Source organism: Vipera ursinii, assembly GCF_947247035.1.
Source record: "Vipera ursinii genome assembly, chromosome: W".
In the NCBI taxonomy this organism is placed as follows: Eukaryota; Metazoa; Chordata; class Lepidosauria; order Squamata; family Viperidae; genus Vipera; species Vipera ursinii.
The window spans coordinates 28,604,615-28,676,290 of NC_139522.1; the positions used below are offsets into that span (position 1 = coordinate 28,604,615).

A 71,676-nucleotide genomic window follows, 5' to 3' on the forward strand; every position below is an offset into this window, starting at 1 on the left:
CCATTTATAATCATTAAGTCACCTTAATCTCCCAGATCCCCATGTTTGTTCTGGTATAGTTGTCTTCAATTCGATCTGGTCTTTTTCTTTCTCAGGTTTCTTCTTGTTTTCGTCGAAAGTTACTTCCAGTTTAGAAATTATTGTGTCATTATCTGGATTTTCAGTAGACTGTGTTTGTTGTTCAGTAGAGCCCTCTGCGTTGGTGTTCAGTTGTTCTACTCCTGTTGTTTTTTGGGTTAGTAGTTTTCTAGCTGCAGTCAGGGTTTTGCTTTCTGGAGATAAGCTGGCACCTTTGTCTTTCAAATTAGCTTTAAGTTTGTCAATATTTAGAAAAATAGCTTCAAGTATAGGTTTAAACATATCCCGAATCTGGAAGTCGTCCTCCATTTCTGACGTAGTTAAAAATGATCTTTCCGGTGGAGGCTATTTATTAAGAAAGTAAATGTTCACCTCCACTATTCCTAAAAGCCAGTCTCACTGCCCAGCTGTTCTCTCAAAGCTAAGTTTGTGGTAGATAAAACCAAAGTCAGACCTGGGCTGTAAACAAGTCTCTTCATCAGGGTAATAAAGTAATAAAACTGCTGTGCCAAGCTCACCACAAAATATCCCCGATAGGATTTAGAGTCTTTTTTAAATCCCAAACTAAAATCGTATCCACTTTAAATTGTTTTTTGCAAATAAAACAAAGTGACAGATTCCAATAAGAATAGGAATTTTTTGGGTCGCCAAATTCCAAACAGAAAATAAAATCCAGTTGTATTAAGTTGATTTTTTCAAAGCTTTGTTTCCTCTAAGTAATCAGATGCTGTCATTTTAGATGGTGAGGAAAAATTTCTTTCCCTCTCTCCTCAACAGGGAATACATTTTCAAGAAGCTTTTAACAGCAAAAATACTTGAGATGCAGAGAAGATAAAATCTCACCCAATTTCTGCACGTTGTTTTCAAGTGCTTGTTAGTAAGTTTGGCCTTAGCTGTCTGCAGCTTAATGATGGGTCATAAATGGCCGATCTTTTCCCCGTCAGTTCAAAGAGCTGCCCGGGATCAAACGGGAGGGATGCCACCCTTCCGCGATCACTCAGGGGTCCTCTTCATGTTCGCCACCCACCCAGGGCGACTTTCGACCCTTTTCAGGGTCCCCCGGCGGGAGAAAACCAGACGGTGGGGGAGACAATCTCTCCACATGTCTGCCAGGACTGCAATTGAAAACCGGAAGCCGGTATAGCTTTCTTTTGTAGGTGTTGAAATTTGGCTAGAGTTGCCTCTAAGTCCCTTACTTTTTCCTCTGTAATACACATAGTTTACATTTAATGCATGTATACTTTGAGTGTTCTTTGGGCATAAGCACATACATGGAACATGTATTGCATATCACGATAGTATCAGTCACCTGTTCCATGAGATTGTTGTTTGAAAATCCCTTTTTCATTGGTGAATGTCCTTTGCTGTTAGCCTTGTTTCTACCTTCTCTGTTCTAGGTAATTATGCCTAGTTTTTCCCCCTGTCCTTTTTTCTGCCTGATTGTGCTCATTTTTCTACCTTATTTATTTAACCTTCTTACTATTGTGTTAGTTTTATTGTTTTCTTCCCTCTATTTTTTTAAAAAGTTTTTGAACTCCAGTTCCTCCCTACCTTATTAAAATTTGCCTTGTTAAAACTTGCCTCTTTATTAGTCCTATTCTTCCTTGATTTCTAATGTTCCACTCTTGTCCTTATTATTTGCCTATTTATTTAGCTTTTGTTTTATCTGTGGGAAGTCAGCTTCCCAGAGAAGGAAATATTAAAAGGGCAGAAAAATAATTTCCTCAAAGGATCTTAAAGAGGCAGGAAAACATGCCCAGTTTTTCTTGATAGCCCCAAGTCTCCCTCCCCCAAGCAGAAACCAGTTCTGTACAAATGCAGATGTAAATCCAGGAAGGTTTTTTTTTTAAATTCCATTTATATCCCGCCCTTCTCCAAAGACTCAGGGCAGCTTACAAGCTTAGCAGTAGCCTTCATTCTATGTATATGCCTGCTTATTAGGGCTTTCACACACACCCCAAGCGGCATTATTACAAAGTCAGCTTAATTGCCCCCAACAATCTGGGTCCTCATTTTACCTACCTCGGAAGGATGGAAGGCTGAGTCAACCTTGAGCCTGGTGGGATGTGAACCTGCACTAATTGCAGGCAGCTGGTGTTACTTAAGGAGGCATTAGCCCACTGCTCCACCAAGGCTCTTTGCAGGCCCCCAGCTGGGAGATTAAGAAGACAAAGACACCTAAAATCTGCATACCTCACCCAAACTCAGCCCAGCCCCAGGGAAGCAGGACATGACCTTTAGACATAATAGGATGAACCCACCACCATCAAGAATACCAGAAAGGCACACCCAGGCTCAGGTCAGAATACCTGACACAGGAAATACAAAGCCTGAAACAGGAAATACTGTAATTCCAAACAAAAGGCTCCAGAAGGTATAAAAACCCACTCCATACATGTGCTCAGTCCTTTTTCTGCGAGACCATCTTCCTGTCTTGCTCACCTCTCCAATAAACTACAACCTTCTTCCCAAAGCAGTTGCCATGTTTATTTCCAGCTCGGATGAACCATGATGAAGACTTTTCTTCCAATAATTTGTCCTGTATTTTTATTCTTTACTGGGGGTCTTCCCTCCCTTCCTATTGGGACCTCAAACTTAACTGTTGCCTTCACTTGGTTGTTTGCTGCTCTGGCCTCTTGTTGTTTTCTCTGCCAGCTCCCTTCTGTTTTTCGGTGCTCGTCTGTGCACTGGTGAGGCCTCCGTTCAGCTTTCCAGTCGGCTCAGCTCCGCTGTCTGGTCTGCTCCTCTCAGCCGGCCACTCATCTTTAGAGATCAGAGCTCTCTAGCTCGAAGCGTCTCTGCCGCCAGCAATTCCTCACAACTGACGGATTGCTCCAGGCCTTTTGTCCTCCACCAGACCAGGCTAGCAGGAGGCGGGAGGAAGGAGGCTGCTGATCTCGCTGGGGACGGAACGTTGATCAAGTCTTCCACCTGGGGCAAATCAAATGATAACTTCTAATGTTCTTTTTCTATTTAAAATCTAACACCATTGTTTATTCTGTTGCAGAATTAAGAGACTCAGACCTCGGAATCAAAAGAAGTTTGTTTTATTTTGCGCGCAAAAGGTTCAGATTAGAAAGCAAAGGCAATGTCTGAACAACTTTCCAGGAAACAAGCAGGTACATTTATAGTCTTCAAAAGTCACAGAACACGGAAATGTAAATTATTAATTCTGATTGGTTACATGAATTACAGGCCCCCTTCTAGCTCATTTCTAGCCCCCCCCTTTGCATTGCTAAATTGTTTTGCAAACTTGTCTCTTTGCTAGCATCTAGGTTTCCTGTACCATGTATGTGGTTAGCTACAAGTGAGACATATGTGGTTAGCTGCAACTGAACTGTGTGCTAGCTTATTAGATGTGACCCACAGGTGAACTTGTGGTTTGACATTTTCCATTTCCTTGTTCTTCTTCTTCTAACTTAACTAATACACGCATTATTCTCTATACCTCACTGTTGTGTCCTACCTCACATTTATGACATACAGCATCCATATGTATTATTTATATTTTTCCTTATGGCCTGCCTCATTCCCCCCCTGTTGAGACTCAATTTCCATTTGGACAAGGAGTCTCACCTTCCATGATATTCCTTTATTTCGGCAAGCAATTCCAGTTTCCCCAGCAAGCAAAGATCAAAACCATTGTATATTAGGATAGGTGAACAGTATAACAGACCAACACTTTGAACTGACACTTATCAAGATAGAGATAGATAGCGACAAGCAAAGAGAGAAAGAAGTATTCCATGAGTTAGACTTCATCCTCCTCAGGCACTCTCTCTAAGCCCCACGGTCCAAACCGCACATATATTCCACCATCCGGATCCCTTCTTTCCCTTGGAATCCCAGGTGTGTATCCATTTTCCAAAGATCCCTCGAGCATAATCAATTCCTTTTCGATCCTTATCTCTTTCATTGATCTCACAGCCAATTGCCTCATTAAGGGAATTACACACGGGATGAAGGCTAACCCCGCTACTCCACGGAGCAATAGGAACAGCACTTGCTTGACCCATGCAGTTCCTGGTAACCATGAGAACCATTGGTCAGTTCCCTGGAGTCTCTGGCTAATCCTGGACGCTCTGTCTTGCAGATCCTTTGCCACTTCTCTGACCATTCCTGATTTATTCATGTAAAAGCAGCATTCTTCTCCTAAAAAGAGACACAAGCCACCTTTTTCAGCTGTCAGGAGGTCTAGGGCCCGCCTGTTCTGCAAGACTACTGCTGCCAAGGAATCTATTTGGTCTTGTACTTCGACCAAGGTCCCAGCAATCTGAGTTAGCCTTGTTGAAATTCCTCAGAAAGCTGTTTAAACTGGGTTGTAGAATGGGCTAAGCCTCCCACACCTGTTCCAACTGCAGTGCCTATTCCTCAGATAGGTAACAAGGGTATCACTAGAGGTACTCTTTTTTTGCACATGTCCTATGAGAGGAACAGGGAGGGCTTGTTCCCCATTAACAACACCCATCTTTGGGAAGAGGTGTACCAGAGTACAAGTTCCAGTCTAAGTAGTAGGCAAACATACATACACATTTTCTCCACACAAGAAAAAGACTCCATCCTCTTCCAAACACACTGCCATACTCATGGAAAAGGCATGAAATCTATGATTATACTCATTGCTCCAAACCTGGTTTTAGTCTAGGAATAACACGCTTAGGTTTAGGAGCTGGGGTTGGCCTGGGGTGCACTTCCCACTGGGAAATAAGACCAGGAGTGGGTTTGCTCCGGTCCCTCTTTGCCGAGTATCTCCAGTGGCCCCAAAGCCTGGGCTTTACTTGTCCCTTCAGGTTCTTCAACAGCCCGAGCCTTCCTCTAGGGTGAAAGGAACTGTCTGACCATTCTCACAACATTTGGGACTACCATCCATGGCTTTCTTACCCAATAGGCCACTTGTAAATAGTATCCATAGCCATAGGAGATTCATGGTTGACAACCTGAAATAAGTCAATGTCATTTTCTATTATTTCTATTCCACACTCACAGTCACAACAAGGGGAATAATTACAATTACAAGGTTACCACGCCCGGAGGATGGAGGGGATTAGGTGGAATTTGGGAAAGGACAGTATCAGTATTGGATGAATCACAAAGCCTAGTCTTATTTGCTAAATTTAGTATCCACAAACCCAAGACTCCCAACAGACTCCAAAGAACCCACTCCCAGGGTGTTTCAAACATAAGTGTCCACAGAAGATACACACTTTCCTTAGTCACACTTAGTGATTTTAGGTGCAACACTTGTTACTTTGGGTGTGGGGTGATTCCAGAAGAAAAGGTTTCCAATGCAGCAGGTTACAATCAAAATAATTAAGATCACTAATGCCAGACACATTACACCTATGACTATATATTGTCGGACTACCATTTCTCGAGATAGGTCCAACCTACACCACACAAACCATCCCTAACACATTAACAATTGTTTTTCTCCTTCTTGTTTTCAGCCGTACGTAGAGGGTCAGCTTCCGGAGTGACACCAGTAGGGCCTCTTCTGCCCCGTATGTTGCCTGCCCATTGCCGGTAGGGCAGTTATAGGGGGCGCTTCTTCAAGTGTAGCACTAGAGGACGGGTCTCGTCCTGCTCTGCCTCCCAACAGTCATCAGCTGCGGGCTTAACTCCAGTGAATCCAAGACTTGGATTCTAACACTTTTACTTCTAGGGGAGAACACATGACCACAATATACGGGCCTTTCCATCTAGGTTTCAAGTTTTCCCCTTTCCAGTGTTTTACCCATACTTTGTCTCCCACTTGGATATTATGACTGGGAGTACTCAGAAATGGTGGGCTTAGGGACACACAATAGTGTTGGATTTCTTGTATTTGCTTATTTAACTCTCCCACCATTTGACTCACCCATGAAGTCCCTATTTGACTTAAGTTCCCTACATGATTTTTCAAATTAGTACTCATGAGGGGGAGGTCTTCCAAACATCATTTCATAAGGAGATAGCCTAATTCCCTTTTGAAGGGTGCATCTCACAGACCAAAGTGCTAGTGGCAATGCATCCACCCATTTAAGGCAAGTTTCAAGGCACACCTTAGTCACCTTTTCCTCTATTCTGCCTTGAGTAAGATTCTAGCCACTTCTCATGCATGCTTTGTCTTGGTAAGGAAACATTCAGGCCACCCAGTATAATTACACACATAACTAGCATTGCTTTATATAGTCCACATTTTGGCATTTCTGTAAAATCAACAACTAAAGAATCCATGGGGTGATATCCCTTAGGCTGGCTTCCTGGCGGAAGAGTAGGTCCTTGTTTTGGATTAACCTGGGCACAGGTATTACATCTCTTGGTTGCATGGGCACACAGCAAGTGAAGGCGATTAATGTACACAATACGACGGAGGGCTTCAGTTAGTGCACTCTTCCCCATGTAAGTAGTTAACTGAGCTTCTTTTACTACTGGCCAGGTTAAATTCTCAGGGACAAAAATCCTTCCATCTGGGAGCATGTACCACTCTCCCTGTTTGTGTCCTTGCAAGTCTACACTTGCCTGTAATTCCTCAGCTTTGGAATATTTAGGGCTCAGTCCTCTTGGCATTTCTAATGCTACACAAGCTGTCATGTCAGGGTAGGGTTGGCTATCTCGAGTTGCTGATAACCTTGCTTCTTTGTCAGCTGCTGTATTTCCTCGGGCTACATCATCTTGTCCCTTTTGATGTCCTTTACAGTGCATGACGCTACTCTTTTAGGTCCCAGGACAGCTTTGATGAGTCTTTCAATCAAAAGAGGATGTTTAATTTCTCTTCCTGCTCCTGTCAAGAGTCCTCTCTCTCTATAGAGTGCAGCATGTACATGTAATGTGAGGAATGCATATTCAGAATCTGTCCAAAGTCAACAATTTATTAGCTTCCTCTATCAGGAGAGCTGTGGCTGCCAGAATTTTTAGACATTGTGGCCACCCTTTTGAAACTGCATCAAGTTGTGTTGACAAATAAGCTATGGGCTGTTGCCAACTTCCCTTTTCTTGAGTCAGGACTCCAATAGCCACATTACTCTTTGAGTCCACATACAAATTAAAAGGTTTCTCCAGATTGGGAAGTCCTGTGACAGGAGCTTGAGATAAAGCTGATTTTTAAAGTCTCAAAACAAAAGGCTCCTTTTCTCCCCCCTTTGTGGACTCATAGAGTGGTTTGGCTAGCAGGGCAAAATTCAGTATGCAATGGGGCGAGGGTAGCTTCTCTGCCGGAGACGAATAGGCACTGCCAGAGGCTTCACTTGGATGACTAGTGGTGCATGCTGGGCTGCATAACCTGGAGGATTATCTTCTGCCCATACTTGGGGCACTCCAAATTCCTGCCACGTATCGGGGACTTGAACCTCTTGGGCCACCATTATTCGCCGCATCTCATCTGGAGGGTACTTCATTACAAGTGCCATTCTGTCTTCTTCAAATGACAATGTCTCTCCCATTTTTCATAGCAGGTCTCACCCCAGCAAAGGAATGGGACACTCAGGCATATATAAGAATTGATGTTCAATGTCCCTTCCATTTAGGGAACATCTCAGGGGCTTCAAAAAAGAATGACGATTAACGGAGCCATCAACTCCTTGCACATTCATGACATCAGTAGAAAAGGGAGCCAATAACTTAGTAAGTACAGATCTAGATGCCCCTGTATCTACTAGAAAGGTTACATTATTGTCCCCTATCTTCATTCGGACCAAGGGTTCAGGGGGGGGCTTGACTTAACTCTGGTCCCTTTCAGTTTTCAGTCCATTGTTCAGCTGCTGCCAACCCTATGGCCTCAACTTTTTCTTGAAATTGGCCTCAGCCTCTTTTTTCTCTTTTTTTCTTTTCTTTTCCCCACTTCTGGGTAAAGAACCCCTTCCTGTAGCCATTCCTTTGTCTGTATTCACAAACAAATTGCTTAGTAAAGAGCAACAAAGGAATCCTCACCAAACTCTGGTTGAGTTTGTTTGCACATAAATCTTCACTCAAAACAATATACAGTAACTCATTTATAATCCCAAACTTTTTCTCAACTTCTTCGTTTTAAACAAGGGTTGAATTACAATTCCTTCAATTCTCTTAGGTATTGTTTTCTATCAGTGTGTCCCACACACAGGCATAAAAAAATTATAAAAATAAAAATAAAATGACAACAAAACGCAACTCCAGCAAAATAAATAAACAAGATTAATAAGATATTCTAAGTTACTGAAATAGTTTTGTATCAAACTCTAATATCAACTCTTCGCTCTTAATATAAATTTAGTCAAATTCCAATTTAATCAGATTCCATTCAGATGGAAACAAATTTCCATTAAGTAGGTTAAAACATTAAATTTCACATCCATCCCAGCTTCCTCAAACCAGAATTCTAAACCGAAAAAAATAGTTAAAAAGATTAGACCCCCCCCTTTTCCTTTCTGTCTCTCTTGCTCTTAAAGCAACACAACCAGCAAAGATGAGAAGACAGAAAAAGAAGAATTACACAAAAATCTCACCACTAACAAAATAGTTTTCTCTTCTTCACATGCATTTCCATGAATTCTCTCACACATCTTCCATGAGACTTTTCATGCAAACGCTTATATTGCTTTTTCATTTCACTTTTTAATAAACAAACAAAAGAAATTCTGCAGTTTACTGCTTCTTTCACAGTCTGTGGTGGGGGACAAACTCTCTCTCACACACACAGAGGATTATCATATCCATACATTCATTTCCATTCAAACTGCTTGCATAAACAATTTCACATACAGATATTTCATTTCATACTTCCTTCTGACAAATCAATAACTAATATAATTACAAGGAGCTGTTCAGAAGCCAATGAGCTCCCTTGTTTGTTGGTTGTTTTTTAATAAGGCCTTTTTATTAATTATTATTATTAGACACAACACAGACACTTAATTATTATTATTAGACACAACACAGACACACAAACACTACCTCCACACTCCTCTAACAAAAATGGACTATATACTGCCTGGGATCCATCAGGCACATAAATTTCTTTTATTAACCTATATGTTTAGTGCTTGACATAGCCAATTTTTAAAACTTCCATATTTTGAGCAAAATGCACTAGTGCTTTTAATAGGATTTCTTGGTGAGTTCCTTGGGCTCCTATCCCTTGAACTTTATTAGTGTCATTATCAACATCTGCAGGTTGCACTGGACTCACCACTGGCTGCTGGAATGGAACCACTGGTGGTGGGACTTGAGGCACAGGGTGATACACAGGGACATGGGGGAGGGGCGCATCTTCTTCATAGGGATCAGTTTTTGAAACAGGTATGGTTTCAATCTGACCCTTTTTTTCCTTGACATCTAGGATTTCTATTCATTCGTGCCACACAGACCCGCAGAAATTCTACTCAGCATTTGTGGAGCCATTCAGGATTCTCCTTTACTACTATTTGCCACTATTGATATTGATCTGGGTGACCATAATCTCCACTAAAACCTTTCTTGAAATTCTTCAGCATACATTGAAGAGGTGTCTGAGGGACACTTCCTCTACCACCCATTTTCTAAGACACTGCCACTGACCTGTGGTGCCGGACGTTCCAACGGTCACCAACAGGAACTGCAATGGCTTAACCACCCACACAACACTATCTCTAGGGTCACATTAGGACGCGCTGATCCTGGACCCAGGGGGGGTGATCAGGCCCCCTCTTCCACTCTTAGTGGGTCTATAGCCTCTACGTTCCACAACAAGTGGGGCTATTCCATCCACTTTTTTTTAAACGAGTGGGACTACCCTTTTTTCAATATACTTGCCTGCAGGCGTCTTCTCCCTCAGACGTCAAGTTCTGGTTGTGGATGACTTATTTTGATTCCGTGCGGGTTCTTGGATTGGTCAGGTGTCCACCAGGCGCCCCCACAGAGTCCTCCGTCTCCTTTCGGAGAAATCGTCCGTGCCGACTAAAGGAAGACAGGACGACCCCGGCTGGGCCCCAGGCGGTCCGTGCCGTCCTCAGCAAAATATCGCTCCAAGTCCCATCTCTGGGTGCCAGAAAATGTTGCAGAATTAAGAGACTCAGACCTCGGAATCAAAAGAAGTTTGTTTTATTTTGCGCGCAAAAGGTTCAGATTAGAAAGCAAAGGCAATGTCTGAACAACTTTCCAGGAAACAAGCAGGTACATTTATAGTCTTCAAAAGTCACAGAACACGGAAATGTAAATTATTAATTCTGATTGGTTACATGAATTACAGGCCCCCTTCTAGCTCATTTCTAGCCCCCCCTTTGCATTGCTAAATTGTTTTGCAAACTTGTCTCTTTGCTAGCATCTAGGTTTCCTGTACCATGTATGTGGTTAGCTACAAGTGAGACATATGTGGTTAGCTGCAACTGAACTGTGTGCTAGCTTATTAGATGTGACCCACAGGTGAACTTGTGGTTTGACATTTTCCATTTCCTTGTTCTTCTTCTTCTAACTAATACACGCATTATTCTCTATGCCTCACTGTTGTGTCCTACCTCACATTTATGACATACAGCATCCATATGTATTATTTATATTTTTCCTTATGGCCTGCCTCAATTCAACACACAAACCCATATGTGATGTTCAAATGACATGCTAAGCTTAAATCAAACGAGCCATAACATAGTTTCAGAGCAATGTGAACCCGGTGACTATACTTCCTCCCCTACTTCAGGATGAGATAACACTGACTTAGCCTTGGTCGCTCCGCCACTAGAGTCTCATCAGCAGATATATTCAGGGGTAGAAAGAAACGAAAATTAGGGGAGGCTAGCAGAGGGCAAAAAACAAACACCCTGTTCTGCCATGCCTTTCGGAAGTTGTAGCTTGTGCAAAGTTGGCTTTGAGTTTCTTCACCAGGACTCGATTTCCCAGGATTCCGTGAAAAGCCTATTACAATCACGTGGCCTATCTTGGGAAAACGACAGCCGAAATACGAGGCGTCGGCCATTTTGTGAGCGACTGTCGCTGTTGTAGCCGCTGCTGTTGCCGCCGCCTCCCCCGGTCCCTCCCCCTCAGCTGCGTCTTCTCTGCCCTTCAGGTTTTGCTGGTTTGCATTTTTTCCTTTATTTTTCCCCACTACTGAACCTGGGAGTCCCGGGCGAAACTACCCGCGGCCTTTTCCCCACGAGCAGCGCCCAGCCACAGAAGCGCATGTCCACTATCCAGAACCTCCAATCCTTCGGTAAGAAACGGGCTCTCCTTTGTCCCTCGTCTCGGTGTCAGAGGCTGCATGGACACCGGGCTGCGGCTTTCCTTCAGAGGGGAATTGTTCGCGACTTGGGCTATTGTCCCCCTCGTTTCTGCCTTCCTCATTCCTATTTACGCTTTCCAGCCGTTTGTTGGGACGGCGCCGTCGTCGGCTGTTTTCCCTTCTCTGTTTCTCGCTTGCTCTAACCAGTGGACTGCTGTTAGATTGGTCTCTTCCTTTCCCAGATCTGTCACCGCTGACCTTGAGCCTTATCAGGACGAATGTCTTGGCTTGGGCGTGGGATTCACGATGGAGAGTGAACGCTTTTTTTGAAACTCTGCGGGTTTAATATTGGCGTAGACCTCTTGTCTCCAAAATGTCTTGGTTGAGAAATAGGGAACTATAAAGAGCACTGACCTGAAAGCTCGCCTGCCTTCTCCCCATAACAAATTGCCACTGATGAAGCAAATATTTCTTTTCACTGCCCAGCACCCTTTGGAGGAGGATGCTACACTTCCCTCCCCGGATCCTTTTATGACATGCTGGGTGACGGAAATGCTTTTGTTTATCGGTTACTTAAAGAGTTAATTGAGCTCAATCAGCCCTTTTATGTCTTCTTAGGAGCTTAAGTTTTAGTGCTGTAAGACATCAAAATAGACCAAAATGAATGCCACCTACCTTTTCTTTTTAAATCCATTTTCCTTGACAAATTACACTTAGTAGCTGAAACAGTAGAATGTATACATGGCTAAAATTTGATACCTACATTTTTTAGTCTAAAATAGCTTGCTTAACCTTATTCAAAACTATTTGTCTTACTAAGACTTGGTTGCCAGTGAGTTATAGGGAACAAATCTTTTGGTAAAATATCTGCAGTCTTCTTTCAGTATAAAATCTAGCCTTCTGCAATAGTATTGTTGAAAGAAAAATCTTCACTGGGGTCCAGTCCAAGCCGGGAATAAACAAAATGGAGGTTCTTTGGAAAGGTTCTTTATTGAGTTGCCAGAAACTTCAGTGACACAGCATGTGTTTCTGGGGTGGCTGACCACATGGAGCTGGGAGTGGATGGTTTTTATACCTTCTTGGGCTTTTGTGTTTGGAGTTGTTCCTGTTCCTGTGGCATGAACTTTGGCCTGAGGTTCAGTGTGCCCTTTTGGTATTCTAATGCAGGGCTTTTCAACTGGTGGTACACGGTACCACCTGTGGTACTTTGGCACCTAGCAGGTGGTATGTGACGTCCTAGACAAGTGTAGTGGGGGAGGAGAATGAGTTGAAGTGGTGGCAGCACCACACAAGCCTGAGGGAGAGACAGCTGGAGCTGCAGGGCTGCCGGGGCTGTCAAAAGCCCCAGGATCAGCACACTAGCTACAGCTGATCAGTGCTTCTGCAGGGCTATGGGGCCTGGGCAGAAGCCCAGGATCAGTGCACGCTTCTGCAGGGCTACGGTAACTAGGCAGAAGCCCAGGATTGACAAGCGCTTCTGCAGGGCTATGGGGGCTGGGCAGAAGCCCAGGATTGGTGTGGGCAGCTATAGCTGATCGGTGATTCTGCAGGGCTATGGGGGCAAGACAGAAGCCCCAGGACCAGCGCTTCCAGTGCAGCCGGAAGAGAAAAGGAGAAGGGGGGTGTCAAGTTTCTGACGCATGAGGTCTTCAAAGAACTCTGAGGCATTGTTTACCTTAAAGGTCTTTTTATTAGAGCAATATAACATTGGCGATGCTTGGGTAAAGCTGGAATCTGGATTCCCCTCCCCTTAGCACAATAATATTGAAACACAGTTCCTTCCTTTTGTTGCTGTCATAAATCACATTCTCCAATTAGTTTGAAAGGTAAGTTCTCCCTCCTTAGCTTAACCCCCAGTTCTTTCTTATTGCCTCTTATTACATTCAACCTTGAAACTACTCTGCTACTGTTTATTATGTCTAACTACGGTAATTCCCCATGCATTCTTCCTTCCCCCCTCCTTCATCTAACTTTAACTCTAAAAGTGATACACAAGTAGAAATATAATATAGCTGCTTCTTCATCTGTTGTCAAAGCAAGAACATCCTATGTTAGCAGCGTTGACAGGGAGAGAGGAGAGGCTATAAAAGGAGAAGGTTTTGGCAGGAGAGGGAGAGAGAAAAAAGACAATGTGGGAAAGAGAAGGGGACTGCAAAAGAGAGACGGAGAAGTGCAGCCTTGACAGGAATCAGCTGGAGGTGCAATGAACAGAAAGGGAGGATGGGGAAGAGAAGAGAGAATATAAAAGAAAGAGAAGAAAGGATATAAAAGAAGGGAAGAGAGGATATAAAAAGGGAAGAGAAGAGAGGATATAAAAGAGGGGAAGAGGAGAGTATAAAAGGGGGGAGAAGAGATGATATAGGGGGGAAAGAAGAGGATATAAAAGAAGGGAAGAGAAGAGGATATAAAAGAAGGGAGAGAAGAGAGGATATAAAAGGAGGGGAAGTTCTTAGGTTACTTCCTGCTTTGATATATACTCAGTCCTTATTTTAGAAAAATGTTCTGTAATTTGTGCTACAGCTGGCAGTTGAATAGAGATCCTTCAGTTTTGTACTCAATTTCTTATGCAGTTCCAGCTCCCAAATCTCTTAAAATTAAATGTTTTGGGAGTAACTGTTTTAGCTACAGAGTTATACATTATAACTTTCCAAATGGCAGGGAAGGTTGCTTTGGCTCAGTTTCTACAGAAGTGGCAGCATATAGCTCTCCAAACACAACACCCACTGGCCTATCTAGATACAATGTTTAACTGCCTGGGAGTAACTGTAATATTTGAATAATTGCAGCAAGCCTCTTCAGTGCCTTTGTGAACCAATAGTATATCATGGAAATGATACCAGGATCTACTTGGATAGTGTGCAAGAATTGTACACTAGACTAGGGCTTTTCAACCAGTGGTACGCATACCACCTGTGGTATTTTGCCACATGGCAGATGGTACACGACTGCTAGCCAAGTGTAGCAGGGGAGGGGAATGAGCCTAAGCAACTCAAGTCTGAGGGAGAAGCAGCTGCAGCTTGGCAGAAGCCCCAGGAGCTGGCAGGGCTCCAGCTGATTGGCTCCAGCTGATTGGTGCTTCCAGAAGCAGCATGGAGCTGGAGGTGAACTGAAGAAAAAAAAGGGGGGGAGGAGAGGAGAGGCTATAAAAGGTGGTGGTTTGGGCAGGAAAGGGAACAAAAAGACAACAGGAAAGGTTTAATCCCTTTAAACAAATGTAATTAGTTTTACTTCCTTTAATTGAGTCTGTCTATGGCACAGGTTTAATTTAAAGCTAAAGCTTTTTGCATTTGCCGGAGCCTTTCAGTCGAGCATTGCAACATTGTGACACCTGAGGCAGCTGAAAGGAAAAAAAAGAGTTTGTGTTTATTTTATTTTCTTGCTTTGCACTTGATTCCTGTGTCTTTAAGTAAATTTTTACTTTTCCATAATATTATAAACTAGCCATTTCTATAACAACAAATGAATCTAATCAGCAAAACCCAAAATCCCCCCTTTTTTAGTCAAGTTTTTGACACCTTACTAAGCACTGGTGGTACTCAAATATTGTCATGTCCTAAACGTGGTACAATCTGTGAAAAGGTTGAAAAGCCCTGCACTAGATAGACCAATACAGGAAAAAAAATTCTTTGAAGGTAGGATACGGTACCTTTTAGGTGGCTGCTGGCCAGCATATCAGGAAAACTATCTTCCTCAGGTTGAACATCAAACAGAACCTTGATGGAAAACAGCTATATTTAAGCAGGTAGTGAAATGTTTGCATTTAAAAAGTTGGTGGATTTGCATGTAAGAATGGGCAATGCAGTTTTAAAAGAAATACTGTAAAAGTGTCTGATGAAATTGTAGCTTAGATATATTGCTTCTAGTAAAATTTCTCATCAACACCAATAGTCTGCCTTGGGTATTCTTGATCAGTGTTTGAGTAATTCTTAAAATGAGAGCTTGTATTGGCCTATGATAAATAATAGAAAAACTGTCTGGGCTGTAACTTCTTGAACAGGCAGGCACCTAATCCAGGCCTCAAGCAGACAAGACAACCAATCAAAATGGAGAAAACATTCTTGGCAACTAATTAATCACCACATCCCAGGTAACCTCAAATCACCAACTGATGCCCTCCCCCCAAGTTCAATTCTTACACAGACAATAAATATTACAAGGTACTCCCTATTTCTGAACAGTTGCACTTAGGAAGTATAGCTGGGATGTGGGCAGAACGTCTGCAGAAAACCTAATCAGTACCTCAGTATTGAACTGTGGAGAACCCAACTACTGAATATGTACATCAAATCTGGGCTACTAAGGAATCCATGAGAACAAACCATGAAAATCCATGTGGAGGTATGATTACACCTCCATTTAGATAAAAGGTAAAGTTGCTATTACTCAAATAATGCATTTTAAGGTACCAATAGCCTATATTTGTTTACTTAGAAAATTCAGGCTATGAAAAAATCATTTTCATTATATGGGTTTCCCCTTTTCAGACCCCTTTGCTGATGCAACTAAGGGTGACGACTTACTCCCGGCAGGGACTGAAGACTACATCCATATAAGGATCCAGCAACGAAACGGTAGAAAGACATTAACAACTGTTCAGGGGATTGCTGATGATTATGACAAAAAAAAACTTGTGAAAGCATTCAAAAAGGTAAAGTTGGTGTTTCTTGGATTTTTAAATGTTTGAGCTAGGAACATCCAAAGTGAATATACATACATTTACAGGTATTTAGTATTTACATATATTTTTTTAAAAAGTGCTATGGTAGTCCTGAAATTGTGTTATGCCAATATAATAATTTTTATCTCAGCCAGCAAAAACAGTAAACATTTTCAAAGAAACTGATTCCTAGTTGATTTTTTTAAAAAACAATCTTTTGTGAGCAGTACTAATGATAAAGTTGATTTCATGGCGTCTCCTAAAACTGCCATATTTAGGAAAAGATTAAGGTCCTTAAAAATGGATCTAACCCTTACAGGTAGAAATACTACAAAAGATAATCAGAATTTAATATCAATTGATCCTGGAATATTCCTCAATATTGTGCTAATCTGCTTCTTTGCTAGTAACGGTTATTTCAGGAAAATGTGGATTAAAATCAAGCTAAATTCAATATTCACTCCTGCCTTTCAAGATAATGAGAAATCAAAGATATGAATGAACTAAAATGGAGAGTAAAGAGATATAATATGAAGGCTGCATGGAAGATGTGAAATGGAGAGAAGTAGAACAAACAGTACTCTGCATAGCTAGTGATAATTAGATGTAGAACTGTAACATGGAAAACCCTAACAAAATTTTTTTGGGGGGTTAGCTTAGTTAAGAACTATAATCTTAAATATACTGGTGCCTTGGCAAGAACCTTTTACTAGCAAAATTCAATTGAATGTTTAGAGCTATGCCTTAAATCAGAATTGCATTGTATAGTGCAGTGGTGTCAAACTCAAATAGAAATGGGAGCTGCTAAGCTAAACCATACATAAGGGTTCCTGCAGGCCTCATATTGACTCTGAAAACCACACGTGTTTAGATATTTCTTCATTTATTAATGCATCAACACAACAAACAAGAACTAGATATAACAAAAACATTTCAAAATAAACATTACAAATTTGATTATTTCTTTTCAGTATTTGTGGGTATTTCTATATATTTGTGTATAGAGTATACATATATATTTCCTCATCTCCACCTCACTCTGAGTTTCTTCCTGGCCTTTGGCCAACTTATCACACAAACCACTTTCACACCTCCTACTCCCATATACCACCTCCCTGCAATGTTCCCTTTAACTTCTGACATCCCATGTGTGGAAAAATGTTTTGTGTAGCTTTTCCCAAACCAAGTAAAAATTTGTACACAATACAAGTGTATGAATAAATTGCAAATATGTGTAATAGTGACATGTTAAATATTTATTTCATAGTTAAAGTATAGAAAATAGTATAGTATGTCACATACTTGCTTGAAAGTTGTGTCCTCAAGTCATTTTGGACTTCTGGGAACTGCCCCCTCCACTTTTCTTGGCAGCATTTTTCAGAAGTGACTTGGTAGTTATTTCTTCCTAGGCTTGAGAAAAGTGACTGTCCCAAGATTGCCCAGCTGGGTTCATGACCAAGGCAGGACTAGAACTCACTGTCTCCTGGTTTCTAATCTGACATAATATAAACTCAACTGCAATCAATATTTTGTAAGCTTTCTTCCTCTCCTTTTCTTTTTCTAATTTGATACTGTAATGTAAGATGAAAGAAAAACATTACAGGCAGTCCTCCACTTACAACCATTCATTTAGCAACTGTTTGAAGTTAAAACTGCTGTCAAGGTTCCGATAGACAAGACCAAACAAATCAGAACTCCGAGGCTTGAAATTTCCTCAAAGAACATGTTTATTGGTTACATAGTATCAGCACGGTCAAAAGTGAAGCCAAGCGTGAAATCCCCTTCAAAGAGAATCAATATTACAAAGTTGAACTTCCCACCCCAATGCTATGCAATCAGCTACATTCCCCAATAGAAAAGATTGGTGGGCTTTCTAACTAAATGTTCACCCCCCCCCATCTAACAGATAGAAATGACCTTGGTTCCCATGGGACAGTAAAATATTTAGACTAGTAAAAATCCTTTGCACCCCTCCCATTCTCGTGGCAACCTAGAACGAGCAAAATGGCTGTAGCCAGGTTCGTTATAGAGTTGACAGTCAGACCCCCTAGGAAGAAAGCAAGTCCTGGAAACGAAACAAAACGCAAGTTAAGAATCCTCCCTGGGTTTATATGGATATTTATCATAAAACCTCTGAATCAATCTGTCTGCTTTCACATCAGTACTTTTTACCCAGGTAGCCTCCGATAAAGGGTAGCCCTTCCACTGGACCAGATTTGTAATTTACCCTTATACAATCTAGAGTCAAGAATATGCATTACCTCATAATGAGTCTCTTCCTCTACCAGAATGGGGCTGGGCGCTTTTTGGGGAATCAGTCTCAAGGACAATTCTGTGACCGGTTTTAACAAACTGCAATGGAAAACGGGGTGAACTTTCCCTAATAGTCGTGGGAGTTGCAACTGAACTGTGACAGTATTTATAATTTTGACTATGGGAAAAGGACCAAGGAACTTAGGTCCCAATTTTTTATTCAGTAATTTTAATCTTAGATATTTAGTGGAAAGGTAAACCTTCTCCCCCACATGAAGTGGCTTCTGGGGAGATTGCTTTTGATCAGCCTGTTCTTTGTATGTCTTTGCAGCCTGGGTTAAAGGTTTTTTCACATTGGCCCAAACTGCTTGCAAAGAGGTCACCCACTGATCTAAGGTTTGCGAAGCAGGAGGTTCTTGGGGGTATTCAGGCATAGGGACAAAATCACGACCAGTAGCTATTTTAAACGATGTAAGTCCAGAGTTACTGTGTGCAGTGTTGTTGTACGCCACCTCAGCAAAAGGCAGGAAATCTGCCCAATTAGTCTGAGGTGTTGGTCCACCACTGCATTCACATGTTCAGCTGATCCATTCGTACTCGGGTGAAAAGCAGATAAAAGCCCCTGGGTAGACTCAATGAGTTTCACAAACTCCCTCCAGAATTTTACAGTCAATTGAACCCTTCTATCTGATATAATCCGTTTTGGCGCCCCATGGAGCTAATAGATGTATTTTAAAAACAACTTGGTTAGCTTTTGGGCAGACGGAAGTCCTGAACAAGCGATGAAGTGAGCTTGCTTTGAGAAAAGATCAATGACAGTCCAGATCACTGTGCTTCCCCTGCTTTCTGGCAATTCTACAATAAAGTCCATGGTTATCTCCTCCCAAGGCTGGGAAGGATCTGCCACTTGTAACAGACCAGGAGGCTTGCTAGGATCCTTTTTCATAGTGGCACAGGTAGCACAGCTTTGTACATAAGTTTCAATGTCCTTTTTCAGGCCTGGTCACCAAAAGTGCCGGCGCACCAAATGCAAAGTTTTTAAAAATCCAAAATGATGTCTTTGCATCATTTTGTCTTTGCTTTGCATTATGACTACATTGAAGGGCTTGAAGTCTGAGGGATGTTGGAAGGTACAACTTGGAGCCCTTCCAGGCTAGACCATCTCAATGGGTCAATAGCAATTTATTTTTGTTGAACCAAGAGTCTTATTTTTAATTCCTCTTTGAGCTTTTGCATTAGTTGACTATTAGGTCTGTCCAATCTCCTTTGCATTTGGCCTCTTCTGGTTACCTGAGAGGTTGACTGGGGCAGAGGAATGAGGGAATTAATGACCACCTCTCGGCGGTTCTTATATTGGGGTATTCTAAAGAGAGCATCTGCCAGAAAGTTCTTCCCCCAGGGAGGTATTTGAGAGTGAAATTAAAATGGTTGAAGTACTGTGCCCACCTAACTTGCTTAGGAGATAACTTTTGAGGGGTTTTCAGTGCCTCTAAGTTTTTATGATCAGTCGATACCTCAAAGGACGCTTTACTCCCTTCCAAGAAATGGCGTCAAGTTAGTAAAGCCCATCCACCGTAAAAGCCTCCTTCTTCCACACAGCCCATCGTCTGTTTCTGAAAGTTTTCTCAAAGTATGGGCACAGGGTTGTAGATTTCCCCTAGGGACATCACTGACATCGGCTTGGATGATGAAAGATTCCTCAGGGTCAGGGTGTTTAAGAACCGGTTCTGCTGCAAACAGTCTCTTTAACTGCTCAAATGCAGCCTGGCTGTAAGGGCTGACAAGGTTGGGACTTCCCCCCCCCCTTTTCCGCTTTTTAACAGTTCAGTAATAGGCATACCGATTTCCACAAAGAAGGGGATGAATTACCGATAGAAATTCGCAAACCCCCAAAAGCTTTGAAGTTGCTTGCGGGTCCGTGGAGGCTCCCATTCCAGCACGGCTTTGACTTTGGCAGGGTCCATTTCCACTCCCTCACTAGAGATTCTGTAGCCTAAGTAGTCGAGGAGCATCTGATGAAATTCACATTTAGAAAGTTTGGCATAGAGACTAGCTTTCAACAGTTTCTTGAGCACCTCCCAAACTAACTTAATGTGTTCCTCCATAGTTTCAGTATAGATGAGGATATCATAAACGTAAACCAAAACCCCCTTGTATAGGTGATCATGCAGCACTTGATTTATTAGTTGCATAAACACTGCAGGAGCTCCTTGGACTCAGAAAGGCATCACTTTGAACTGAAAACTCCCTAAAGGGCAATTGAACGCTGTCTTCTATTCATCTCCCTCCCTAATTTGCACTCGGTAATAGGCTTCCCTCAAGTCCAGCTTTGTGAAGTTTTTGCCTTTGGCTAGGTGGGGTAACATGTCTTTCATCAGGGGGAGGGGGTACATATTTTCTATGCTGACAGCTTTTAACCCTTTAAAATCAACCCAGAGCCTCAAAGACCCATCCTGTGTTGTGATTCAGGGTCAGCCTGTGGGTTCGGCAGTTGGGTCGGACGACTCAGAGGAGGAGGGGGGTGTTGAAGAGCTTGCTGAGGGGGTTGGAGAGCTTGCTGATGAGAGCCCTCAGCCAGGCCCCTCCCACCTGGTCACGACGCAGACCCAGCTGTGTGAGCCTGACAGCGTGGATGAAGATGACCCACAGCTGGCCCTGTTCAAGGACGCCCGACGCAGGAGGCAGTCAATCAGGAGTAAACAGAGGAAGGCAATGGGGCACCTCGGAAGGAGGCAGAGAGAAGCCACACCCTGAACTGTATAAAAGGGGAATGCGTGGGAGGGCTGGTTTGCTGAAGACAACCGCTTGAATAGCTCCTGTTTCATGGTTCGTGTCTTGTTCTGTTTGCTTTTGTATCCATAAATTTGGCAGGCTTAGTTCCAGCCTCTTGCCTTCTTATAAAAGGGGTTGTCCCTGCCTTTTCTGCAGGGCCGGTAGCAGGCTGGTACAGAACATCCTTCTCCTCTTTAAACAACACTGGGGCAGCCACGCATGATTTTGCTGGCTGGATGAAACCTCTGGCAAGATTTTTGTCGATATAGTCTCGCAGTTCCTCCATCTCCCTAGGCATCATAGAGTACATTTTTGGCTTTGAGAGCTTGGCTTCTGGTAGTATTTCAGTTGCGCAGTCGGTAGCCTGATGAGGGGGGAGGGTGTCGCATTTCTTTTCACTAAAAACGTCTGCCAAATTGTGATGCTCGTCGGGGATAAGTTGGATCCCTGGCAATTGTTCCACGGCAGTCTTTAACGTCTTAGTAGACTCCCCCTGAGCTCCGATAGAAGCAGCCCCCTTTATCTCAATGAAGTTGGTTGGTGAGAAAGGTCCTCTGGCTAATCTCAGAGTTTGCACGTCGTTCTCCCACCAAATAATTGGGACACCACTTGTCAAGCCAAACCTAGAATCACAGTCTCTTTCATCTTAGGGACCACCACGAGGTGAATGATCTCCCAGTGCTGTCCCATTTCCAGATGCAACAGCTCTGTTAGGTGCATTGCTGGGGAACCTCTGATAAGTGACCCATCTGCCTATTCAAACTTTATGGCTGGTGCAACAATTTGGTGCGAATTCCCAACTTAAGAACTGTGGGCAAGATAATTAAGCAGCCTGAGTCTATTAAAGCGTCTAAATCGGTTTGGGCCCCTTTTTTGGCACCACAATCTTGGCAGCAATAGTGAAAGGTGGGATGGGTCGACTTACCATCGGGTCGTCTTCACCATCCTCATCGCTATGGTAAGGCGCCGGTAGGGGCAGGTGTTCAGGTAGGGCTCCTGCTTCTCCCCGGGGCAGGGAGGAAATTTGGACATCTTGCTTCTGTTTGGCCCAATTAGACTTCTCCCGTCTTGCTCGTGGTGGTGGTTTTTTTGGCTTAGTAGTTGAAACTGATGAGGCTTTTGCTTGGGGGGCAGGGGCTAAGCACTCAGCAGCACGATGGCTCTGCTGCCCACATCAGAAGCACTTGATGGGAGCCCCGGCAGTTGTTTGAGGAGCATCAGTGGTTAAAATGGCTTGTGGTCGCCGTCCAAACAGGTGCTTCTCTGGGCCTCAGCTCGGCTTCGGCTTGGTGGCAGTTGGTCTCTTGACATGCTCCAATTCGATGTCCAAGGTTACTGTCGTGTTATACCACTCTCACAGGTGGTTTGGAATCCCTTGGTAGATGCATGCTTGGAGCAGGTCACAGTCCAGTGCTTGTTTGAAATAGTGGATCAGGGACCTCTCTGGCCACTTTCCCAGACGACTAGTAACTCTCCGGAACTCTCAGACATATTCTTTTTTAAAAAATATATATTTTATTGATTTTTTAAAATAACAATCTTTAGTACTTAGCAAACAGCGTGTTGTCCGGGTTCATACATCCAATAATAATTTCTATAATTCCCTAATCAATCAATGATATATTTCTTTGAACTTCTCTTGTTCCAATAGTATTCTCCTTTTATCAACATTAAGCAAATACAGTTCTTAATACTTTCAATATATACAAGGTTGAATATAAATATTTTTCTTGTATTACTAAAGGATTACTAAAAGGATAACCTTTAATGGTTCTCTAAGAACTCACTTTTTAAATCTAACTCTGCCTTTTTTTTTGCCAATCAGGTTTCCAGACCAAGGTCTTTGAATTGCCAGATAGGTCTCCCTTCGCTCCAATACATATTATTTGAATCAAAGGAGGCCATCTAGCCATCAGTGGTCCACAAAATCCAAACCAATTGTAATCATCTTGTTGCCTTGTTAGTTCTAGTCTCTGTATTTGCTCTAAAAACTTTATCTTCAGTTCGGTCTGGATTCCTCTTCCGTCTGGGTTCATCTGCTTTAAATAGTCTTATCCAATTTTGTAATTAATGCTTGCCTATCCAGGCTTTCAGGAAACTGTCTTTGTTGATCTTCCACGTCCTCTATGTTAGCATCACTATCTTGCAAGTTAAGTTTTCCCATAGTATGTTGTTGGTCCTTAAGGTTATTTGCCATAATGATAGTTCCTTGTACTTTTAAAGTTGTCGGTTCTTTGGATAGTTGTTGCTTATATTCCTCTGTCTCAATAGTAATATCTTCCAATTTTGTTATATTAGAAGTGTAAATTCTTTAGTTGCAGTCTGGGTTTCAATTTGTGACTTAAGGTTGGCATGTAAATTATTAAATCTGGAGATAGACATCTCAGTGACTGTAGATTGTTTCAAGTATAAGGTTATAGTCAAGCGAGGTTTGTGGCTGATCCTTCTCCATTTTGTAATAATTATAAATAGTCCTTGGTGGAGGCGATTTTTCAAACAAAAATCAGTAAGAGTCCACTTCCACAAGTCTAAGCCAAATTCATCTCCAGCTGTTTTAGGTTTTTAATGCCAAGGTCAGTCCAAAATGTAAGCAACCTTGTTTGCCAATAGTATTCACTAGATATCCCCAGAGTACTGTTGTGATTCAGGGTCAGCCTGTGGGTTCGGCAGTTGGGTCGGACGACTCAGAGGAGGAGGGGGGGGGTGTTGAAGACCTTGCTGATGAGAGCCCTCAGCCAGGCCCCTCCCACTTGGTCACCACGGAGACCCAGCTGTGTGAGCCTGACAGCATGGATGAAGATGACCCACAGCTGGCCCTGTTCAAGGACGCCCGACGCAGGAGGCAGTCAATTAGGAGTAACAGAGGAAGGCAATGGGGCTTCTCGGAAGGAGGCAGAGAGAAGCCACGCCCTGAACTCTATATAAGGGGAATGTCTGGGAGGGCTGGTTTGCTGAAGGCAACCGATCGGATAGTTCATGTTTCTTAAAGCTCCTGTTTCTTGATTTGTCTTGTTCCATTTGTTTTTGTAGTAATAAATTTGGCAGGCGTAATTCCAGCCTCTTGCCTTCTTGAAAAAGGGGTTGTCCCTGCCTTTTCTGCAGGGCCGGTAGCAGGCTGGTACAGAACAGTTTGCCTTCAGCCTCCCACCCCTTACTACTATTATGGAGCAGCTACGTGCGGAGAATGCCCAGCTCACCCAGCAACTCACTTTGCTGGCAGCTCAGGTGGCTCAACTGCAAGCTCAGGTTCATGCTGCACCCCCACCATCACCCCCACCCAGGAGAAAATGCCAAGTTGCGATGCTGGATAAATTTACAGGCACTCCAGAACTGTTTCCTGCTTTCCTGGGACAATGCCAGCTCTTTATCAGCATGAGAGCAGCTGATTTCCCCACTGACCGGGATAAGGTGGGGTTTGTGTTAAGCAAGCCTTTCGGGTGATGCAGCTCGTTGGGGCACTCCTCTGCTGGATCAACCTAGCCCATTGTTGGACAACTTTGTGGGGTTTTGTGATCATATGCGTCTGATGTATGAGGACCCTATTAAGACGCAGACTGCTACTCGACGCCTGAAAGCTCTGAGGCAGGATCAACGCCCCCTACAGGGCTATATCAGCAATTTTTGGCTGCTTAGCCAGGATTCTGCTTGGAATGAGGCTGCGCTTGTGGATGCCTTCCAGGATGGATTGTCGGAGGAGATGTTGGATGAGCTGGCCCGTGTGGATATTCCCTTAGACCTGAATGGGCTGATCCATCTCTGCCTGCGGATCGATGCTCGGTTGCAGCAGCGAAGGAGTTGCCGTGCCACCCCACTGCCCCCTGCAGCCCCTGTTGTGCATGAGCCCCCAGTTCAAAGAGAGGAGCCAATGGAGCTGGGTGCCGCCAGGTCTCGTCTATCGGTGACTGAAATGAACAGACGACGATCGGGGGGGTTGTGTTTTTACTGTGGGGACCCTGGGCATTTGGCTGCTTTTTGCCCAAAGAAGCGACAGCGGGCATCAGTGACTGAGTCTGCCCCGAGAAAGTCCCCTATTTTCTGTCGGGAAACGCCCCAAGCCCGATCTAAACGGTGTGATAGATCGGGCGTCCCACAACAACACTGAGCGACGTCTTTCCGATGCTGCCTGTGGACCTCCACGGCATCTGATATTGGAGGCACGTCTGATCCTTCCTGGCAAGCCAGAGGGGATTCCAGTCCATGCCTTAATTGACTCTGGGGCCACCACAAATTTTATGGACTCAGCATTTGTGGCCAAATGGGCTGTTCCCCAGTGCCTGGTGGATCCGCCCATGTTAGTGGAGACTATCGATGGTCGAGTGCTCCTGTCTGGGCCAATTACGGCCGCCACGCAACCATTATGTATGGCCATCAGTTCCCATGTGGAGGCCATCCAGTTCTATATCACCTCAGATCTGCACTTCCCCGTGGTCTTGGGACTGGCGTGGCTCCGGGCGCATGACCCACAGATCTATTGGTCACAGAACTTGGTCACCTTCCCAAGCTTGCAGTGCGTGGACCACTCCCGCCATATCTGTGCCGGCCAGGTGGAGGGTTCCCCAGGGGTTTCCTTGCCTCCCGAACTGTCCGACTTTGCTGATGTGTTCAGCGAGACAGAGGCGGATCAATTACCCCCGCACAGGCCCTATGACTGCCCCATTGATTTAGTCCCTGATGCGCCTCTCCCAGTGGGGCATTTGTATTCCATGTCGGAGCCCGAGTTGGCTGCATTGCGGGACTTTCTGGAGAAGAATTTGGCTCGCGGTTTCATCCGGCCCTCGTCCTCGCCAGTGTCTGCACCCGTACTCTTCGTCAAAAAGAAGTTGGGCGAATTGCGGCTTTGCTGCGATTATAGGAAACTCAACGCCATCACGGTGTGCAATCGTTACCCGCTGCCCCTCATCCCCAAACTCTTGGACCGACTCCGGGAGGCTAAGATCTTCACGAAACTGGACCTGCGTGGAGCTTACAACCTCGTCAGGGTTTGGCCGGTTGATGAGTGGAAGACGGCGTTTGGTACTCGCTATGGACATTTTGAGTACACGTTGATGCCGTTTGGCCTGACCAACGCCCCCGCTGTGTTTCAGCATTTCATGAATGACATTTTCCGGGATTTGTTGGATCAGTTTGTCGTGATCTACTTGGATGACATCCTGATCTACTCCCCGTCGTGTGAGGTGCACCATCAGCATCTCCATCAGGTCCTGCAGCGACTCCGAGAACATCGGCTGTTTGCCAAGTTGGAGAAGTGCCAGTTCTACCGGGTGACCATCGATTTCCTGGGTCACCGCCTTTCTCCTGAGGGCATCGCCATGGAGCCGAGTAAGGTTGAGTCTTTGCAGAGTTGGCAACCCCTGCATCGCATGAAGGATGTTCAGCGACTTCTTGGGTTCGCCAACTATTACCGAACTTTCATCCCTGGGTTTGCTGCCTTGACAGCCCCCCTCACCCGGCTCCTGCAGAAGAAGACTCAGTTCCAGTGGAACGCTCCAGAACAACAGGCTTTCCAGACTTTGAAGGAAGCCTTCATGAAGGAGCCCATCTTGAAGCATCCTGACCCGCAATGGCCGTTTGTTGTGGAGGCGGACGCCTCCGACATTGCCATTGGGGCGGTGTTACTCCAGGCAACGACGCCCAGCGGTACCCTCTTCCCTTGCGCGTACCATTCACAAAAACTGAACCCTTTGGAGCGCAATTATACAATCTGGGAGAAGGAGCTGCTGGCCATCAAAGCGGCGTTCGAGGCCTGGAGGCATCATCTGGAGGGAGCGCGGCATCAAATCGAGGTCTGGACAGACCATAAGAATTTGGAAAGCCTGCAGACCGCTCGGAATTTGAACCAACGCCAGATCCGGTGGTCTCTTTTCTTTGCGAGTTTTGACTTCCGGGTTCGGTACATACCTAGCGGGCACAATCAAACAGCAGATGCTCTGTCCAGGAAGCCCGAATATTCCCGAGTGGAAGACAAGCTTCTGCCCAGGACAGTGATCCCCGTCGAGTCTTGTTTGCGGTGCGGGAGCCGGTTGATATACGGGCTCGGATCCAGGAGGCACAGCAGCAGGAGGTGTGGGTGGCTCAGCGGAAGGAGGAGGTGGGGCCAGATTCTCCTTGGACGGTCACGGATGGACTCTTGTATTATCGTGACCGGCTCTACATTCCGGGAGGGCCACTCAGGGGACTCATCTTCAGCCAGTGTCACGATAACCCGGCGGCGGGGCATTTTGGCCTGTTCAAGACCCTGAACCTGGTCTCCCGTACCTTCTGGTGGCCCCGAGTCCGACACGACGTCCAGTCCTATGTTACCTCCTGCATCCCATGCAGGCAGGCCAAGTCAGTGACAGGGACCCCGCCTGGATTACTGCAGCCTTTGCCGACACCCAAAAGACCCTGGGGGGCTGTGTCCATGGACTTTCTGACGGATTTACCCCCATCCTCTGGTTTTACGACAGTGTATGTGGTGGTGGACATGCTGACCAAGATGGCGCACTTCATCCCCTGTTGCGGCTTACCGTCAGCCCGCACCACTAGTCGTATGTTCATTCAGCAGGTGTTTCGGCTGCACGGCCTCCCTGATAGAGTCGTCTCTGATAGGGGGGCCCAGTTTACAGCCCCCTTCTGGCAGGAGTTGATGCATGCGTTGGATATCAAGATTTGCCTCTCGTCCGCGCATCATCCTCAAACTGACGGGGGAACCGAGAAGGTCATTGGTATCCTGGAACAATATCTGCGCTGCTACGTCAATCTGCAGCAAAACAATTGGGTGGACTATCTGGCCATAGCTGAGTTTACATTTAACAATTCGCAGCACACCTCCACACAGATGACACCGTTCTTGGCCAATGTGGGATATCACCCCCCGGTTTTTCCCCCTTTTTCCTGTGGACTCACCGGAGCCGGCAGCGAACGACTTCATGGCAGAGTTACAGGCGATCCATCGATTGGTGCGACGTCAGTTAGAGAAGGCCAAGGCCGATTACAAAAGGTTTGCTGATTGGTCAAGACGGGATACGCCTCCACTATCGGTGGGAGATCGGGTCTGGTTGTCCACCAGGAACCTACCGTCAACACGGCCGGTGAGAAAGTTAGATCACCGATATTTAGGACCGTTCCCAGTCGAGGCTGTCATCAATCCGGTCGCCTATCGCTTAACTCTGCCACGTTCCCTGCGCGTGCACCCAGTCTTTCATCGGTCTCTGTTGGTCCCCGAGCAACCGGCCTGTCCACTCTGCCGAGCGGAACCTCCCCCATCAGGACCTCGTGATGGAGGCAGCACCCCCGAGTACGAGGTCGCCAGCATCAGGGATTCCCGTTGGCTGAAAGGTCGTTTCCAGTACCTGATTGAATGGAAAGGTTACGGACCAGAGGACTTCACCTGGGAAGACGCGACCGCCGTTCATGCCCCTGCGTTGGTGACCGCTTTTCATGAACAATTTCCATCCCGACCGCATCCGGATCGGCAGACCCGGGGGAAGGCCCTGCGGTGCGGGATAGTGTTGTGATTCAGGGTCAGCCTGTGGGTTCGGCAGTTGGGTTGGACGACTCAGAGGAGGAGGAGGGGGGTGTTGAAGACCTTGCTGAGGGGGTTGAAGATCTTACTGATGAGAGCCCTCAGCCAGGCCCCTCCCACTTGGTTACCACGGAGACCCAGCTGTGTGAGCCTGACAGCGTGGATGAAGATGACCCACAGCTGGCCCTGTTCAAGGACGCCCGACGCAGGAGGCAGTCAATTAGGAGTAAACAGAGGAAGGCAATGGGGCTTCTTGGAAGGAGGCAGAGAGAAGCCACGCCCTGAACTCTATATAAGGGGAATGTCTGGGAGGGCTGGTTTGCTGAAGGCAACCGCTCGGATAGTTCATGTTTCTTAAAGCTCCTGTTTCTTGATTTGTCTTGTTCCATTTGTTTTTGTAGTAATAAATTGGCAGGCGTAATTCCAGCCTCTTGCCTTCTTGAAAAAGGGGTTGTCCCTGCCTTTTCTGCAGGGCCGGTAGCAGGCTGGTACAGAACAAGTACTTCAAAACCTTTTCAGACAGTATCTTTTTATTTCTTTCTTTCTTTTTGTCCCCTTTTTAGACTAATAAGTAGAATAGTCCATTTCTGTAAATATAGGAACTTTGGGCCAAACGTAGAAAGGCAGTAAGTTCAATAAATCAGTATAATTTAATACAAGGCTTTTTCTTTTCTCTCCCAATGTAGACAAAGGTTGCTCTTAAGGAGGGTGGGGAAAAGAAATCTCTTCCCTCTCTCCTCGCAGGGGAAGCAAATTCGAGAAGCTTTTGGCAGGGAAAGTAGACAATTAGGAAAACAAGAAGGCAATTCTCACCCAGTTTTCAAGTGCTTTGTTGTGCTTTTGGCTTCGGCAGGAAACGGCTAAATGATGGGCCATGGGAGTGGCCAATCCTTTCTTCTTCGGTTCGGAGAGTAGCTCCAAGCCGAAGGGAGGGCCGCTGCCTTTCTACTGCCGACTGGAGAGACCTCTCCCCTGCTCATCGCCCCTCCAGGGCGAGTTTTGACCCCTTTACAGGGGCCCCCCCGATGAAGAAATCCAGGCGACACGAGCGATTCCCTCACATGTCTGGGAGCACCGAAAATCCAGAACCGGAAGCCCTGGGTACAATATTTGAGCGGTGCCTGTTTTCCTCCAGATAAACTTTTAGAATTGAGGCCAAACAGTTCAATCTTGGTTTCATCAGACCAGAGAATCTTGTTCCTTACTTTCTAAGAGTCCTTCAGGTGCTTTTTTGCAAGCTCCAAGTGGGTTTTGATGTGTTTTGCACTGAGGAGAGGCTTCTGTCTAGCCACTTTGCCATAAAGCCCAGATCAGTGGAGGGCTGCAGTGACAGTTGTGCTCCTGGAACTCTGTCCCATCTCCACACAGGATCTTGAGCTCAGTCAGAGTTACCATCGGCTTCTTGGTCACCTCTCTTACTAAGGCCCTTCTAACCCGATTGCTCAGTTTGATCAGGCGACCCAACCAGCTCTTGGAAGAGTCCTGGTTGTGCCAAACCTCTTCCATTTGAGAATTGTGGAGGTCACTGTGCTCTTAGGAATCTTCAGTGCAGCAGAAATTTTGTTGTAGCCTTCCCCAGATCTATGCCTTGCAATAATCCTGTCTCTGAGCTCTGCAGGCATTTCCTTTGACCTTATGGATTTTGTTCTGATACAGTATGCATTGTCAGGTGCAAGGCGTTTTGTAGAAAGGTGTGTGCCTTTCTAAATCATGTCCAGTCAGTTCAACTTACCACAGGTGGACTCCAATCAAGATGTAGAAACTTGTCAGCAACTATCAAGAGAAATGAGAGGCCCCTGAGATAAATTTCAAGTGTTGTAGCAAAGGGTCTGAATACTTACGCCAATGTGATACAGGTAATCCCCTGATATGAGTGTTTATTTAGCGAGATCTCACAAAAACATTATTCAGAAAGGATACTTACATTAGAAATTCAAAAATGCAATCAAAAACAGGCCTCTGTAGCCATGTGACTTGAATTCAGTCTCGGTTGCTACGGCGGCTATTTTAACTCTGTGACCTGCCTGGACCTGTTTGGGCCTATGAGAAGCCGGAAGTGTGGGGGGGGGTTGCGCCTGGTGACATGGCCAAACAAGATCCAGTGATTTTTGCAGCCGGCACCAACCATTTGTTTTTCTTTTCCTGGAGCTGCGTGAAAGGTCTGTTGCTTGCTGTGCTTGAGGACTACAGTACTGTAGACAGCTAGAATTACTTCTGTAAGTATTTTAAGATATTCTTTTTGTTGCTCTATAGCAGGGCTTTTCAACTGGTGGTACGCGCACCAACAGTGGTACTTTAGCACCTGGCAGGTGGTACGCAACCCCTAGCGAAGTGTAGCGGGGAAGGGAACCAGCTAAGCGGCGCCACACAGACCTGGAGGAGATCAGCTGGAGCTGCAGAGCTTGGCAGAAGCCCCAGGATCGGCGTACGTGATGACATGGTAATTGGAGCTTCCAGCATACCCAGAAGAGAAGAGGAGGAGGGCAAAGAGAAGAGAAGGTATAAAAGGGGTAGGTTTTGGCGGGAGAGGGAGAAAAAGAGCAAGAAGTGAAGAGTTTTTTCTTAGCAAAGCAGTGAGGAGAGACAGAGTGAGCAGCCTCTTTTCAGGGGAAGGGTGAACGAGCAAGTGGCCTGTTTTCGGAGGAAGGGCAAGCGACTGAGCAGCCTGTTTTCGGGGGAAGGGCGAGCAAGCGGCCTGTTTTCGGGGGAAGGGCGAACGAGTGGCCTGTTTTCGGTGGAAGGGTGAGCGAGTGGGCTGTTTTCGGGGGAAGGGCGATCTACGGTGGATCATATCTTGGTACTTCACCATCTAGTACAAAAATACATATATAAAAAAATATCCTCTCTTTGTGGCCTTCCTTGATTTTAAGCAGGCCTTCAATTCAGTATGTAGGAACACCCTCTGGGAGAAATTAAAATACACTATCGATAAACACCTCCTTTTCCTCATACAAAAATTGTATGCCAATTCCACCTTGAAAGTGAGGTGTAATCCTCAAGGGACTTTAACCGGCCCAGTAAGGATACAAAAAGGGGTACAGCAGGGTTGCAACCTGTCCCCCTCCCTTTTTAACTTCTATATCAACCTCCTGATCGATCTCTTGCAAAACCCTGATCTGCATCTGCCTAACCTAGCCCAAAACAAAATCCCGATTCTCCTATATGCCAACGATGCTATTATTTCACAAAACTCCTGTAGGACTGAAGAGAGCAATTAGGGTAACACTTGGCTATTGCAGACAGAACAAGTTGGTCCTTAACTTTGATAAATCAAAAATTTTAGTTTTTGCAAAAAAAAACCCAGTCAATACTCCTGGAAAATAGAAGGACATAGTTTAGGCTTAAACTGAAGAAAGTAGGGAAAAGCACTAGGCCACTCAGGTATGAATTAAATCATATCCCTGTTGAATATACAGTAGAGGTGACAAATAGATTTAAGGAATTAGATCTGATAGACAGAGTGCCTGAAGAACTATGGAGAGAGGTTCGCAACATTGTACAACAGGTAGCAACCAAAACCATCCCAAAGAAAAAGAAATGCAAGAAAGCAAAATGGCTGTCTGAGGAAGCTTTGCAAATAGCTAAGGAAAGGAGGGAAGCGAAAGGCAAGGGAGAAAAAGAAAGATACGCCCAATTGAATGCAGAATTCCAGAGAATAGCTAGAAGAGATAAGAATGCCTTCTTAAATGAACAGTGCAAAGAAATAAAAGAAAACAATAGAATAGAGAGGACCAGAGATCTTTTCAAGAAAATTGGAGAGATGAAGGGAACATTTAATGCAAAAATGGGCATGATAAAGGACCAAAATGGCAAGGACCTAACAGAGGCAGAAGAGATTAAGAAGAGGTGGCAAAATTACACAGAAGAACTATACAAGAATGAGCTTAATGTCCCTGATAATCACAGTGAGGTGGTCACTGACCTCGAGCCAGACATCCTAGAATGTGAAGTGAAGTGAGCCTTAGAAAAGCTGAGCAACAACAAAGCTAGTGGAGGTGACAGTATTCCAGCTTAGCTATTCAAAATCTTAAAAGACGATGCAGTAAAAGTGCTACACTCAATTTGTCAGCAAATTTGGAAAATACAACAGTGGCCACAGGATTGGAAAAGATCAGTTTACATTCCAATTCCAAAGAAAGGCAGTGCCAAAGAATGTTCAAACTACCGCACCATTGCACTCATTTCTCATGCTAGTAAAGTTATGCTTAAAATCCTACAAGCTAGACTCCAGCAGTATGTGGATCGAGAACTACCAGAAGTACAGGCAGGATTTCAAAGAGGCAGAGGAACTAGAGATCAAATTGCCAACATACGCTGGATCATGGAGAAAGCTAGGGAGTTCCAGAAAAACATCTACTTCTGCTTCGTTGACTATGCTAAAGCCTTTGATTGTGTGCATCATAACAAACTGTGGCAAGTTCTTAAAGAGATGGGCGTACCAGACCATCTTATTTGTCTCTTGAGAAACCTATATGTGGGCCAAGAAGCAACAGTGAGAACTGGACACAGAACCACTGATTGGTTCAAAATTGGGAAAGGAGTCTGGCAAGGCTGTATACTGTCGCCCTGCCTATTTAACGTATATGCAGAGCACATAATGAGAAAGGCAGGGTTAGAGGAATCAAAAGTTGGAATTAAGATTGCCGGAAGAAATATCAACAACCTAAGATATGCAGATGATACCACTCTAATGGCAGAAAGTGAAGAGGAACTAAAGAGCCTCTTGTTGCGGGTGAAGGAGAGTGCAAAACTTGGGTTGAAACTTAACATTAAGAAAACCAAGATCATGGCATCCGGTCCTCTCAATTCCTGGCAAATAGATGGGGGGAAAATGGAGGTAGTGACAGATTTTATTTTCCTGGGCTCCAAGATCACTGCAGATGGGGACTGTAGCCAAGAAATTAAAAGACGCTTGCTCCTCGGGAGGAAAGCCATGGCAAATCTAGACAGCACACTAAAAAGCAGAGACATCACCCTGTCAACAAAAGTGCGTATAGTCAAGGCTATGGTCTTCCCAGTTGCAATGTATGGCAGTGAAAGCTGGACCATAAGAAAGGCCGAGCGCTAAAGAATTGAGGCCTTTGAACTATGGTGCTGGAGAAGACTCCTGCGAGTCCCTTGGACTGCAAGGCGATCAAACCCGTCAGTCCTAGAGGAGATCAACCCTGACTGCTCTTTAGAAGGCCAGATCCTGAAGCTAAAACTCCAATACTTTGGCCATGTAATGAGAAGGAAGGACTCACTGGAGAAGAGCCTAATGCTGGGAAAGATTGAGGGCAATAGAAGAAGGGGACGACAGAGAATGAGGTGGCTCAGTGGAGTCACTGAAGCAGTAGGCGTGAGCTTAAATGGACTCCAGAAGATGATAGAGGACAGGAAGGCCTGGAGGAACGTCGTCCATAGGGTCGCGATGAGTCGGACACGACTTCGCAGCTAACAACAACAACCACGCATGCAGTGGCAAAATTCTGTGCTGCTGCAATGTCCCCAAGAAAAAAATTGGTTACAGAATTATAGTTAACTTGTGCCAATTTTTTGGAGATATCTCTAACAATTTTTGGAACATTATATTTACTCACAAACTTATCGGCTTCCCACTCACGTAAACTAGGGAGTGACCCTAACATTTTGAGAACATGTATTTTCGTAACAGGGATGTTATTATTTATTATTAATGTCAGTACTATTTTTAAATATATTGTAAAAAGCAACGTCTATTGCTGGTCTATGACCGTAATAAAGTTCTATTCTATTCTAATGTGGCCCTCAATGAAATTGAGTTTGATACCCCTGATATAAAAGGTTAAGTGAATCTGGTTTCCCCATTGACTTTGCTTGTCAAAAGGTTGAAAAAGGGGATCACATGACCCTGAGACACTGCAGCCATCATAAATATGAATCAGTTGCCAAGCATCTGAATGTAAATCACATGACCCTGGGAATGCTGAAACAGTCATAAGAGTGAAAAATGGTCATAAGTCACTTTTCAGTGCCGTTGTAACTTTGAACAGTCACTAAGCAAACTCTTGTAAGTCAAGGACTACCTGTACTTTTATTACCTTTTTCCTTTTTTTGCGTCAAGTTTTTGACACCTTGCCAGGCGACTGGTGGTACTCTGATATTTCCATATCCTAAAAGTGGTACAATGGGTTGAAAAGTCCTGGACTAGATGACCTCAAGGTCCCTTCCATCTCTGTTACTGTTGCAAGCTGACAGTTCTATAAACTCCTCCCCCATCTCCCTCTTTATGCCTGCCAGGAGATGCTTAAAGCTAAAGCTACTTACTTTAGTGGTAACTGCAATTTGGAAAGTCCTCCACCCCCCACCCTGAAGAAGCTGGAGCTGCCTAGCAACAAATGGTTTTTTTTTAAAAAAAAAAAGCCTGCTGCCTGCTTGGGAGGCAATTTACAATACTGTACTTCCTAAAACCTGAAACAGCTGATTTGAGGCTGGAAACAGCTTGCAGCAGCAGGAAAAGTCTTAGTTCAGGAGGAAATAATAAGTCAAATCTACGTTCATTTATTGACCCATTTGATTCAATTAATGAGTTTGATTTTAAAATGTTGTAATATTGAGTCTGATTCATTTGACAATTATGAACCTAATGGGCAGGCTCTATTAGGCCCGTACCTTGGGGACTATCTGTATTTCAGTTTTTTCTTTTTTATAAATTTACAGACATTTCTAAAATTCTGTTTTCACTTTGTCATTATGAGATGAAATGATAGAAAGTGTCAAAGCCACAGGAACCTTGGGGGGAAGTGATCATGCAATATTGGAATTCAACATTATGGAAGCACAAGCAATAGAATACAGCCAAACTAGAGTCTTGGACTTTAAAAGAGCTAATTTCAATAAACTTAGAGAGACCTTGGGAAGAATTCCATGGATGCGAATCCTAAAGGGAAAAACAACTCAAGAAGCTTGGGAAATTTTGAAAAGTGAGATAATAAAGGCCCACTCTAGCACAATACCAACAAAGAAGCAAAATAACAGCTTTCAAAAGAAACCAGCATGGCTGCATAAAGAACTCTCTGATAAACTGAAAGATAAAAAGGACAAGTATAAGAAGTGGAAAGAGGGGCACATAACTAAGTCAGAATATCAGCAAACAGCCCGTGCCTGCAAAGATGAAGTGAGGGAAGCTTAGGCTCAAAATGAACTAAGGCTTGCGACCAAAGCCAAAAATAACAAAAAAAGCTTCTTTCAACATATAAGAAACAAGAAAAAAGTTAAGGAAATGATTGGTCCATTAGTGGGGGAAAGTGGCAAGAAGGTGACAAGCAACAGGGAGAAAGCAGAACTATTTAACTCGTTTTTTGCATCATCTTTACACAAAGGGAAAAAACAGTCCAACCTACCAAAACCAGTGCCATAAAAAACAGAATAGAAACACAAGTTAAGCCTAGACGAGTTCAAATCACCAGGACCAGATGGATTACACCCCAAGGTTCTCAAGGAACTGGCAGACGTGATCTCAGAACCACTGAACTATATTTTTCAAAGATCCTGGAGCACTGGGGAACTACCAGAGGACTGGAAGAGAGCTGATGTAATTCCCATATTCAAAAAAGGGAAAAAAATAGATCCAGGAAACTACAGACCTATCAGCCTGACCTCAATACCTGGGAAGATTCTGGAAAAGATAATCAAACAACAAATCAGTGAACACCTTGATGCGAACAAAGTTATCACTAAAAGCCAACATGGGTTTGTCAAAAACAGATCATGCCAGACAAACCTTATTGCATTCTTTGACCAAATGACAAAACTAGTGGACCAGAGGAATGCTGTAGATATAATTTACTTGGACTTCAGTAAGGCATTTGATAAAGTAGATCACAACCTACTACTTGATAAGATAGAAAAATATGGGTTAGATAGCATCACCACCAGATGGATTCGTAGCTGGCTGACAGACCGTACTCAGCGTGTGGTCCTCAATGGAACTGCATCTATATGGAAGGAAGTGTGTAGTGGGGTGCCCCAGGGCTCTGTTCTGGGCCCAGTGCTCTTCAACATCTTCATCAACGATTTGGATGAGGAGATAGATGGGGAACTCATCAAATTTGCAGATGACACCAAGCTGGCAAGAATAGCCAATACTCCAGAAGATAGGCTTAAGATACAGGAGGATCTGGACAGACTCGAACACTGGGCACTATCTAACAAAATGAAATTCAATTGTGAAAAAAGTAAGGTTCTACATTTAGGCAGGAAAAATCAAATGCACAGGTATAGTATAGGTGGTACCTTGCTCGATAGTAGTAACTGTGAGAGAGATCTCGGAGTCCTAGTGGACAATCACTTAAATATGAGCCAGCAGTGTGCTGCAGCTGCCAAAAAAGCCAACACAGTGCTAGGCTGCATTAACAGAGGGATAGAATCAAGATCACGTGAAGTACTAATACCACTTTACAATGCCTTGGTAAGGCCACACCTGGAATACTGCATCCAGTTTTGGTCACCACGATGTAAAAAAGATGTCGAGACTCTAGAAAGGGTACAGAGAAGAGCAACAAAGATGATTGGGGGACTGGAGGCTAAAACATATAGGGAACGGTTGCTGGAATTGGGTATGTGTAGTTTAACGAAGAGAAGGGTGAGGGGTGACATGATAGCAGTGTTCCAATATCTCAGGGGCTGCCACAAAGAAGAGGGAGCCAAGCTATTTTCCAAAGCACCTGAAAGCAGGACAAGAAGCAATGGATGGAAACTAGTCAAGGAGAGAAGCAACCTAGAACTAAGGAGAAACTTCCTGACAGTTAGAACAACTAACCAGTGGAACAACCTGCCTCCAGAAGTGGTGAATGCTCCAACACTGGAAGTTTTTAAGAAGAGACTGGACAGCCATTTGTCTGAAATGGTATAGGGTTTCCTGCCTTAGCAGGGGGTTGGACTAGATGACCTCCAAGGTCCCTTCCAACTTATTATTATTATTATTATTATTATTATTATTATTATTATTATTATTATTATTATTATTATTATTATTATTATTATTAGGTACTGAGTGTAGATTAATGAGAAAAAATGAATTTCAACAATTGTAGAATCAGGCTGCAGCATAACAAAATTGTCAAAAGTCAAGGGGGTCTGAATACTTCCTGAATGCACTGTATAATGCACCTCCTCTTTTGTTAGGTCTGTTTCTTTTGAATAGTTTGAATAGTTTGTATCCTGAGGGTGAAGGTTCGTTCTCTGAGCTTGTGGGTTGGTTTTTGAACATTTTGTTACCAGGCTAGGTAATATCTTCAACAGAGTTTAGGGGATGTCAGTGTTCTGTGTTAAGCTTCAAAGCACGTTTTTTTTTCCTGCTGCAACAATTACAGCTTCTTAGGTTGCCAACGAACTTGGGGGAGGGAGTTGGATTGGAATGCAGACTTTAAAGATTTAAGGAAGCAGACCATGGGAACCAAGGATGTTTACCAGGTGTCTGGCCAGACCAGGAGGTACTTTCTCTTAACAATATTGCTGCATTTAATTGGGCATTGTGACCTGATCCAGAGGGAGGAGAGAGAATTCTATGCTTTCACTATGTTGGGCTTGGGTGGGGTTTTGCCACAGCTGGTTTTGCTTTCATTAGTGTGGAAATGATGTACTCAATAAAGTTTTATATTAAGAGATCGGAATGTCTCAAAGGTGTTTGCTTGGTTGGGCTCGTCAGTCAGAACCTTGACATTCTTATAAGGGCTTTAGTTGTGAGTATATATCCTTCCATCAGTACGTTCCAGTCATGAGCTTTATCCTGCCAAGTTTCAGTAATGGCAACTATATCATATCTAACTTCATGTCTACTTCAAGTTCACCCTATTTGTTCCCTCAACTTTGAGCTTTAGTATACAGGCAGTTGAGTCCTTTAGGTATGTTTCTGATATCTCCTACTTTGTAACTGGGATTTCCATCCTTCCCATCACTCTCTACTTCATTATGTTTTTCTTTTTTCTTTTTCTTTTATTCCCCACCTCATTATATGATTGGTTATCTAGTGGTTTTTGCTTGGAATTAGGTTCTAAAATTAGGTTGTGAAGATTGCCCCCCCTCCCCACTCAACTTCAGTTGAGGGGCCCCTTTTTCTTTTTTCTCTGTATATTCTTTTTCTTCTGTATGTATTCTGAAATTAATCAATTACTATTAATTGAAAAATTGAAAAAAATTATGAAGTTAACCATGAGCATGGACCTTGTGCAGTCTGAAACTCAACAGATTAATTCAACTTCTTTTGAAGGGAGGAGAGAAATCAGTGTAACCTGTTTTGCAGAGAGGTGCTCCTTAATACACTGGAGGCTCTGAGGTTTGGAGTAGGTCGGCTACCTACCAGTGCAAGGCTGCCTGCCTGCCTGCCTGCCATCTGAGGAAAAGGCACAAGTTCGCAGCAATGCCAAGCATTCTTTGCTGTTGCAATTAAACTGTGGCAGTGAGCTTGTGTAGCACTCTTTGTAAGTCATGAACCCACAGTTTTGGTGATTAGTGACTAAATTTATTGTTATTTAGTTTTAAAATGTAATGTCTATGTTTTGTTGTATTTTTATTTTATTTTCTTAAATATGACCCATTTTAACTAAACCAGGCCTCGGTTGGGAGTGTTGTGGGCCTGTGTGCTTGACACCTCTGGTGTAATGGAATAGCTTCAAGCATCTGAAAAACAGTTGGTTGCCACTGAATATAGCAATGGTTATAATGTGATGCTGGAACAATGGGAGAATATGTGGATGAAAAGTTTAAAATTTACATTGAACTACAGTTTAAAATAAAATTTCTATAAGATGATGTATCGCTGGTATTTAACACCAGACAAGCTGTCTAGAATGTATAAAGGTATTTCAAATGAATGCTGGAAATGTTTTACCATTTATGGTGGACATGTGCTAAAGCAAAGAAATATTGGAGAAGGATTCACATTTTGATACAGAAAATCCTTAAAGTAAAAATAAATATAAAATGAGAATGTTTTCTTTTGGGTCTAATGGGAAAAGACTTGGAAAAAAAATTGGAACTTTGATCCTGTATATGTTGATGGCAGCAAGATTACTGTATGCACAAAAATGGACATTTCGATTCCCACTATGGACGAATGGCTACAGAAGTAGATGGAGCTGGCAGAGATGGCTAAATTGACTGTTTTGATTAAAGAAAAGAATACAAGTACTTTTGTTTCTACATGGAGACTGCTTCTGGACTTTGTGATTGAGGTGGAAAAAAATGAAACTTTGATTTTGGGTTTCACTGATTAGATTGATTTGTTGTTACAGAAATGGCCAGTTTATACTATTGTGAAAAAGTAAAAAGTTGTGGCTCGATGTTAATGCTTTATTCTAATGCAACAGAGGAAGTCGGAAGTCAGTGTCTTTTTTTTCTTTTCCCCCTCTCCCTCACTTTCTTTTCCCTTTCTCCTCCCCATTGTGTCCTCCTATTTGCTTTGTATTTTATTCTATAATTCAATAAAATGTTAAAAAGCAATGTTTCTCTACAGAAATTTGCCTGTAATGGTACTGTGATTGAGCATCCTGAATACGGGGAGGTGATCCAGTTGCAGGGTGACCAGAGGAAGAACATTTGCCAGTTCCTCTTAGAGGTGAGTTTCAACAAGTCTAGCAATTCAGACAGCTGACTCAATTATTAAAATGCACATAGCAGCTCATTTAGGTTAAACAAATACTTGGAAATCATTAGTACACTTTAGGGCCTGAACATGTTAACAAAATAGAATTTAATGAGTCACTCTGCCAAATGTTGTGCAGGATTTATAAGAAATTCAGCCATGGCCTTGTAACCCCAATGAGTGCTGGCATGCAATTTTCATAAGAGGGCCCATAATTCATGTCCTGGGAGAAGGTATTTCCCGTCCTTCTCCAGCCAATGTCCATGATAAACAGCATCCAGTTTGTAAACTCTGTGCCTATCCTACGAAGTATATGTCAGAGCCGGCACAGGCAAATGTGAAGGTACAAGTGCACCAACATACCAACAGGGCACCTGAAGCAGCAGACTTTGTGGTGCGGTCAGCCAAGGCATTTCCCTTTCCATGTTTAGTATCATCGTTACCATGGGCCCTCACATGCATGACAGTCACCTTGTGCGGGAACAAAACAGCATCCAGCAGCCTTAAAATGTCCTGTCCATATTTAACAGGGGTGCCTTGAGTGGTGAGCAAACCACGCTCCTTCCACAAGGCCCCATGTACATGTATAACACTAAAAGCAAATTTACTGTGTAAATATATTAACAACTGCACCGTCTTGACAATTCCAAGGGCCTTGTCAAGGCAATGAGCTCAGCTTTCTGAGCTGAGGTACCTGCAGGGAAAGCTGCTGCTTCCACTACCTGATCCAATGTGACCACAGCATAGCCAGCTAGCCTTTCTCCCTGACCCATAAACTGCTGCCGTCTGTATACAGGTCCCTGTCCGCGTACTGTAGCGGCTGGTCAGTTAAATCTGGCTGGCCAGTAAACACTTCAGTAATAGTTTGCACACAATCATGATCACCATCCTGTTCCAGTTGGGGAAGAAAGGTTGCTGGATTGAACTTGCCAATGCGCTTGATATGAACTTGTGGGTTGTCAAGGAGTACAATCTGATACTGCTCCAGACGAGAGGCTGTAAGCCAATGGCCCCCCTTGGATGCTAACAAGTCCTGGATGGAATGAGGTGTTTCCACTGTGATAGGAGGACTAAAAGTTAATTGTTCAGCAGCCTCCAAAAGGAGAACAGCAGCCGCTGCAGCGGAAGGCATGCTGGCCATCCTTGAGCAACAGGATCAAGTTGTTTGGCGAAATAGGCTACTGGGCGAGATCAAGTACCAAGGTTATGAGTAAAGACTCCAGCAGCTACCCCTTTGCTTTCTGACACAAGGTGAACAGTTAATGTTATCAAATGCCACCTGGCAATTCTTGGTCCATGCAAAGGGTTCTTTGAGCCTGTGGTGGCCTGATACAAGAGCTTAACCATTAGAGCAAAGATGATTGCTTGTAACTTAGCAAGCTAATCACAGCCTAAAAGGGGCATAGGGCAGTCTGGAAGGTAAAGAAATTGATGAATAAGGTGAGTATCACCCATAGAGCATTTCAAAGGGTTGAGTATAGCAGCTGACATAGATTGGCCACTGGCTCCAATGGCCTGGAACATTTGTGAGGAAGGGTTTCCAAGGGGCTTATTTAATACTGAACGTGGGTATTGTTTGAATTTTACCAGGGGTGCAGAGGATGAATCATCCATATGGGCAGGGAGACAAAGGCCCCCCAGCCCCTCACCCCCCTAATATCTGAAGCGCAGTTGTGGAACAGCACCCTATAGGACAGGAAGGGAACGTAAAGGACATTCCCTGCTCCAGTGGCCAAATTTCTTACATATACAACACTGGTCCTGTCTTAGGGCAAAAGACTGCAGTGGGTGGTCTGGGGGTGCCTGGAATCTGGGTGACATTGTCCCATTTCTCTTTTGAGGGGGGCCTACCACTCCTCGCCGTCCTCTTCCATGAATCCCACTTCCTCCTCCTCCCACTAGGGGAGCCCGTTGCAGTGCTTGAGCCAGCAATACTGCTGTGTTTTTCATCCTTTTTAGCCCCCCTGGCTGTCACTTCTGGTCATTTTACATAGGCTTTATAAGCTCCTTCCAACAATTTTTCTACTGTCAGCTGAAGCCCCCTCCATCTTCTGTAATTTGCACTTAATATCTGGGGCGGTCTGCCCAATAAAGTGCATGTTCACCAGGCTTGGTAGAGGCGCTAAAGGAAGTCACTGGGGCTTTCAGCTGGCAACTGATAAACATTATAAATTTTGCCCTTTTTTCTGTTTAGGGAGGGCAGTCTGCTATGCAGTGACGATAATGTCTCAGAAACCTTTTAAATATCTATAGCTTCTGCTTTCATAAGTATCAATGACCCATTTAGGGTCAGTTTTGGAACAAACGACCTTCCTTTCTTCAGCTAACTTTAGCAGCATTCCCTACCAGACGCGCCTCTTCTGTTGTTAAAAAGACATCCAGCATGGCTTGGAGGTCTGCCCAGTTAGTGTTACGAGTTCGAATAATGGACAGAACCAATTCAGAATATTTGTGTGGGGTTTCAGTATAAGAAACTAATTGGTCCTTCCATGCATAAAGGTCAGATGGGTATGAACCAGGACCTTACTAGTGTCCCCCCTTCCAGTAACTACCTACCCTGTGAGGGAGTAGATCCCCTTATAGGTTGGTGCAGCAGAAGCTAAAGCAGGAAAAGTTGGTGCCATGGAAGGTCACCACAACCCACAGTCTTTAAGCACCTGCTTATTCTTTTGTAAGGTCCAAAAAAGTGCATAGTAAGCTTGCTGATCCTTATCCATGCCTCTTTGAGCATAGTCGCCCATGGTTTCAAAAACTCCTAAATCTATGGATCCCCCTGTGGGCCAAACAGTGGGCATGTCCTGGTGCCAGAAGACATTGTACTTAGAGTTTCAATTTTCATATCCCGACAGGTTTTAGGCTTACCAAAGTTCCTTATGACACACTCAAGGGGGCTGAGGGCACATTCCTTCTTTTAATTCATTCTAACAGGCTTGCCTTGGGCTGAGCCCATGTGTCTAAGTCACTCACACCACTTGCACAGTTCAACACTAACAACCCGTTGGAGCATGAGAGTATAAGGTTGCCCCCCTTGCTTTCTAAACACCCCCAAACATTGGGGGGGGGTTTCTAGGTGCAGCTAAGGCCAACCCTTCCGCCCAACTCTGGTCAACGGTGGGATATGACTCAGGGGAGCAAGCACACTTTTACACACACACAAACACAGAGGCAAGCCTGTACAATAAGATAATGGTGTGTCTTACCTTATCTTCAGCCCTCCTGAGTATGCAGGAACCAAGTAGAAGGCAACCAAATAGAAAACTGGTTCCTGTTTAAAAAAACACAGTGAAGAGTCAAGAAGGGGGGCACCTCCAGAAAATCCCGGAGCGTGCTTGGTGCCTTCCCCTTTCCTGAGCCTCCCTAGGACCAAGCACCTCTCCTGGAAGCCTGGCTTGCCAAAAATGTTGTGCAGGATCTGAGGTGTTGCTTGATAAAGAAATATAGGAAACCAGAAGTTGCCTTTAAGCTTTACGTTTTTATTCAGCTGAACAAAGACAGGCCCCTCTAAAAGAGAGAAGCCCCAAATGACAAGAAATCCTTGTATTTATTCTTTTTGATTACATAATTAATCCACCCAGCAAAGCTGGGACACATAAGATGAAGACTTCACCCAGAAAGGCTGGCTCACCATAGATAAGAAAGGAGACAGCAGAAGTAGCTAAAAATGTTCCTTTTGGGTGTTTCCCTAAAGACACTACATGTTCTCAGGTTACTTGGGACATTGGGTGTTTTCCTTGCTGACCTTCCATGACCCATGACTCTGCAAGTACCCAAAGATAGCAGGGCCACTTGCACATATTCACAATTTATGCTTCCAATGCTTTCCTCTGATTCCAGGTCAACAATGTGAGCTCTATTGTTTTCTCTAAATTGATAAAGAGCTGAATTATAGGGCTGAGTGGAAAAGTGTAACCAACTTGACTCAAACACTTTTGTTTTCTTAATAGTACAATTGATACCATATATTTGAACAGTTAAGATTTTAGAAACATTTGAGGATTTTCTAGCTTGACTTGTAAACTGAAAACTGTTGCTATAGATAATTTTGCACCAGTCTTAGCTGGCATTACATCCCTGCTCAGCAATTGTACTTCGATTAGTATGTGGATTTATTTTTGTGTTCACATTTCTGGTCCTAACTGCCAAGGGCTTACTGATGTTTGTATATTTTCTGCAGGTTGGCATTGTTAAGGAGGAACAACTGAAAGTTCATGGCTTCTGAATTATGTGTACTTACCTGAAGAACTCTACAGGTTTTGTTCTACCAAGTTGGCTCTGTGTAATATGATCCTTTGTAGTAAATGGACTTCCCATTCAAAATCTGATTTGCTTTTGCATGATTATACAAAACATGTGGGGTATAGACTAGAAACACATAAGAAAACTGCAGTAAGATGGTAACAAGAAATGCTTAAGAATTTTAACACATTTCCAATGGAAATGTTCTACTGCTGATACTTCAGTGTATTTTTATCTGATTTAAGTGTATTAAAACCATGTGTGTTGCAGCTTAAATAAACTCTTGCCATTCGTGTGTAGAGTGCTTTATATAGTTTAGCCAATTTAAGCATATAAACAGTGTTTTAACTACATAGCAGACCAGGTCAAACTTCAAAAGCTAATACTCAGCATTTAGTACAGCTAAATTGGCTAAGTTTTCAAGATTATTTAGCAGTCAGAGGTTCAGTGAAATTGAAACAACTAATTCCTTGCTTCTATGAGAATTATATTTGGTAAAATCCAGCTAATACCCAAGAAATTCTGCCATTGTTGAGGCTTGATATGAAATCCATTCCCAGATAGGGTGTGCAAGAACTCAAACCTTTTTGATGTGAGGCTTCACAAAATATCCCATTATAAGTACAGAACAGCAGTTCTGCAATCTGTACATGGAGTTGCATGAAGGCTTGCATACTTGATGACCAATGGATGAATGATCTAATTGAAAAGGTGTCTAATGATTCAAAAGGAAAAATATATTCCAAATTGAAATCTTGATCTGCTACCATGTGTCAAAATAAGGGTCTTCTTTTTGCCTCCAAAAGAAGCACCAGGTCTTATTTTGGGGGGATGTCTTACCTTCGGCACCGACAGCCCCGCCCAGCCAGTCCACTTCTTCTGGGGCCGAAGGAACAGCTTCATTCTGCAGCTGCATTCCGGCCTGATTCAATCCATAGCTCAGTCCTCAGCTGCAGAGGTCTTGCAGAACCGAGCTATGGATTCAATCCATAGCTCAGTTCTTGGCTGTAGAGGCCTTGTGGAAAGGCCTGTGACTGAGAAATGCAGGACTGGCTGCAGAAGATGCCGCAGAAGAAATGGGCTGGTGAGGAGGGGCCTGGCTACAAGGTAAGTGGGTACCTGGCGCGTGGGGCAGCTCCACACCCCCACCCTAGCTTTATTTTTAGGTGTGTGCCTTGCCCCAAAACTAGGGCTTATATTTGGGGTAGGCCTAACTTTCAGGGAAACATGGCGTATCATATTCCATCAGCCTCTATGTAATTAACTTGTTGGTCTAGGACTTTTTACCTCTGCACATGTTTGTGCCCCCTTCACCCTGGCCCTCCAGCCACAGCCAATTGACAGCATTCAGAGTCAGCTGGACCTCTACCGGCGTTTCTCTGACGCTGATGGACCCCCAGCCCTCTACCTCCATCTTCCCTGTCGCGGGTGATTCGCAGAGGGATCATTGTAGTCCAGTGATTCACCCCAAGGGACAAGCAGCCACGCCTCCCAGCAGCCAATCAGGGCTCCAAGGGGTGGGCCTCTACCGAGCCATGGATCTGGTGGCAGTGGCAGGCGGGGTGGCAGCAGCAGCCAGACGCTCAGCCCAGGATTGGGGCCTCTGGAGGTGCTGGGGGGGGCTGCGGTGGCAGGCAGTGGTATTCTCTCTCACACACACACACTCCACTGCAGGATCAGGCAGGCAATCCTTTTCTGTGGAAAGGGGAGGGTCGTATGCATAGACACACAAACACTTGTTTTAATCCCTGGGAGTCTGTGTTGATGAATGGCAATTGCTGGGACAAATATAAGTGTTTTCTTTTTTTTTCCTTTTTTTACAAAGGTGCAACGGAACACCCATGATTTGCCCACCAAAACATTCAATATTCAAGCTGGCTGCATTACAGCTTTTATACAAAAATAAAAATTATTTCAGCCTTGTTAATGGTGAAAAGCAACTACAAAAGTTCACACTGCATTTTTTTGCCTTTCCTCAGACCTCTATTTGATCCATGTCTCTTGCTCACTGCTGCTTTTCATACAGCCAACCTCATCTTTAAATATATCTGACTATATGTGCATACGAGCTGAAAATGTCAACCCAGGGAAACCTTTACTTTTGTCTTGATGACATCATTTTCTGTCTGTGTGTGTATCAGCTCATTTTATATTCTGTGTATGAGGAAGGGCAAATTTTATATACACACATTCATGTATATGTGTGTGTGTATATGAATATGTGTATGTAATTTGCCCTTCCTCATGCACAGAATATAAAATGAGCTGAATGTGCAAATCACAGCTGCAGAAAGTTATGTCAATCTGTGCAAAAGATGGCACAGCTGTAATGAAGAACCTACTGATTTACTCCTGACTCTGGTTACACAAGGAAAGAGTCTTGAAAAGCAAACACCTGAAGACATCCATAAGACTCCTGATACAACTCTGTGTTATTCACACTTTTTTTTCTGCTGTCTTTGACTCCTTATGTATATATAATTCAATAAACTAGAAAATGAAATCCCAAACTATTTTTGAGTCAGTTTTCCAGAAATTGTGGGGTCCTTGGTGCTCTCTCAGCTCAGTGGTTTTCTGACAGAGAATTCATTACCAACAAGCACTGATGATCTTCCCTAGTTGGGTCATGAAACATCTGCAAGAGAACCACCAAACTCAACACCAAGGATGACTCCGACTCCTCCCTCGCTCCCTTCTAGCATTGACGATGTCCTGGAACCTCAGCAAGAAAATCACCACTCTCAGCTCAATCCTGAGTTACAAATCTTGTATCAGTTTTAAGAAATTACCCACTATTTTATCTTTTCCAATCAATGTTCCTATGTGCATTTAGTATCTCAAACCTAAGGTAGTCTAAAAAATCTGCACGTACCCCGAAACATCCTTTCGGTGATATGGTAAAATACCATTTTTAAAATGGTACTAAAAGAATACAACCACTTTAAATGGCATTTCTCAAAATTCACTCTAAGCTTACCTGCCCAGTTGTGACAGGAGGTGATTTCTTTCTGCACTCCTGAGGATTAAAATGCTCAACTGAGATAATTGATCTATTTCCACAACTTAAATCAGGTTCTTCATTACAGCTGTGCCAACTTTTGCACAGATTGACATAACTTTCTGCAGCTGTGATTTGCACATTCAGCTCATTTTATATTCTGTGCATGAGGAAGGGCAAATTATATACACACACACACACACACACACACACACACATACATAATACACACATATGTATGTGTGTGTTTACTGTGTTTCCCCAAAAGTGAGACCAACCCCCAAAATAAGCCCTAGTTTTGGGGCGAGGCGCATGCCTAAAAAGCTAGGGCGGGGGTGTGGGGGTGTGGAGCTGCCCCTTGCACCCCACACCCGCTACTGTTGCAGCCAGGCCTCCCATAAATCAACACCTGCCTCACATCGCCGGCCCACTTTTGCGGTCCCCCCCGGCCTGCTTTTTGCCATCTGAGGCCTTCAGGAAATGCCTCTGCAGCAGAGAATGGAGCTCCGGATTGATGCGCACAGTGCCCCTCGGCCTGCATTTCACCGTAGCCAAGAACCGAGGTACAGATTCAATCTGTAGCTCAAATCTCAGCTGCGAAATCAACAACTACACCAATTCACTTGACAGTTGAGGAAAGAAAAGTTCTAAAATGGTAAAAAACTAACAAAATTAAGAAATGGGCAAAATAAGACAATTAACTAATGTCTCACTTAGGAACAAAAATTTTGGGCTGAATTGGTCATAATTCAAGGACTTATCAGTATTTTTATTCCTACACAAGTAGCCTCGACTTACAACCATTTGTTTAGCAACCATTCAGTTATAATGGTACTGAAAAAGTGGATTATGACCAGTCCTCACACAACTGTCAAAGCAGCCCCACAATCACATGATCAAAATTCAGGTGCTTGGCAAATGGCATGTCTTTACGATGGGTGCAGCATCCCAGGGTCATGTGATCGCCATTTGCAACATTCGCAGCTGGTTTCTGACAAGCAGAGTCAATGGGAGAAGCCAGACATGCTTAATGACCACATGATAACAGTGGTGATTCATTTAACAACCGTGGGAAAAAGTTGTAAAATTAGGCACGAGTCACATAAAAACTGCCTTGCTTTGCAACAGAAATTTACTCTCAATTGCAGTCGGAAATTGAGGACTACATGTACTTTCCCCCTCAATTTTAAGAGAGTAACTTATTTTGAAATCTGCCAGAAAACCACCGAACTCAGAGAGCACCAAGGACCCCACAATTTCTGGAAAACTGACTAAAAATAGTTTGGGATTTCATTTTCTAGGTTATTGAATTACATATACATAGCTGCAGTCAAAGACAGCAGAAAAAAAAGTGTGAATAACACAGAGTTGTATCAGGAGCCTTATGGATGTCTTCAGGTGTTTGATTTTCAGGACTCTTGTGTAACCAGAGTCAGGAGTAAATCAGTAGGTTCTTCATTACAGGTGTGGCATCTTGCACAGATTGACATAACCTTCTGTAGCTGTGATTTGCACATTCAGCTCATTTTATATTCAAATATATATGCATCTACTTTTGGTCACCACAATGTAAAAAAGATGTTGAGACTCTAGGAAGAGTACAGAGAAGAGCAACAAAAATGATCAGGGGACTGGAGGCTAAAACATATAAAGAACGGTTGCTAGAATTGGGTATGTCTAGTTCAATGAAAAGAAGGACTAGGGACGAGACTTCCAGTTTTTGCGCCGTAGTGGACAGCTGGTGATTGCGGAGCTCCGCACACCACAGCTGATTTCATCCTGCCAGGGGACCCTAAATGGGTCTAAAGTCACCTGGAGAGGTGACAAAAAAAGAGGGGTTCCCCGATTATGATGGAATGACAGCGCTTCCATTCAATCCGGGGGAAGCCCTCTAACCTGACAGGAGAATGGTTAGCTGCACACCAGCGTCTATGTTCTGTTCCCCCCTCCCAGAGTACAAACAGACAAGACTAGCAAGAGTTAATTCTACAGACTTTAGTTAATTGCCTTCTGATAAGGCCTTGGCAGCAAAATAGTCTCGTTACCTCAAACTTCAGCTGGAATGAGATAACGTCCAAGTAAACAGTCCAGTAGCAGATGTACAGAAGCGTTGCCAAGAATGCAGACCAGGGTTTCAAACACGAAGTAGAGTTCCAAAGATGTGACCAGAAGTTGTTTAAACTATTGTTCGTCACAAAGTTCTGAGAGCAGCCACACCCCCTTTATACCTTATGGGGTGTGGCTCAATGACTCAGCTACTCCCTGGCCCTCCTACCCAACCTACGTTGCTGCAGACGCTTGGCCCTGCGTCTTTCTCAAGGGTCTAGCCATGACTCATCTTCGCTAGACTGCTGCAGCTGTTCGAGCACCCTCCCAACCTGGCTGCTCCCCAGCTGTTCCTCTCGGCCTCCAGATGGAGATGGAGGCCTTGCCAGAGAGGAGGGCCCCGGAGAGGGAGGCCTTGCCAGAGGAGGGCCCCGGAGAGGGAGGCCTTGCCAGTTCCTCCCCATCATCCTCAGAGTCCTCTTCCTGGGTTAGGACAGGCACGGGGGTCGGGGCCACAACACTATCCCCCACCGCAGGGCCGTTCCCCCAGGTCTGACAGTTGGGATGCGGTCGAGATGGGAAATGTTCGTGAAATGCCCGCACGAGGTCGGGGGCACGAACTGCGGAAGTGTCGACCCAGGAGAGGTCCTCAGGCCCGTACCCCCTCCACTCAACCAAATATTGAAAACGCCCCTTAAGCCAACGGGACTCTCGAATACTGGCCACCTCATACTCTGCTGAGCCATCCTGGTCGGGTGTAGGCAGTGGAGCAGGAACCATCGGGCATTGGAGGGAACACGAAGGGGCTTTGGGGACCAGCAGGGATCGGTGGAAGACTGGGTGGATCCGCATGGAGCGCGGCAGGGTCAACCGGTAGGCCACAGGGTTGATGACCGCTTCGATCAGGAATGGGCCGACGTATCGATGATCCAGTTTCTTTACTGGTCGGTCGGTTGGGAGATACCTCGTGGATAACCACACTCGATCTCCGACCGCCAGCGGTGGCACCCGTCAGGAGCGGTCAGCGAACCGTTTATAGTCCTCCTTGGCCCAGATCAATTGGCGACGTACCAATTGTTGGACTGCATGCAACTCTGACAGGAAGTCCTGGGTCTCGGGAACCAGGGAATCTGAGGGAGCCAGAGGGAAGAGCCACGGATGGTACCCCACGTTGGCATAGAACGGGGTGGTCTGGGTGGAGGTGTGTTGGGAGTTGTTAAAGGCAAACTCCGCTAGGGAGAGGTAATCGGCCCAGTTGTCCTGCTGTTGGTTCATGAAATAGCGCAGGTACTGCTCCAGAATGCTGATTACCTTCTCCGTCCCCCCATCGGTCTCGGGATGGTGTACCGATGACAAGCACACCTTCACCTCCAACGCGGCCATCAGGCTTTTCCAAAATTGTGCCGTGAATTGCACACCGCGATCTGACACTACCCTGTCTGGCAAGGCGTGGAGACGGAAGACGTGCTGCAGGAACAACCGGGCAGTCGTCCGGGCCGTTGGCAGCCCATGACGCGGAATAAAGTGTGCCATTTTGGTTAACATGTCAACCACCACTAGGACGGTGGTAAACCCTGAGGACAGCGTCAAGTCCGTTACGAAGTCCATGGAGATTGCTCCCCATGGTCTCTCTGGCGTCGGCAGGGGTTGGAGGAGGCCGGGAGGTGTGCCCGTGGTGGCCTTTGCTTGTTGGCACGGCACGCAGGACGTCACGTACACATGTACATCGTGCCGTACCCGAGGCCACGAAAAGGTCCGCGTCACCAAATTGAGGGTCTTCAAAAACCCAAAGTGCCCCGCCGCAGGGTTGTCATGACACTGTGTCATCACAAGGGTTCGGAGTGGCCCCGTGGGTACATAGAGTCGCCCCCGATATCTCAGCAAACCCTCCTCCAAAGTCCACGGGGACGCGGGACCAACCTCGGCCTTCCTCTGTTGCGACCAGTTGTCCAGGCGCTGTGCCTCACGCACCTGAGCCCGCAGGTCCACCAGCTCATGGACTGCAGCCAAGGATTCCGCGGGCAGCACCATTTGTGGGGGCAGTGGGTCCTTGGTGCGGAGGTACTCCAGCTTGCGGGACAGGGCATCTGCCCTCTGGTTGTGACCGCTGGGGATGTAGGTCACATGAAAGTTGAACTGGGTGAAAAACAAAAGACCACTGGATCTGCCGCTGGTTCAACTTCCTGGCCGTCTTTAGGTATTCTAGGTTTCGATGGTCCGTCTGGACCTCCACCTGCTGTCGGGCCCCCTCGAGATGATGCCGCCAAGCCTCGAACACGGCCTTGATAGCCAGCAACTCTTTTTCCCAGATGGTGTATTTGCGCTCGGTAGGATTGAGTTTCTGTGAATAGTAAGTGCAGGGAAAAAGAGTGCCGCCATCCACCGGGGCCTGCAACAACACTGCCCCAAGAGCCACGTTGGAAGCGTCCGTCTCCATGACGAAGGGACGATTCGGATCGGGGTGCCTAAGGACGGGTTCCGTGATGAAAGCCTTCTTGAGGGCCTCGAACGCCTGTTGCTGCAGGGGACCCCACCGGAATGGGACCTTCTTCTTCAGGAGCTGGGCTAGCGGAACTGTCAGTGTCGCGAAGTCCGGGATGAAGGTCCAGTAATAGTTGGCGAACCCCAGAAGGCGCTGGATATCCTTCACTTGACGCGGGGTTTCCCAACTACACAAGGCCTCCACCTTACTCAGGTCCATGGCGATGCCTTCGGGAGAGATGATGTGGCCAAGGAACTCTATGGAAGTCTGGAAGAAAAGGCATTTCTCCAGCTTCGCATAGAGTTGATGCTCCTGAAGGCACTGCAAGACGAGGCAGACATGCTGCAGATGGCTTTTCCTGGACCGGGAGTATATCAAGATGTCATCCAGGTAGACCACCACAAACCTGTCCATCATGTCCTGAAAAACATCGTTCATCAGATGTTGGAAGACTGTGGGGGCGTTGGTCAGCCTGAACGGCATAACGGTATATTCAAAATGACCATATCGGGTGCCAAACGCCGTCTTCCATTCATCCCCCTTTCGCATCCGTACCAGATTATAGGCCCCTCGGAGATCAAGCTTGGTGAAGATGGTCGCCTCATGCAGCCTCTCCATCAGCTCCGGGATGAGTGGCAGGGGGTACCGATTCCGCACCGTGATGGCGTTCAGTTGGCGGTAATCGCAACACAAACGTAGATCCCCCGTCTTCTTCTTGATGAAGAGGACTGGGGCCGAGAGAGGGGACGACGAAGGCCGAATGAACCCCCTGGCCAGGTTCTTGTCCAAAAAGTCCCACAAAGTGATAAACTCGGGCTCCGACTGTTCTGAACCAGCCCTCTTCTGGCCTTGTAGTAAGGCAAACCCCTATTCAGAAAGAAGAGACTGGAGAGCGTCCAAGGCTAAAAGGCATCTGCCAAGATTTAATTACGCAGTTAACAAAAACACAAGAGCTTGTCTTCTCAAGCGGAAAAGTTGCTTTCAGCAACCAGCCCCTCCCCAAACACTCCTTTTATAGAGAGCTCAGGGCGTGGTCTCCCTGTGCCTCCTCCCGAGGAGTCCCACAGCCTTTCTTTGTTTGTTCCTGCTCGACTGCCTCCTGCGTCGGGCGTCCTTGAACAGGGCCAGCTGTGGGTCATCTTCCTCCGCACTCTCGGGCTCACGCAGCTGAGAAGAGGTCCCCGGCTGAGGGCTCTGCAAAGCCTCCAAACCATCATCAGCCGGTTCGTTTCCCTCCCCCTCATCTGAGTCATCCGATACATTGGAGCCGGCTGTCGGACCCACAGGCTGGCCCTGAGTCACAACACTATCCCGCACCGCAGGGCCCTTCCCCCGGGTCTGCCGATCCGGATGCGGTCGGGATGGGAACTGTTCGTGAAAAGCAGTCACTAACGCAGGGGCATGAACGGCGGTCGCGTCTTCCCATGTGAAGTCCTCCGGCCCGTACCCTTTCCACTCGATCAGGTACTGGAAGCGACCTTTCAGCCAGCGGGAATCCCTGATGCTGGCGACCTCGTACTCGGGGGTGCTGTCGCCATCACGAGGTCCTGATGGGGGAGGTTCCGCTTGGCGAAGTGGACAAGCCGGTTGTTCGGGGACCAACAAGGACCGATGGAAGACGGGGTGCACGCGCAGGGAACGTGGCAGAGTTAAACGATAGGCGACCGGGTTGATGACGGCCTCGACTGGGAACGGTCCAAGGTAACGGTGGTCCAGCTTCCTCGCCGGCCGAGTGGATGGTAGGTTTCTGGTGGACAGCCAGACCCGATCCCCCACCGATAATGGAGGCATATCCCTTCTCGACCAATCGGCGAACCTCTTGTAGTCGGCCTTGGCCTTCTCCAGCTGCCGTCACACCAACCGATGGATCGCCTGTAATTCCGCCATGAATTCGTTCGCTGCCGGCTCCGGTGAGTCCACAGGAGAAAGGGGGAAAAACCTGGGGTGATAACCCACGTTGGCCAAGAACGGTGTCATCTGCGTGGAGGTGTGCTGCGAGTTGTTAAAGGCAAACTCGGCTATGGCCAAATAGTCCACCCAATTGTCCTGCTGCAGGTTAACATAGCAGCGCAGATACTGCTCTAAGATGCCGATGACCTTCTCGGTACCCCCGTCGGTCTGAGGATGATGCGCGGACGAGAGGCAAACCTTAATGTCCAACGCCCGCATCAACTCCTGCCAGAAGCGGGCTGTAAACTGGGCCCCCCTATCGGAGACGACCCTATCGGGAAGGCCGTGCAGCCGGAACACCTGTTGGATGAACATGCGACTAGTGGCGCGAGCTGACGGTAAGCCGCGACAGGGGATGAAGTGCGCCATCTTGGTCAACATGTCCACCACCACAAACACTGTCGTGAAGCCGGAGGATGGGGGTAGATCCGTCAGAAAGTCCATGGACACAGCCCCCCAGGGTCTCTTGGGCGTTGGCAAAGGCTGCAGTAAACCAGGCGGGGCCCCTGTCGCTGACTTGGCCTGCCTGCATGGGACGCAGGAGGTGACATAAGACTGGACATCGTGTCGGACTCGGGGCCACCAGAAGGTACGGGAGCCCAGGTTCAGAGTCTTGAACAGGCCAAAATGCCCCGCAGCCGGGTTATCATGACATTGGCTGAGGACGAGTCCCCTGAGTGGCCCTCCTGGAACATAGAGCCGGTCACAATAATACAGGAGTCCATCCGTGACCGACCAAGGCGAATCTGGCCCCACCTCTTCCTTCCGCTGAGCCACCCACGCCTCCTGCTGCTGCGCCTCCCGGATCCGAGCCCGTATATCCACCGGCTCCCGCACTGCAGCAAAAGACTCGACGGGGATCACTGTCCTGGGCGGAAGCTTGTCTTCCACTCGGGTGTACTCGGGCTTCCTGGACAGAGCATCTGCTCTCTGGTTGTGCCCGCTTGGTATGTACCGCACCCGGAAATCAAACCTCGCAAAGAAGAGGGACCACCGGATCTGGCGTTGGTTCAAATTCCGAGCGGTCTGCAGGCTTTCCAGATTCTTGTGGTCCGTCCGGACCTCGATTTGATGCCGCGCCCCCTCCAGATGATGCCTCCAAGCCTCGAATGCCGCCTTGATGGCCAGCAGCTCCTTCTCCCAGATGGTATAGTTGCGCTCCGAGGGGTTCAATTTCCGAGAGTGATACGCGCAAGGGAAAAGGGTACCGTTGGGCGTCGCTGCCTGGAGTAACACGGCCCCAATGGCAATGTCGGAGGCGTCCGCCTCCACGACAAACGGCCGTTGCGGGTCAGGATGCTTCAAGATGGGCTCCTTCATGAAGGCGTCCTTCAAAGCTTGGAACGCCTGTTGTTCGGGGGCGTTCCACTGGAACCGAGTCTTCTTCTGCAGGAGCCGGGTAAGGGGGGCTGTCAAGGCAGCAAAGCCAGGAATGAATGTTCGATAGTAGTTGGCAAATCCAAGAAGTCGCTGAACATCCTTCACGCGACGTGGGGGTTGCCAACTCTGCAACGACTCAAGTTTACTCGGTTCCATGGCGATGCCCTCAGGAGAAATGCGGTGACCCAAGAAATCGATGGTCACCTGATAAAACTGGCACTTCTCCAACTTGGCAAACAGCCGATGTTTCCGGAGGCGCTGCAGGACCTGACGGAGATGCTGATGATGCGCTTCACGCGACGGGGAGTAGATCAGGATGTCGTCCAGGTAAATCACGACAAACTGGTCCAACAGATCTCGAAAGATGTCGTTCATAAAATGCTGAAACACAGCGGGGGCGTTGGTCAGGCCAAACGGCATCACCGTGTACTCGAAATGTCCATAGCGAGTACCAAACGCCGTCTTCCACTCATCACCCGGCCGAACCCTGACGAGGTTGTAAGCTCCACGCAGGTCCAGTTTCGTGAAGATCTTAGCCTCCCGGAGTCGGTCCAAGAGCTCGGGGATGAGGGGCAGCGGGTAGCGGTTACGCACCGTGATGGCGTTAAGTTTCCGGTAGTCACAGCAGAGCCGTAACTCGCCCAACTTCTTTTTGACGAAGAGCACGGGCGCAGACACTGGCGAGGACGAGGGCCGGATGAAACCACGAGCCAAATTCTTTGTCAGGAAGTCCCGCAATGCAGCCAACTCGGGCTCCGACATGGAATACAAACGCCCCACTGGGAGAGGCGCATCAGGAACTAGATCAATGGAACAGTCATAGGGCCTGTGCGGGGGTAATTGGTCCGCCTCTGACTCGCTGAACACATCAGCAAAGTCGGACAGTTCGGGAGGCAAAGAAACTCCTGAGGAGCCCTCCACCTGGCCGGCACAGATATGACGGGTGTGGTCCACGCACTGCAAACTTGGGAAGGTGACCAAGTTCTGAGACCAATAGATCTGTGGATCATGCGCCCGGAGCCACGCCAGTCCCAGGACCACGGGGAAGTGCAGATCCGAAGTGATGTAGAACTGAATGGCCTCCACATGGGAACTGATAGCCATACTCACTGGTTGCGTGGCGGCCGTAATAGGCCCGGACAGGAGCACTCGACCATCAATAGTCTCCACTAGCATGGGCGGATCCACCGGACACTGAGGAACAGCCCATTTGGCCACAAAGGCCGAGTCCATAAAGTTAGTGGTATCCCCAGAGTCAATTAAGGCATGGACCGGAATCCCCTCTGGCTTGCCAGGAAGGATCAGTCGTGCCTCCAAAATCAAATGCCGTGGAGGTTCACAGGCACCATCGGAATGGCGTCGCTCGGCGTGGTCGTGGTGGGTCGTCCGATCTATCACACCGTCTAGATCGGGCTCGGGCCGTTTCCCGACAGCAAAGCAGGGGACTTTCTCGGGGCCGGCTTGGTCACTGATGTCCGCTGACGCTTCTTTGGACAAGAAGCAGCCAAATGTCCAGGGTCCCCACAGTAAAAACACAACCCCTCCGATCGTCGTCTGTCCATTTCCGTCACCGATAGACGGGACCTGGCGGCACCCAGCTCCATTGGCTCCTCCCTCTGGACTGGGGGCTCACGCACAACAGGGGCGGCAGGGGTCTGTGGGGTGGCACGGCGACTCTTTCGCTGCTGCAGCCGGGCATCGATCCGCAGACAAAGATGGATCAGCCCATTCAGATCTGAGGGAATGTCCACGCGGGCCAGCTCATCCAACATCTCCTCTGACAAGCCATCCTGAAAGGCATCCACGAGCGCAGCCTCATTCCAGGCGGAATCCTGGCTAAGCAGCCGGAAATCGCTGATATAGGCCTGTAGAGGGCGCTGACCCTGCCTCAAAGCTTTCAGGCGTCGGGTGGCAGTCTGCGCCTTAATCGGGTCCTCGTACATGAGGCGCATATGGTCACAAAACCCCCCAAAGTTATCCAACAAAGGGCTAGGCTGTGCCAACAGAGGCGTGCCCCAACGAGCTGCATCTCCCGACAGAAGGCTCAACACGAATCCCACCTTATCTCGGTAAGTGGGGAAATCAGCTGCTCTCACGCTGATAAAAAGCTGGCATTGTCCCAAGAAGGCAGGAAACAGTTCTGGAGTACCAGCAAATTTATCCGGCATAGCTATCTGACATTTCCTCCTGGGTGGGGGTGCAGCATGTACCTGAGCTTGCAGTTGAGCCACCTGAGCTGCCAGCAAAGTGAGTTGCTGGGTGAGCTGGGCATTCTCGGCAATAAGCTGCTCCATCGTAGTAATAAGGGGTGGGAGGCTGAAAGCAAACTGTTCTGAACCAGCCCTCTTCTGGCCTTGTAGTAAGGCAAACCCCTATTCAGAAAGAAGAGACTGGAGAGCGTCCAAGGCTAAAAGGCATCTGCCAAGATTTAATTACGCAGTTAACAAAAACACAAGAGATTGTCTTCTCAAGCGGAAAAGTTGCTTTCAGCAACCAGCCCCTCCCAAAACACTCCTTTTATGGAGAGCTCAGGGCGTGGTCTCCCTGTGCCTCCTCCCGAGGAGTCCCACAGCCTTTCTTTGTTTGTTCCTGCTCGACTGCCTCCTGCGTCGGGCGTCCTTGAACAGGGCCAGCTGTGGGTCATCTTCCTCCGCACTCTCGGGCTCACGCAGCTGAGAAGAGGTCCCCGGCTGAGGGCTCTGCAAAGCCTCCAAACCATCATCAGCCGGTTCGTTTCCCTCCCCCTCATCTGAGTCATCCGATACATCGGAGCCGGCTGTCGGACCCACAGGCTGGCCCTGAGTCACAACACCGACATTGGGTACAGGCATCCCACTGGCAGCGGCACGCTAGGCAGAAGGTCCACGGGCAATCGTAGGACCGGTGTGGGGGCAAATGGTCCGCCTCCTCGCTGAACACAGCCGTGAAGTCCAGCAGGTCAGGAGGTGAGATGGCAGGGGCGGAGACTTCCTGGCCGGCACGGGTGTGGCAGACGTGTACGCACTGCTGGCTAGGAAAAGAGATGGTGTTCTGTGACCACACCACCTGAGGGTTGTGGGTCCAAAGCCAGGCCATACCCTGGACCAAAGGGAGATGGAGGTTCGCCGTGATATAAAACTGAATCGCCTCCTCATGTGCCCCAATGACTAGGCGCAAAGGTTGGGTGGTGGACTTAATGGGGCCCAATACAAGCCCATCAGTGGTCTCTACCCTCAATGGAAGGTCCACCGGAGTCAAGGGAACGCCAAAATGGGCTGCAAAGGCCTGGTCCATAAAATTGGTCGTGGCCCCCGAATCCACCAGCGCATGCACCTGGATCCCCCCGGTCGGTCACACAAAAAGACCTGAGTGTCCAAAATCAGTTGTCGAGGGGGTCCAGAGTCCACGTCTGCTGTTCCTGGTGGGGGTGTAGTGCGTGCCCGGCCTAGGGTTTCCCCTAAACCGGGCCTGCCCCGTTTCCCAACTGGTCAGTCTGAGCCCGAGACCCAGGGCCAGACTTTGTCCCCCACCATGCTTCCTGGGACAGGAGGCAGCGAAATGTCTGGGCTCCCCACAATACAAACACAACCCCCCCCCTTGGTGTCTCCGAGTCCTCTCCTGGGCTGTCAAGTGAGGTCTGGCCGCTCCCAGCTCCATTGGCTCCTCAGCAGATGCCACAAAACGTGGGATGACCTGGGACGTGGTTGGTGCAGGACGTGGATGTGCAGGTGCAGATGGCAGCGTGGGCAACTCTTGGATGGTCCGACGGGTCTTTCAACATTGGAGGCGAGCATCAATGTGAAGGCACTGGACTACCAGGGCGTCGAGGGTCGGGGGAACCTCTACACAGACCAGTTCGTCCTGAAGCTCGTCTGAAAGCCCGTCTTGGAAAGCATCCAGCAATGCCGCCTCATTCCAAGCTGAGTCCTGGGACAACAGCCGGAAGTCAGAGATATAATCCTGCAGGGGGCGTTTTCCTTGCCGGAGGTCTTTGGTGCGTCTGGCTACAGTCTGAGTGCGGATGGGGTCCTCATACATGAGCCTCATGTGTTGCCAGAAGCCCTGGTAATCGGCTAACAAAGGGCTGTTCTGAGTTAACAATGGCATGGCCCATCGGGCGGCAGAGCCAGAAATAAAGCTAATTACAAACCCCACCCTAGCTGGGTCATCAGGGAAATCCTCCGGCCTCATAGACATAAACAATTGGCACTGTCCCATGAAGGTCGAGAACATCTCAGGCTGTCCAGAAAACTTATCCGGCACTGCTACCGGGCATTTCTGACGGGGAGGAGGGATTGCAGGAGCATTCAGCAGAGCGAGTTGTGCAGACAATTGGGCTACCTGCTGTTGTAAAAGTTGATTGTCTGCAGCTGCTGCAGCTGCTGCTGCTGCTGTTGGTCCATCTTAAGTAAAAGATGGTCTGTTTGTCGTGGTGACGAACAAGTTGTTCTGTTCCCCCCTCCCGAAGTACAAACAGACAAGTCTAGCAAGAGTTAATTCTACAGACTTTAGTTAATTGCCTTCTGTTAAGGTCTTGGCAGCAAAATAGGCTCGTTACCTCAAACTTCAGCTGGAATGAGATAACGTCCAAGTAAACAGTCCAGTAGCAGATGTACAGAAGCGTTGCCAAGAATGCAGACCAGGGTTTCAAACACGAAGCAGAGTTCCAAAGATGTGACCAGAAGTTGTTTAAACTATTGTTTGTCACAAAGTTCTGAGAGCAGCCACACCCCCTTTATACCTTATGGGGTGTGGCTCAATGACTCAGCTACTCCCTGGCCCTCCTACCCAACCTACGTTGCTGCAGAGCTTGGCCCTGCGTCTTTCTCAAGGGTCTAGCCATGACTCATCTTCGCTAGACTGCTGCAGCTGTTCGAGCACCCTCCCAACCTGGCTGCTCCCTGGCTGTTCCTCTCAGCCTCCAGATGGAGACGGAGGCCTTGCCAGAGAGGAGGGCCCCGGAGAGGGAGGCCTTGCCAGTTCCTCCCCATCATCTTCAGAGTCCTCTTCCTTGGTTAGGACAGGTGCGGGGATCGGGGCCACAAGAGTCTAGCCCAAGCTACTTGCAGCTGAAGTCCAACAGCACGAACCAGAACAACGGTTAACAGCATGCTGGCTTCCGGTGGCGACGCAACGCTGAAGACAGCCATCTCCCGGCTGTCCGCTCCGCAGCTTTGTTGAATCACTGAAAACAGCGCCGATCAGCTGTTTTGGTGATTCGGAGGCCCCCTCCCCGGGAGAAGAGGAGGGGGTGAGGCCCCAGGTAGGGGTTGAGCTCTCCGGGGCCGCCTGAGCTTTAAGTTTGGGCGGCTGAAGGATCGAGCCCCCCCGAAGCCTGGGTTTGCTCTGGGCTGCGCAGCGTCTCTGCTCTGTGATTTTTGGAGCAGAGCCAAGCGTTAGCAACCACCCGTGCCAGAAGGAAAGACTCTTGAGTATGAAGACGCAGGCAGAGCGGTACAGGAGTTCAAGGTGAAGTGGACTTTTATCTTTACTCTCTAGCTCAATGGATTTTATGGCTTTAAAGTGAAAGTGCACAACAAGTGAAAGTGGGGGAAGATGGCGACGAAAGCCTCCAAAGTTCTTCGGAGTGCGGGGGCTTCCCCGGTGCAACAGACTTCGTTGCAAGCTTTGCTCCCTCCTGCACCTGCTCCGGCATTGACACTTAAGGATTTACAGGATGCCTTCGAAAAGCATTCACAATTAATGTCAGATATGATGGAAAAGCTGGAGGAGAAACTGGAGGAGAAGATGGAAGAGAAGTTTAGAGCAATGAGGGCAGACATCTTGTCTACAATTGAAGGTGTGGCTGTATGTGTGCAACGCTTGGATGAAAAAGTGGAGGATCTTAGTCAAAAGAATTCTATATTAGAAGCAAAAGTACTAGAGAATGAAAATATAAGGGATAAAATGGATGGAGACTTGAGCCTCGTCCAGTACCATCAGATGGAGTTTGTTATCAGAATCAGGGGCTTAAAAGAGAATCCTAAAGAAGATTTAAAGCAGCTGGTCTCCGAGGCTTTGGAAGTGGTACTGGGTCAGTCAGCAGCTGAAATTGAGGGAAGTATAGATAAAATCTTTCGTGTGAACTCATGGATTGCAAGGCAGAGGAAGCTACCTAGAGATGTGGTGGTTTACTTTACAAAGAGAGCAATTAGGGATGAAGTTATTCAAGTTGCTTATGATACTAAGTTTGTGGTTGCTGAGCAAGAAGTTTTGGTCTTAAAAGAGATTCCTCCAAAGATTTTAAGGAGAAGGAAAGATTTTGCCTTTCTAGCACAGGAACTTAAGAAATGTGACATCAAGTTTAGATGGGAGATTCCAGTGGGCATGGTGGTGATGCACGAAGGTAAAAGACATCGTCTGGTTACAGTGACTCAGGCACGTGATTTTTACAGTAAAGTTTTAAAAGCAACCCCTCTACCACTTCTGGAATCTGTAAAGGGAAATGGCGAGGGAAAGCCTCAAGATGCTGAAGGAATACAGATAGAGGTGTTGTGACTCAGGGCCAGCCTGTGGGTCCGACAGCCGGCTCCGATGTATCGGAGGACTCAGATGTGGGGGAGGAGGGAAACGAACCGGCTGATGATGATTTGGAGACTTTGCAAAGTCCTCAGCCGGGAACCTCTGCTCAGCTGTGTGAGCCCGAGAGTGCGGAGGATGATGACCCACAGCTGGCCCTGTTCAAGGACGCCCGACGCAGGAGGCAGTCGAGCAGGGACAAACAAAGAAAGGCTATGGGACTCCTCGGGAGGAGGCACAGGGAGACCACGCCCTGAGCTCTCTATAAAAGGAGTGTTTGGGGAGGGGCTGGTTGCTGAAAGCAACTCTTTTGCTTGAGAGATAAGCTCTTGTGTGTTTACTATTAAATCTTGGCAGAAGCCTTTTAGCCTTGGACGCTTTCCAGTCTCTTCTTTTGAAATAGGGGTTGAGAGAAGAGGGCTGGTTCAGAACAGTTTGCTTTCAGCCTCCCACCCCTTATTACTACGATGGAGCAGCTTCTTGCCGAGAATGCCCAGCTCAACCAGCAACTCACCTTGCTGGCCACTCAGGTGGCACAACTGCAGGCTCAGGTACATGCTGCCCCCCCACCCAGGAGGAAATGTCAGATAGCTATGCCGGATAAATTTGCTGGTAATCCAGAACTGTTTCCTGCCTTCCTGGGACAATGCCAGCTTTATATCAGCGTGAGAGCAGCTGATTTCCCCACTGACCGAGATAAGGTGGGATTTGTGTTGAGCCTTCTGTCGGGAGATGCAGCTCGTTGGGGCACGCCTCTGTTGGCACAGCCTAGCCCTTTGTTGGATAACTTTGGGGGGTTTTGTGACCATATGCGCCTCATGTACGAGGACCCGATTAAGGCGCAGACTGCCACCCGACGCCTGAAAGCTTTGAGGCAGGGTCAGCGCCCTCTACAGGCCTATATCAGCGATTTCCGGCTGCTTAGCCAGGATTCCGCCTGGAATGAGGCTGCGCTCGTGGATGCCTTTCAGGATGGCTTGTCAGAGGAGATGTTGGATGAGCTGGCCCGCGTGGACATTCCCTCAGACCTGAATGGGCTGATCCATCTTTGTCTGCGGATCGATGCCCGGCTGCAGCAGCGTAAGAGTCGCCGTGTCACCCCACAGACCCCTGCTGCCCCTGTTGTGCGTGAGCCCCCAGTCCAGAGGGAGGAGCCAATGGAGCTGGGTGCCGCCAGGTCCCGTCTATCGGTGACGGAAATGGACAGACGACGATCGGAGGGGTTGTGTTTTTACTGTGGGGACCCTGGACATTTGGCTGCTTCTTGCCCGAAGAAGCGTCAGCGGGCGTCAGTGACCAAGCCTGCCCCGAGAAAGTCCCCCGCTTTGCTATCGGGAAACGGCCCGAGCCCGATCTAGACGGTGTGAAAGATCGGGCGACCCACAACAACCACACCGAGCGACGCCGTTCCGATGGTGCCTGTGAACCTCCACGGCATTTGATTTTGGAGGCACGACTGATCCTTCCTGGCAAGCCAGAGGGGATTCCGGTCCATGCCTTAATTGACTCTGGGGCTACCACTAACTTTATGGATTCGGCCTTTGTGGCCAAATGGGCTGTTCCCCAGTGTCCAGTGGATCCGCCCATGCTTGTGGAGACCATCGATGGTCGAGTGCTCCTGTCCGGGCCTATCACGGCCGCCACGCAACCCGTGTGTATGGCCATCAGTACCCATGTGGAGGCCATTCAGTTCTACGTCACTTCGGATCTGCACTTCCCCGTGGTCTTGGGACTGGCGTGGCTCCGGGCGCATGATCCACAGATCTATTGGTCTCAGAACTTGGTCACCTTCCCAAGTTTGCAGTGCGTGGACCACACCCGCCATATCTGTGCCGGCCAGGTGGAGGGTTCCCCAGGGGTTTCCTTGCCTCCCGAACTGTCCGACTTTGCTGACGTGTTCAGCGAGTCAGAGGCGGACCAGTTACCCCCGCACAGGCCCTACGACTGCTCCATTAACCTAGTCCCTGATGCGCCTCTCCCAGTGGGGCGTTTGTACTCCATGTCGGAGCCCGAGTTGGCTGCATTGCGGGACTTCCTGACGAAGAACTTGGCTCGTGGTTTCATCCGGCCCTCGTCCTCGCCAGTGTCTGCGCCCGTGCTCTTCGTCAAAAAGAAGTCGGGCGAGTTACGGCTTTGCTGTGACTACCGGAAACTCAACGCTATCACGGTGCGTAACCGCTACCCGCTGCCCCTCATCCCCGAGCTCTTGGACCGACTCCGGGAGGCTAAGATCTTCACGAAACTGGACCTGCGTGGAGCTTACAACCTCGTCAGGGTTCGGCCGGGTGATGAGTGGAAGACGGCGTTTGGTACTCGCTATGGACATTTCGAGTACACGGTGATGCCGTTTGGCCTGACCAACGCCCCCGCTGTGTTTCAGCATTTTATGAATGACATCTTTCGGGATCTGTTGGACCAGTTTGTTGTGATTTACCTGGACGACATCCTGATTTACTCCCCGTCGCGTGAAGCGCATCATCAGCATCTCCGTCAGGTCCTGCAGCGCCTCCGGAAACATCGGCTGTTTGCCAAGTTGGAGAAGTGCCAGTTTTATCAGGTGACCATCGATTTCTTGGGTCACCGCATTTCTCCTGAGGGCATCGCCATGGAACCGAGTAAAGTTGAGTCGTTGCAGAGTTGGCAACCCCCACGTCGCGTGAAGGATGTTCAGCGACTTCTTGGATTTGCCAACTACTATCGAACATTCATTCCTGGCTTTGCTGCCTTGACAGCCCCCCTTACCCGGCTCCTGCAGAAGAAGACTCGGTTCCAGTGGAACGCCCCCGAACAACAGGCGTTCCAAGCTTTGAAGGACGCCTTCATGAAGGAGCCCATCTTGAAGCATCCTGACCCGCAACGGCCGTTTGTCGTGGAGGCGGACGCCTCCGACATTGCCATTGGGGCCGTGTTACTCCAGGCAGCGACACCCAACGGTACCCTTTTCCCTTGCGCGTATCACTCTCGGAAATTGAACCCCTCGGAGCGCAACTATACCATCTGGGAGAAGGAGCTGCTGGCCATCAAGGCGGCGTTCAAGGCTTGGAGGCATCATCTGGAGGGGGCGCGGCATCAAATCGAGGTCCGGACGGACCACAAGAATCTGGAAAGCCTGCAGACCGCTCGGAATTTGAACCAACGCCAGATCCGGTGGTCCCTCTTCTTTGCGAGGTTTGATTTCCGGGTGCGGTACATACCAAGCGGGCACAACCAGAGAGCAGATGCTCTGTCCAGGAAGCCCGAGTACACCCGAGTTGAAGACAAGCTTCCGCCCAGGACAGTGATCCCCGTCGAGTCTTTTGCTGCAGTGCGGGAGCCGGTGGATATACGGGCTCGGATCCGGGAGGCGCAGCAGCAGGAGGCGTGGGTGGCTCAGCGGAAGGAAGAGGTGGGGCCAGATTCGCCTTGGTCGGTCACGGATGGACTCCTGTATTATCGTGACCGGCTCTATGTTCCAGGAGGGCCACTCAGGGGACTCGTCCTCAGCCAATGTCATGATAACCCGGCTGCGGGGCATTTTGGCCTGTTCAAGACTCTGAACCTGGTCTCCCGTACATTCTGGTGGCCCCGAGTCCGACACGATGTCCAGTCTTATGTCACCTCCTGCGTCCCATGCAGGCAGGCCAAGTCAGCGACAGGGGCCCCGCCTGGTTTACTGCAGCCTTTGCCAACGCCCAAGAGACCCTGGGGGGCTGTGTCCATGGACTTTCTGACGGATCTACCCCCATCCTCCGGCTTCACGACAGTGTTTGTGGTGGTGGACATGTTGACCAAGATGGCGCACTTCATCCCCTGTCGCGGCTTACCGTCAGCTCGCGCCACTAGTCGCATGTTCATCCAACAGGTGTTCCGGCTGCACGGCCTTCCCGATAGAGTCGTCTCCGATAGGGGGGCCCAGTTTACAGCCCGCTTCTGGCAGGAGTTGATGCGGGCGTTGGACATTAAGGTTTGCCTCTCATCCGCGCATCATCCTCAGACCGACGGGGGTACCGAGAAGGTCATCGGCATCTTAGAGCAGTATCTGCGCTGCTATGTTAACCTGCAGCAGGACAATTGGGTGGACTATTTGGCCATAGCCGAATTTGCCTTTAACAACTCGCAGCACACCTCCACGCAGATGACACCGTTCTTGGCCAATGTGGGTTATCACCCCCGGTTTTTCCCCCTTTCTCCCGTGGACTCACCGGAGCCGGCAGCGAACGAATTCATGGCGGAGTTACAGGCGATCCATCGGTTGGTGCGACGGCAGCTGGAGAAGGCCAAGGCCGACTACAAGAGGTTCGCCGATCGGTCGAGAAGGGATACGCCTCCACTATCGGTGGGGGATCGGGTCTGGCTGTCCACCAGGAACCTACCATCCACTCGGCCGGCGAGGAAGCTGGACCACCGATACCTTGGACCGTTCCCCGTCGAGGCCGTCATCAATCCGGTCGCCTATCGTTTAACTCTGCCACGTTCCCTGCGCGTGCACCCCGTCTTCCATCGGTCCTTGTTGGTCCCCGAACAACCGGCTTGTCCACTTCGCCAAGCGGAACCTCCCCCATCAGGACCTCGTGATGGCGACAGCACCCCCGAGTACGAGGTCGCCAGCATCAGGGATTCCCGCTGGCTGAAAGGTCGCTTCCAGTACCTGATCGAGTGGAAAGGGTACGGGCCGGAGGACTTCACATGGGAAGACGCGACCGCCGTTCATGCCCCTGCGTTGGTGACTGCGTTTCACGAACAGTTCCCATCCCGACCGCATCCGGATCGGCAGACCCGGGGGAAGAGCCCTGCGGTGCGGGATAGTGTTGTGACTCAGGGCCAGCCTGTGGGTCCGACAGCCGGCTCCGATGTATCGGAGGACTCAGATGTGGGGGAGGAGGGAAACGAACCGGCTGATGATGATTTGGAGACTTTGCAAAGTCCTCAGCCGGGAACCTCTGCTCAGCTGTGTGAGCCCGAGAGTGCGGAGGATGATGACCCACAGCTGGCCCTGTTCAAGGACGCCCGACGCAGGAGGCAGTCGAGCAGGGACAAACAAAGAAAGGCTATGGGACTCCTCGGGAGGAGGCACAGGGAGACCACGCCCTGAGCTCTCTATAAAAGGAGTGTTTGGGGAGGGGCTGGTTGCTGAAAGCAACTCTTTTGCTTGAGAGATAAGCTCTTGTGTGTTTACTATTAAATCTTGGCAGAAGCCTTTTAGCCTTGGACGCTTTCCAGTCTCTTCTTTTGAAATAGGGGTTGAGAGAAGAGGGCTGGTTCAGAACAAGAGGAGAACGGCGCTGGAGGGGATCAAATTACAGTTTTATCGGCAGCTGTTGGAGAGCAGAGGATAACGTGTGCCGCCTTAAGACGAGTGAGACAAGAGCAAGAGCAAGATCAGCAGAAAGTTATGGAACCTCCAAAGCATACTTACAGTGAAGCTGTGGGAGGGGCGCGGCCTAAGGAAGTTAAAGGGGTCCTGGCAGACGTGCTCCAGAAGCTTCGGGATGCCAAGAATGGCGACTAAGTTCCTAACCTGGAATGTTAATGGATTAAATTCACCACAGAAGAGAAAGAAAGTTTTTCAATATTTAAAACAATTTAAGACTGATGTTATTTGTTTGCAAGAAACGCATATTAGGGTTATGGACCAAAAGTATTTGTTGAACTCAAGGCTGGGCACGCAATTTATTGCTTCTGCAACGAATAAGAAAAATGGAGTGGTTATCTATGTCAAGAGTACTCTGACAGCGGAACTAATTGAAGTAGACAAACAAGGAAGATATGTTATGATAGATTTGCTGTTAGAAGGCAAAAAAACGCTTTTAGTTGGACTGTATGCTCCTAATCAACAACAAACTGATTTTTTTAGTTTACTACATACAAAGATTACCCAGTTGGATTATAAATCTTTTATTTTTATGGGAGATTGGAATGGTGTCCTGGATGTACAGCTGGATAAATCTGGTTTCTTTAAGCGTGCCCCGAGTCATGCTAGATTGCCTAAATCTTTTTTTTAAATGAAGGACGACCTGGAATTGCGAGACATTTGGCGAGATACACACTTACATGAAAAGGATTATACTTTTTTTCTGATAGACATCAATCTTTTTCTAGGATTGATTTTATATTACTGACTAATGATTTTTTTTCTAGGACTAAGAACATAAAGATTTGTGCAAGAACTATATCTGACCATAGTCCAGTCTGGTTAGAGATCAACAAGGACAATAGAGATAGGCGCTCCTGGCGCGTAAATGAGAATTTGTTTAGAAATCAGAGAAATGTGGAAGAATGTAAAAAGCAGATGAAGGATTTTTTTGAAATTAATATGAACAAGGATACCTCTATGGACATGGTTTGGGATGCTAGCAAAGCCTATATGAGAGGGGTGTTAATATATATGAATAATAAATATAGACGTAACTTGGAAGTTAGAAGGAAAGAACTGGAGAATGAAATTAGGGAAAAAGAAAAGGCCCTAATTTTGAATCCATCGGATGCGAAGATTAAGGAGGTCATTAACCTGCTAAGAGGACAATTTGATAAGTTGATGGCTGATCAGGTGGCAACTAACCTACGTTTTGCTAGGCATAATACTTTTTGCAATGCCAATAAACCAGGTAGGTGGTTAGCCTACAGGTTAAGGAAAAAACAAAGGGCTTCTAATATAGATAAAATTGAATACAAAGGAAAGGTTGTGTTTCAACAGGATCTTATCAAGGAAGCCTTTGTGGATTTTTATTCTAAATTATATGTTAAGGAGAAGATTAATGAAACAGATATTGATGTATATTTGAAGAATGCTAGTATCCCGGTTCTTACACAAGAACAAAAGGAGGAGATTAATCAATTGATAACAGAAGAAGAAATTCTTTTAGCAATTAAGGAATTGAAGGTGGACAAAGCGCCAGGTACAGATGGTCTGACTGCGGTCTACTACAAATATTTACAATTGGAGCTGATAAAGCCATTAAGGGAATTGTTTCAGACAATTCAGAGGGGGGGAAGGGTGCCTCCGTCTTGGAGAACTGCTTTTATTTCTTTGATTCCGAAGGAAGATCAAGATGCTACTCAAGTAGAAAACTACAGACCAATATTGCTTTTAAATACAGACTACAAGATATTTGCTAAGGTGTTAGCTAACAGATTGATGAGGGTTTTGCAACAGATGATTCATGGGGATCAAACTGGGTTTATTAGTGGTAGACAAATGAAAAATAATGTGAGGCATATAGTTGATGTGGTGGAGATTTTGGAAAGGAACAACCAGATCCCTGCGGCGCTAATTTTTTTAGATGCTGAAAAAGCTTTTGATCAATTGGATTGGCAATTTCTGATGAAAGTTTTAGATAAAATGAATTTTGGGGATAAATTTTTGCAACCAATTAGGGCATTATATCAAAAACAAACTGCCCGAATAATAGTTAACAATAGCCTGACTGAAGTATGTAATATTGAGAAGGGCACAAGACAAGGGTGTCCGTTATCACCTTTATTATTTGTTTTAACATTGGAGATATTATTGATAAAAATACGGAACTCGGAAAAAATTAAGGGTATTCAAATTAGAGATCAGGATTATAGATTGAGGGCGTTTGCAGACGATCTGGTTGTTACGGTGACCCAGCCAGAAAACTCTGTTGTGGACCTGATGGAGATAATAATGCAATATGGGAAGGTTTCTGGATTTAAGGTTAATGTACAAAAAACAAAAATTTTGGCCAAAAATATGACAGCACCGCAAAAGGCCCTTTTAGAAGGATTAACTGGATTTGAGATTGTTAGAAGGGTTAAATATTTGGGGGTGTATTTGTCACCCTCCAATGCAAAGTTATATAAAAATAATTATGAAAAGTTATGGGGAAAAATTCAAAAAGAATTGGAGAGCTGGGAAAAACTGCAATTGTCTTTGCTGGGAAGAATTGCAGCAGTGAAAATGAATGTCCTGCCTAAATTTTTATTTTTATTCCAAATGATACCGGTCCTTAAAAAAGACTCTAATTTGGAAGAATGGCAACGGGGTATCAATAAATTTGTGTGGGCAGGGAAAAGGCCACGAGTTAAACTTAAGATTATGCAGGATACTCGTGAAAGAGGTGGTCTTAAAATGCCTAATCTTAAATTATATTATGAAGCTGCTGCGTTGTCAGGAATAAGTGACTGGATTAATTTGACACAAGGGAGATTATTAAATCTTGAGGGCCACGACTTGTTATTTGGCTGGCATGCATATTTGTTGTATGATAAGAAGGTAGATAATGTGTTTAAAGTGCATATTTCAAGACAGGCATTGTTGAGAGTTTGGAAGAAGTATAGACATAAGTTAGACTACAAGATGCCATTGTGGGCAATCCCGAAACATGCAATAGAAAACATAAATGTTGGCTTCAAACATGATGTGACTACATATAAGGAGATCTTAAGCTTGGAAAGGAACGTCTGGTGTTTGAAGCCGTACAATCTCTTGCGAGATGAGAAGATCGTCCAAACTTGGTTACAATATACTCAATTACGTGCCAGGTGGAAAGAAGATCAGAAAATTGGTTTCTCAATGACTGATGAAAATTTGATAAAGCAAATTAGAAACCAGGGTCCAGCACATATCAAACGGATTTATCTTGCATTGATAGATATTGACTCAGAAACAGAACTTGTTAAAGACTGTATGATAAAATGGGCCCAGAATATTCAAGAAGTTATTACAATGGACACGTGGGAAAAGATCTGGGTGAGGAACGTAAAATTTACGCAAGCCCAAAACCTAAGAGAGAACTTTTATAAAATGTTTTATAGATGGCATTTAGATCCTAAAAAGCTTGCAAGTATGTATCCGAATTATCAACCTAAATGTTGGAGGTGTGGTGGCGAAGATGCAACGTATTTTCATATATGGTGGACCTGCAAAAAGGTTAAGGCTTTTTGGATAAAAATTTGGTGGAATATGCAGAAGATCTTTAAGCAAAGGATAAAGTTTTGTCCGCAATTGTTTTTGCTGGGCATAATTACAGATGCTACTGTTGTGGACATTAAGTTGATGTTGAACTTAATTACAGCAGCAAGACTCTTAATAGGTCAATATTGGAAAAAGGAGGAACTGCCGACTATAGAAGAATGGACTCTAAAGGTTTCTGACCTGGCGGAAATGGCAAAGATTTCGGCTTACTTGAAAGATCATTCGCAAGAACGTTATATTATGGAGTGGAAAAAGTTGATTGATTATATCCAGAACAAATATGGGACTAAAAAGTTTCATTTAGCATTTGAATAAGTTTTCTTTTCTTTTTTCTTTTCTTTTTTTCTTTTTATATGTAATATTAGTATTGCTTGTAGTCATTTCATATGAGCTAGAGGGCGATAGAATTAATAGTTTATTGTTGTTAGCATATGGATGTTTATGATTGTTCTTTGTTTTTATACCTTGTACTTAGCTCTGGGAAGTTGGGGGGGAGGGGGGAATGGGGGGAGGGATAGGGAGGGTTAGGTAGGGGTGGGGGGAGGGGGGGATTGTTAAAGATAAAATGTACTGTAAAACTTTTCAATAAAAAAAAAAGTTAACAGCATGCTTGGAACTGGTGAGAGTATCGATCTCTCCTCTACTCTGTAACTAAGTCTTTGGGAAAGATCCCCAAAGTAAGAAAACCTCTGAAAGTGAAGGGAGGAGACTACACCCCCACTCCACCATAGACAGGAGCGGCAAATTAACCTTTAAGGGGGAAAGAAATATATTGAAATCAAATTTAAAATACTACAGTCTGTATAAATCTAGAAATAAAAAAACCTGCTAAGATTATATTTTAAAGGGTTTTGATGAAACTATAAAAATAATAAATAATATTTTTTTGTCTGAAAAAGTTGGAAAACAACTACTGACACCTAGTGGAGAACTAGAACATAGAACATTAACAACACTGACTCAGAAATTGGCAAGACACCCAGAAATAAAGAATAATCTGTTCCCTTGAACTTTAATAACCTTCAGAAGACAGCTGGTGGGAACAAAGAAAGAATACATATTGGGCCAGCCAAAACATTAAAAAGTGTCTGAAGGAAAAGAAATACTCTGTTGTCTAAACTCAAGAATTGTTTACAGAAAAAGAAAAACTTTGACTC

At 46.5% G+C, this 71,676-nt stretch overlaps 1 protein-coding gene and 1 long non-coding RNA gene across 3 annotated transcripts; one reads left to right on the forward strand and one right to left on the reverse strand.

The window, feature by feature from the left end:
* Nucleotides 1-3,109: 3,109 nt before the first annotated feature.
* LOC310648249 lies at nucleotides 3,110-10,580 on the reverse strand. Its single transcript, XR_014494042.1, has 2 exons — nucleotides 9,823-10,580; nucleotides 3,110-7,936 (listed from the first exon to the last, which is right to left on the reverse strand). It is a non-coding gene; the product is annotated as an uncharacterized lncRNA (long non-coding RNA).
* Nucleotides 10,581-10,981: 401 nt separating this feature from the next.
* Nucleotides 10,982-44,543, forward strand: LOC310648309 (eukaryotic translation initiation factor 1b). Of its 2 annotated transcripts, XR_014494058.1 has the most exons (5): nucleotides 10,982-11,215; nucleotides 15,709-15,872; nucleotides 39,884-39,985; nucleotides 41,603-41,711; nucleotides 44,185-44,197. XR_014494058.1 is itself a non-coding variant. In XM_083376076.1 (4 exons), the coding sequence occupies exons 1-4, from the start codon at nucleotides 11,185-11,187 to the stop codon at nucleotides 44,229-44,231; spliced, it is 342 nt and encodes a 113-aa protein (XP_083232202.1). In that variant the 5' UTR covers nucleotides 10,982-11,184; the 3' UTR covers nucleotides 44,232-44,543. The 2 variants fall into 2 exon arrangements, 1 of the variants encoding a protein (XP_083232202.1); XM_083376076.1 differs by lacking the exon at nucleotides 41,603-41,711 and having other exon boundaries at nucleotides 44,187-44,543.
* The last annotated feature ends 27,133 nt before the right edge of the window (nucleotides 44,544-71,676 follow it).

Bases quoted from the DNA above. Each gene is read 5' to 3' on its own strand.
- LOC310648309 (XM_083376076.1), top strand. From the start codon at position 11,185: ATGTCCACTATCCAGAACCTCCAATCCTTCG. The intron at 11,216-15,708 runs GTAAGAAACGGG...TCCCCTTTTCAG, and splicing joins CCAGAACCTCCAATCCTTCG to ACCCCTTTGCTGATGCAACT. The intron at 39,986-44,186 runs GTGAGTTTCAAC...TATTTTCTGCAG, and splicing joins TTTGCCAGTTCCTCTTAGAG to GTTGGCATTGTTAAGGAGGA.